The sequence below is a fragment of the Lycium barbarum genome, chromosome 3, assembly GCF_019175385.1.
Source record: "Lycium barbarum isolate Lr01 chromosome 3, ASM1917538v2, whole genome shotgun sequence".
NCBI classification, from domain to species: Eukaryota; Viridiplantae; Streptophyta; class Magnoliopsida; order Solanales; family Solanaceae; genus Lycium; species Lycium barbarum.
In genome coordinates, this window is record NC_083339.1 from 61605182 (window position 1) to 61677270 (window position 72089).

General features: G+C 41.5%; 2 protein-coding genes and 1 long non-coding RNA gene across 3 annotated transcripts; 1 reads left to right on the forward strand and 2 right to left on the reverse strand.

The window, feature by feature from the left end:
- The first annotated feature begins 28049 nt into the window (after positions 1–28049).
- LOC132631387 (uncharacterized) lies at positions 28050–34565 on the forward strand. Its single transcript, XR_009578839.1, has 5 exons — positions 28050–28207; positions 29029–29145; positions 29338–29825; positions 33492–33543; positions 33934–34565. It is a non-coding gene; the product is annotated as an uncharacterized LOC132631387 (long non-coding RNA).
- A 13466-nt stretch (positions 34566–48031) lies between these two features.
- Positions 48032–48688, reverse strand: LOC132630891 (uncharacterized). Its single transcript, XM_060346476.1, has 2 exons — positions 48400–48688; positions 48032–48297 (listed from the first exon to the last, which is right to left on the reverse strand). Exons 1-2 carry the CDS (start codon positions 48686–48688, stop codon positions 48032–48034), a joined length of 555 nt encoding a protein of 184 aa, XP_060202459.1.
- A 96-nt stretch (positions 48689–48784) lies between these two features.
- Positions 48785–49198, reverse strand: LOC132630893 (uncharacterized). The gene has a single exon (XM_060346477.1). It carries the CDS (start codon positions 49196–49198, stop codon positions 48785–48787), a length of 414 nt encoding a protein of 137 aa, XP_060202460.1.
- Between the last annotated feature and the right edge of the window lie 22891 nt (positions 49199–72089).

Here is a 72089-nt window from a genome sequence, read left to right on the forward strand (position 1 = left end):
GGCAACAATCGAAGAAGAGGGCGAGGAGCATCTCTCGGACCTCACGGGATGAAACAGAGGCCGACGTTATTGTTCGGAGAGTCGCTGTCGATGCTCCCGTGGCTCCTATCCAGGAGGAGGATGTCGTCGTTCCACCCCTTCCTTCTGCTAGTGAAGGACTTTTGGTTCCGATTTCTCACACAGGTGCGGAAGAAATTCTTTCCCCAGTTCCTCTAAGGTCGATTGACTTCGTCGACATTTCAGGTGAAACTTCTTCCGAGGAAGCTCCCCTGCAAAGGACAAGGAGGCCCGAGGAGGCGGCCGCTGTTGCAGTTGGACAAAGGACTGAGCCGGTCCCGGAGATCGAAGTCCCCATTGTCGTTAATCTGACGCCCGAGCATGAGCATGCTGCACCTACGGAGCCCCCAAGATTTGTCGAAGATATTGAGGCTGCTCCAAGTTCCTCTACTTCCGATCCGAGGTCTGATGAGTTCGATGATATGTTCTCGGGCACCCCTCCCGCTACCGACGAAGCTGCGGGATTCAGGCATCTCCCTATCCCTCGAGCCACGAGCTCGGCCAGCCGTTCCTCTGAATCTGGGGCCAGGGACAGCTTGGTGCGTATTTTTCCGGCCCCAAGCGTGGAGCCGAGGAGAATAAAATCGGTCGTGGTCACCATCCCCGAGGACTGCAGCTTCCTTTCTCGCCTGCTGGGCGTAGCGAGCTACCTGAGGCCTCTTGTCTCAGATTCGGACAAGCGGAAGATGACCGGGGTCTCCTGGAAATGCCTCATCAACGAGGGTATGCACGCGGGCAACCGGGTAAGATTTTTAGCCGTCTTTGCACATCTTTACTGAAAATTTTAACCTTGTCTCGTTCAAGTTTTTAACTTACTTCCTTTTGCAGAGTGTGGTGCTCGTCAACGAGGCCTTCGTCCATGCCCAGCAAGAGATGGATGATCTTAAGGGCCAATTGGATGCCCAGGGCCGGGAAACGGAGAAGTATCTGCACCTTCTTCAGGAGAAGGAGGAGGAGTTGAACCGAGCAGTCGCTCTTTCCAATCTTCGGCCCGAGGTTGACGCAACGAAGGCCGAAAATCGTCAGCCGAGGAGTGAACTGGCCGCCATGACCGAATACAACCGGAGCCTCGAAGCTGAGAAGATCGGTCGCCGGGATAACGCCCACATTTCCTCGAGGCTCAGCGAGCTTGAAACCACCTTCTCCCAACTCCGGGAGGAGCTGGATTCGGTGAAGTCGGATGCTGTGAGCTTGACCGAGAGGAATCAGCTGCTCAAATCTGAGGGTGCCCGATATCAAGGGCGTGCAAGGGTGTTCGAAGAGAAAGCGGAGAGCAGGGGCCGGATGTGTGATCATCTGAAGAATGAACTTAAGGAAACGGCTGATGCAAATGACGTCCTCTAGGCCGAGCTTCGATCGGCCATCCAAATGCAGAATGTTCTTGGAGAGGCTCGGGATGCTCTAGCGGCGAAGTTAACCCGGGCCGAGGCTGATTTAGATGAAGCTTGGAAGAGCGTGGAAGCCGCCGAGGCTCAGTCTACTATTATAGCTGAGTACGAGAAATGGAAATCTTGGAGGATCACTCTCGAGCAAGCCGAGCATGGCTTCACTGATCTTCCGACCCTTATTGCCGAGGCTAAAACGATCAAGGGAGAGGCTAAGGATGCTCTCGGTTCTGACTCCGATGACTCTGAGCGGACAATGTCCGAACGTTCTGGCTCCAGCCATTCCGGGTAGAGTAGGGCCTGTACTTGGCTTTTATCTTTATTTTATTTTTTACCTTTGTAGGACTATAGTTTTTTGATGTAAAAACACTCCTTGTATAAATGAAAACGCATCTTTCTTGTTTCTTCGTTTGAATGTTCACTATTATTTTTGCCCGAATTGTTGGTCCGTTTTAAGGACAAGTCGACTCGTGATAATCTAGTTCACTATGCCCGTAGAACTTACTTAATGCTTTGTGAACTCAGACGCCTCCGAATCACGATAAGCATTTCCTTAGGGCCGGTATTTTTCAGCAATATTTTGGGGCCGGTGTTCATTCAGGCATTCGGGCACCCGAATCTCAGCCTTGGATGAATTTTGCCGTAACGGTCCCCGTTTGGGGAGGTTAGAAATTTTCGACTTGGATCGTTGTGACCTCGCTGCCTTAATCGGGTTTTTTAACGATTTTGGCTCGGTTCGCTATGACCTTGTCGCCTTTGTCGAGTTTCGACCATAGTGCCCGGTATAGGGTGTGTGAATGAAGTAGTGCCGAAATACGGCAGTTATCACCGAGGTAAAGTCTTTTAACAGGAAGATAACCGAGACATTGCTTACCCAAACTTTCGATAATTTTGCATAGCAAAGTGTTTGTATATATGAGGATTTTGTTTCCTTCTGCTTTTGCCATAGCAAGTACTAAGTGGACACGATTCATTTTGATCGTTTGGTCCTTACACCGAAACCTATAGCAGAAGGTCCGGCCTCACTTTTGCCGTAGCAAACACTCGTGGACACGATTCATTTTGATCGTTTGGTCCTTACACCGAAACCTCACATTTTTGGTCCGGTGCCATTTGTTGAGGGCGGCTTCCGGAGCGGGTGTGATAGTCCCCTAGCTCTTGGCCGAGCTGCAAGATCGGGTCAGTGCTATTAAGTTCCCATTCGTTGGGTGTGACCCCGAGAATCCGGACGCTCGCCCTTTATATTTGTCAGGTAACACGTTGTACTTGTTGCCTCATTAAAAACCTTGTCGAAAAATCCATTTTGGGACAAAACCGTACTAAGGAAAAGAGTGCAACACGTGTTTTCAGATTTGGATTCTTTTCCCTGCCTGGTATTCGGCTACCTGCAAAAAAGAAAGGTTAAAAATAGAGAAACGTGGGGTATTCTTACCTCAGCAGTAGTATCTCTTCAGATGAGCCACGTTCCAGTTATTACGCAGCCGCTGCCCGTCCATGGATTCTAGCTGGTATGATCCTTTACCCGTTACCTCGGTTATCCTGTAAGGTCCTTCCCAGTTCGGGCCCAGTTTTCCTTCGTTGGGATTCTTGGTGTTCAAGGTAACTTTTCGGAGCACCAAGTCCCCAACTTGGAAATGACGAAAATTGGCTCTCCGATTGTAGTACCTTTCCACCCTTTGTTTCTGGGCAAGAAATGCGGACCAACGCGTTTTCGCGAAGCTCGTCCGTGAGGTCGAGGCTTATGGCCATGGCCTCCTCGTTTGACTCCTCGGTCGTGTATCGGAATCGGAGGGTCGGTTCACCAACTTCTACGGGGATAAGAGCTTCAGCCCCGTAGACCAACGAGAAGGAAGTCTCCCCAGTGCTTGATTTCAATGTGGTTCTGTAAGCCCACAATACCCCCGGTAATATTTCTCTCCAATGATGCTTTGATGCTTCAAGTCTTTTCCTCAGGTTTTGGATTATTGTCTTATTCGTGGATTCCGCTTGTCCGTTTGCACACGGGTGATACGGAGTTGATACAATTTTCTTGATCTTCAACCCTTCGAGGAATTTGTTGACTTTGCCACCCACGAACTGGGGCCCGTTATCACAAGTTATCTCGGCGGGGATGCCAAAGCGACAGATGATGTGATCCCATATGAAGTCGATGACCTCCTTTTCTCTGATTTTTTCAAAGGCCTGCGCTTCAACCCATTTGGATAAATAATCAGTCATAAACAAAATAAAACGGGCTTTACCTGGTGCCTATGGTAATGGACCGACGATGTCTATTCCCCACTTCATGAAAGGCCAGGGTGACACCACCGAATGCAACAACTCTCCTGGTTGATGAATCATTGGAGCAGGCCTCTGATATCCATCGCATTTTCGGATAAAAAATTTTGAATCTTCATCCATCCGGTTCTAATAGTAACCGGCCTTGATAATCTTTCGGACCAGAGCATCAGCACCAGAGTGATTGCCGCATGTCCCTTCGTGCACCTCTCTCATCACATACTCCGTCTCTCCAGGGACCAAACACTTGGCCAGTGGTCCGAAGAAAGACCGCCGATATAATTGGCCGTCTACCAAGCAAAAACGGGCAGCCTTGATCCTTAGTGACCGTGATTCTTTTGGATCATTTGGGAGCTTACCATCACGCAAGTAGTCGATGTACTTGTTGCGCCAATCCCAAGTTAAACCCATTGTGTTTATTTCGGCGTATCCGTTTTCTACAGCCATGTTTAACAAGTGCACCGTTGCCTCGGGGTTGATTTCCTCCCCTTCAACTGAGGATCCCAAATTTTCTAATGCATCGGCCTCGCTGTTCTGCTCCCTCGGTATGTACTGCATGGTCCATTCTTTAAATAGATGCAGTACCACTTGAGTTTTTTCAAGGTACCTCTGCATCCGTTCGTCCTTGACCTCGAAGACACCATTCACCTGGTTTATGACCAAAAGCAAATCGCACTTTGCCTCGATTATTTCAGCCCCTATACTTCGAGCCAGTTCCAAACCTGCAATCATAGCCTCATACTCGGCTTCATTGTTAGTCAATTTAGCAGTTCTAATGGACTGTAGAATGGCATCCCCGGCCGGGGTTCTAAGGACGATCCCTAGCCCGGAACCTTTGAGGTTCGAGGCCCCGTCCGTATGTAGAGACCAAATGCCCGAGGCCTTTTCCGAGGTCAGCAGAAGCTCTTTCTCGACCTCGGGGACCATAGCCGGGGCAAACTCTGCCACGAAGTCGGCCAAGATCTGGGATTTGATGGCCGTTCGAGGCTTGTACTCGATATCATAACCGCTAATTTCTACAGCCCATTTAGTTAATCTACCTGATAATTCTGGTTTATGCATGATTTTTTTCAGAGGGTAAGTAGTTACTACACATATTGGATGGCATTGGAAGTAGGGCTTGAGCTTTCTGGAAGCGCTTACTAATGCCAATGCCAATTTTTCCAAATGGGGATAGCGGGTCTCCGCATCCCCCAAAGTTCTACTCACGTAATAGATAGGGAATTGTGTACCTGATTCTTCTCGGACCAAAACGCCGCTTACCGCTACTTCGGAGACAGCAAGATAGAGAAAAAGCGGCTCGTCCGCCTTCGGTGTGTGCAGCAGCGGGGGGCTAGACAAGTACCTTTTCAATTCTTGTAAAACTTCTTGGCATTCCGGTGTCCAAGCGAAGTCGTTCTTCTTCCTTAGTAAGGAGAAGAAACGTTGACTTTTGTACGAAGACCTCGATATGAAGCGACTCAACGCCGCTATCCTTCCGGTGAGCCACTGTACTCCTTTGACGTTATTCACTACTTCGATATCCTCGATGGCCTTGATTTTATCCGGGTTGATTTCAATTCCCCGGTTTGACACCATGAACCCCAAAAATTTACCGGACCGGACACCGAAGGCGCATTTTTCCGGGTTAAGCTTCATGTTATACTTGCGGAGCACATCGAAGGTTTCCTGCAAATGCTTCAAATGGTCCTCTGTTTTGAGGGACTTAACAACCATATCGTCAATATAAACTTCTATTGTTTTTCCTACTTGTTCTTCGAACATCCCATTAACTAGGCGTTGGTAAGTTGCACCGACATTTTTCAGGCCGAAAGGCATTACATTATAACAGTAAGGCCCATACTGGGTGACGAAGGACGTTTTCTCTTGATCCTCCGGGTGCATCCGAATTTGGTTATACCCGGAGTAAACATCGAGAAAACTTAACATCTCATGCCCGGCCGTCGCATCGATCATTCTATCGATGTGTGGCAACAGAAATGAATCGTTCGGGCATGCTTTATTCAAATCGTTGTAATCAACACACATTCGAAATTTATTACCTTTCTTGGGCACCACCACCACGTTGGCAAGCCAATCCGGGTACTTTACCTCCCGGATAGAACCTATTTTTAAAAGCTTTGTTACCTCGTCTTTCACGAAGACGTGCTTTGCTTCCGCCATAGGCCTTCTTTTTTGCTTCACCGGGGAAAACTTTCCGTCCAAGCTGAGCTTGTGAGTTGCTACTTCTGGTGATATACCTGTCATATCTATATTGGACCATGCGAAGCAATCTGCGTTAGCTCGAAGAAATTCAATTAGCTTGTTCCTGAGCTCCGGGGTAAGCCCCATGCCCAGGTATACCTTTTTGTCTGGTAGGTACTCGAACAGGATGATCTGCTCCAGCTCCTCTACAGTTGACTTGGTTGCATCTGAGTCATCCGGCATGACGAACGATCTGGGTACCTCCAAATCATCCTCTTCAGGACCCGGATCCGACCTGGTGTGCTTTGATTGCTATTTGGTGTCCTCTCCTCCGGTTACCTCTCCTTCCTTCTGAACCGATTCTTTGGGCCGAGGTGCTGCTTCCTCTACTACGAACATCTCCCTTGCAGCGGGCTGTTCACCTCGGATGGTTTTTATCCCTTTCGGGGTGGGGAACTTCAGCAACTGATGTAGTGTTGGGGGCACGGCCCTCATGCAATTTATCCAAGGTCTGCCCAGTAATGCGTTATACTTCATGTCCCTTTTGATCACGTAGAACACCGTTTGTTGAATGGTGCCATCGACGTTCACAGGCAATGAGATCTCCCCCTTTGTGGTTTCGCTCGCCATGTTGAACCCACTGAGTACCCGAGCTACCGGTACGATCTGATCGAGCAGCCCTAGCTGTTCGACCACTCTCCACCAGATGATGTTGGCCGAGCTACCTGGGTCAATCAAAATACGTTTAACCTTAGTTTTAAAGATAAGTACAGAAATTACCAATGCATCATTGTGCGGTTGAATGATGCCCTCTGCGTCCTCGTTGCTGAAGGAGATAGAGCCCTCGGGTAAGAATTATTACAAAAGGCCATCATTCCCAGATGTTCAGTTTGAAGAAGACGGTGACCGCCTTCAAACATCACACAGTGGAACAGGTATAACAAAATGGAACATAGATGGTTTAGATGAAAGCCAAATCTATAAAGTTCTACATGAAATGGGAATGGCTATGATTTTATATGGTATAAAGATATGTTTTTAGAAAAAGTCTTGATCAGAGAAGACTGTGGTAATGATTTCTGGAAAGAAAGATTTATCAGCGGATTACCTTCTTTGTTCGCCGAAAAGGTTAGAACCAAAATCAAGGATAGGTTTAATGGAAGAATTCCTTATGAAAACCTAACCTATGGTGATATAATTAGCTATGTTAACGTTACAAGCTTAGAACTATGCACAGATCTGAAGCTAAAACATTATCTGAAAAAAGATCAACAACAATCCAGAAAGGAGTTAGGAAGTTTCTGTCAAGACTTCGGTTTTGAAAAGATCTCTGCTCCTTCCAAATCAAACAGATTAATAGTAAAAAAATCTACTAATTCTAAACCTATTCATAGGAAAAAGAAAACTGTAGATAGATCTTTTAAACCAAAAAAGAGGACACCTAAAAGGAGTGTTGGCGACACATGTTGGACATGTGGCAAAACAGGCCATAGATCCAATGAATGTCGAGTTAATATTAAAAAGAAAAAGAAGATAAATCTTCTCGAAGTTAATGATAAGATAAAACATGAACTCTACACTATTCTAGAGGAAAATGACAACACATCATCTTCTTCCAGCGAAATTAGTCACATTGAAATTGAATCAGACACTAGTACCAATTCTTCTGAATCTGAAGATTGTGAATGTACAGAAACCATCTGTACTTGTAGTCAGAACTCAATTAGAGTTATTACTAAAAAATCAAAAGAATTTCTTCTAGATATTATTAATGATCTACCTAATGATGAAGCTAGAAGGAAATATTTAGTTGAATTAAAAGATCTTCGTTTTAAACAAACTGAAGAGAAATCTTCTATTGAACCCTTTAACATGAAAAATGTTATGAACAGGTTTTCTTCAAAAGATGAAAAACCCACTATCCAAGAATTACAAGGAGAATTAATCTCTGTAAAAAAGGATGTTAAAGATATTAAGTCAAGGCTTAATAAAGTTGAAATGGATTATCTAACTGATCAAGTTCTATCTCACAAAAGAGTAACAGAAACTCTTGGAGAAAACAGTGAAGATAACCAGTCTGATAAAAATGATTCTATGGATCTTCATGAAATTGATGAAATTATAACCCCTGAAGCTTCTACTAAAAATGATACAACAGGGAAAACTGTTGCAATTGTCAAATCACAAAGTTGGCATGTTCCTATCACTCTAAAAATAGGAAATTTAACCCTTAATAAATTAGCTTTAATTGATTCAGGAGCAGATAAAAACTGCATCATTGAAGGATTAATACCTACAAAGTATTTAGAGAAAAGTACTTCTAAGTTATACTCCGCCACTGGAGAAAAACTTAAAATCAATTACAAATTATCCAAAGCCCATATTTGTAATAGTGGTGTTTGTTTCATTAATAATTTTGTGGTTACTAGAGATATAAATGAACAAGTTATTTTGGGAACCCCATTTATAACTCAGATAAAGCCATATGTAGCCGGTTTAGATGCTATCTATACCAAGGTATTAGAAAAGGAAATTAAATTTCCTTATACACATGCTATTTCTCAAGAAGAAAGTGATTTTGTTACATCAAAAACTATTTTCAAAATAGGTTTGTTAACCAATCAGATTTCATACTTAAAAGATGAAATTAAGATTAAAAAGATTGAACAAACTTTAAAAAACCCGGTGATAAAGGGAAAAATAGAGAGTTTTCAAGAAAAACTCGAACATAAAGTTTGTTCAGAATTACCAAATGCTTTTTGGGAAAAAAAGCGACACATTGTTGAGTTATCATACATTGATGGATTCAACGAACAGGCTATTCCCACAAAGGCAAGGCCTATTCAGATGAACCATGAATTAATGGAAACTTGCAAAAATGAAATCAATGATCTTCTAAAAAAGAAGATAATAAGACCTTCTAGATCCCCTTGGAATTGTTCAGCGTTTTATGTAAATAAAAATGCCGAAAAAGAAAGAGCATCTCCCAGGTTAGTTATTAACTATAAACCTTTAAACAAGGTATTACAATGGATTAGGTACCAGATACCTAATAAAAGAGATTTATTAAAAAGAACTTATAAGGCAAATGTCTATAGTACGTTTGATATGAAATCGGGATTTTGGCAAATTCAAGTTGCTGAAAAAGAAAAATATAAAACTGCATTCAATGTTCCTTTTGGACAGTATGAATGGAATGTAATGCCTTTTGGGTTGAAAAACGCCCCTTCAGAATTTCAGAATATTATAAACAATATTTTCAATCCATATAGCAATATGTCTATTGTCTATATAGATGATGTATTAATATTTTCTGAGGACATTGATTCTCACTTTAAACATTTAAACATTTTCTTCAAAATTGTTAAACATAATGGGTTAGTCGTTAGTACTAAAAAGATTAAATTGTTTCAAACAACAATTAGATTTTTAGGACATGATTTATACCAAGGTACTTATAAGCCCATTTGTAGAGCCATTGAGTTCTCTTCTAAATTTCCAGATGAAATTCTTGACAAAACCCAGTTGCAGAGGTTTTTAGAAAGTCTTAATTGTGTAGCAGATTTCATTCCCAATATTAGGAAAATCTGTGAACCACTCTACAAGCGTCTCAGGAAAAAACCCAAATCCATGGATTCTAGAGCAAACTAAGACAGTTGATAGACAAAGAATTTTTATTAAGAGTTGATTGTAAATCAGCAAAAGACATTTTACAAAAAGATGTTAAAAATCTTGTTTCAAAAGAGAGTTTTGCCAGATGGCAAGCACTGTTATCCAATTTTGATTTTGAAATCGAATTAAAATCTTTACCAAATTTTCTTACAAGGGAATTTCTACAGGGAAACCATGAGGCCAGGAGGCCCAAACTCACCCTTCCAGAAATAGCCCAACCAGATAAGGCCCAATTAGCCAAATAGGTATTAAACCCTAGCTGAATATCCTAACCCATCACTTAGGCCCATGAGGCCTACGCTACCAAACATCAGACCAAATTTAACCATACTCGGTTCTATTCCCAAAACAGAACCAAAATCCCCATTTAAAAAGGACCAAGGCTCATCATCCAATGACCCAGAGGTCCAAACCAGTAAGAGTTACAAGATGAAGGCCCCAGAGACCTTTGCACAAGCAGTTAATCCCAATCTTCCTTCAGCAAGAGAAGAAGAACAACAAACTCCAGAAGAGTTTGACATCATCAGAAAGATCGAGATACCAGTCTTGGCACTTGATAAACAGTATGAAAATTGGAAGGTAGCAGATTTACTAAAATCGTGCTATACTAATTTTCAGTATATTGAAACAGATGATCCCATCAAAACCAGGAGATATTTTGAATTCATCCTGATGGACACAGGATCTCTGACTATCGAACATAAATTAAAAGATAAAAGTAATCCAGATAGTATTGAATATTCAAAATTCACTATTAATAAGGTTATTAGTCCTTTTCAATGGAATGTGAGCCATCTTCACACTCCTATGATCTTATCAGAAGAACATAGACCACAAGTTTATAATTACTACAACTATGAACAAGCTTGGTACAACTTCATGTATGTACGTCCCATCACCCACACATGGTTCATAAAATACAGCGAATAATTTTCCAGATCCATCATCTTCAGATGGTTTTATGATTGGTGGAAGAGATTCGGTGGCAATGAGCTTACCATGCCTAGAAACTTCAAAAAACATTATGAAGCCTTCCAAGTAGAACAGGGAATCTCAACTTTACCAGAGCATATTAAATTATGCAAATATTATGTTAATAAAAGGATATCCTACATACTCAGTTGGTCCTTCGATATCACTGAGGTACATAGAATTAAACATCTCAGCAAAACCATAAAAATCAAAGGATGGATTCCTAAAGATAAAAACCAAAAACCAAAACAACCATCAACCAGCAGCAGGACAGAATCAGCAGAGTCCAAAGCAGATTTAAAGAAAAAGCTTCTTCAAGCTTTGAACAGTTTAGATGAAGCAGATCCTCTGGAAATCCAGGAATTATTAGATGCCGCCTCATCATCAACAAGTGACAACGGAGATATGTTGGACCCACAAGGAACAGCCCAAGCATATCTTGATTATGATTTAAGATAAACTGCCTCTTCAGAAAAGCAGAAGGCAAAGTCAAAAAGAAGAAAGGTGGCCGACAACTTTACAAAAAGCAGCCGTCCAACTTTTTGAAAAAGTATTTACCCTTCAAGTAAAAGACAGATGGCCGACAACTTTATAAAAGTAGCCGTCCAACTTTTCAAAAAAGCAAAAGCAGAAGGCATCTTCAAGATCAGCCGTCCACATGTAAACATATTAGAATGTTAATTATTCCTCAGAAGTCTATATAAGACTCTCCATATGTATCAGTTAAGGCATCAGAAAATCTCCCCCATTTCTGAATAAGTCTTTCCCTTTCCCTCTCTGTAATATTCCCATTGTACCTTCCGAGGCCTTCGAGCCCACGGCCTCGGATATCATACCGGCCAAAACCAATTTCAACAAAGACTTAGAGGTCGAAAATCCTTCCTCCGTATCCGACAGAGGGTATGACGTGAGACGATACCCCTCCTCCATTACCGAGGATAGGCTTGATCTTGTCCGGTCCGACTGCGGATGGGACAATCGCCCGGTGCGAGTTTTTACCCCTGGGCCTGATGGGTCAGTCACCGACCATCGGGAGGGTTTTTTGTATGTTTATACCTATCCCTTCACTCTCAAGCTCGATCCTCCGATAGATCCGATCATTTTGGACATGTGCCGAACCTACGACGTGACCTTGGCACAAATTGGTCCGATCGTTTGGAGGATCGTAGCATGCCTCCGGTTGTTGGCCAAAAATGCCGGGAAGGGGCTCATGCTGGCCCACCTGATATGCCTATACTCCCCGAGGCTGTTCCGGGGTGGCGTAATAAAACTCGCCAAGCGTAGCCGGAATCCATTTTTCTCCAAAATGGACGAAGACAGAGACAGGGGATGGCTGGAGCGATATGTCCGGGTGAGGACCGAGGACATTATCCCAGCCGATTACATGCCTCTCCCGGAGAAGTGGAACAACAAGCGTAAGCCCGAACCCTCAAGTGATTTCTTTTGTACGTTTCGTTAAATTTTGATCCCACTTTCTCACCGTTTTTCTTGTTTATATCAGCCAATGGGTATATTCCTCCGGTCGTCTGGGACCTGAGCGAATGGGTCACTGCACTTCTCAGTCAACATGTTCACGATAATTGGACGTGGGGCCACCTGTCACCTGGCCGATGGACTGCCCAGAACCATGGTAGTATTTCGCTTCTTCCTGTGTTCACTGCACCTTATGCTATCCGTATTCATTGTGTCATTTGGCTTTCAAGTTTACTCAAAGGCTCGGTGGATCCCAGGCCGTATTCGACTGTCGAAACCACAACATCGGCACCCGAGTTTGACTCAGCGAGTACATCTCGTGCCCTTGTTGCTGCTGCTGCTGCTGCCGCCAAAAGGAAAAGGCCCTCGGATAAAGGGCAACAATCGAAGAAGAGGGCGAGGAGTGTCTCTCAGACCTCACGGGATGAAACAGAGGCCGACGTTATTATTCGGAGAGTCACTGCCGATGCTCACGTAGCTTCTATCCCGGAGGAGGATATCGTCGTTCCACCCCTTCCTTCTACTGGTGAAGGACTTTTGGTTCCGATTTCTCACACAGGTGCGGAAGAAATTCTTTCACCAGTTCCTCTAAGGTCGATTGACTTCGTCGACATTTCAGGTGAAACTTCTTCCAAGGAAGCTCCCCTGCAAAGGACAAGAAGGCCCGGGGAGGCGGCCGCTGTTAAAGTCGGTCAAAGGACTGAGCCAGTCCCGGAGATCGAAGTCCCCATTGACATTGATCTGACGCCCGACCATGAGCCTGCTGCACCTACGGAGCCCCCGAGATTTGTCGAAGATATTGAAGCTGCTCCAAGTTTCTCTACTTCCGCTCCGAGGTCTGATGAGTTCGATGATATGTTCTCGGGCACCCCTCCCGCTACCGGCGAAGCTGCGGGATTCGGGCATCTCCCTATCCCTCGGGCCATGAGGTCGGCCAGTCGGTCCTTCGAATCTGGGGCCAGGGACAGCTTGGTGTGTATTTTTCCGGCCCCAAGCGTGGAGCCGAGGAGAATAAAATCGGTCGTGGTCACCGTCCCCGATGACTGCTGCTTCCTTTCTCACCTGCTGGGTGTAGCGAGCTACCTGAGGCCTCTTGTCTCAGATTTGGACAAGCGAAAGATGACCGGGGTCTCCTGGCAGTCCCTCATCAATGAGGGTATGCACGCGGGCAACCGGGTAAGATTTTTAGTCGTCTCTGCACATCTTTACTGAAAATTTTAACCTTCTCTCGTTCAAGTTTTTAACTTACTTCCTTTTGCAGAGTGTGGTGCTCGTCAACGAGGCCTTCGTCCGTGCCCAGCAAGAGATGGACGATCTTAAGGGCCAATTGGATGCCCAGGGCCAGGAAACGGAGAAGTATCTGCACCTTCTTCAGGAGAAGGAGGAGGAGTTGAACCGAGCAGTCGCTCTTTCCAATCTTCGGCTCGAGCTTGACGCAACGAAGGCCGAGAATCGTCAGCCGAAGAGTGAACTGGCCGCTATGACCGAATACAACCGGAGCCTCGAAGCTGAGAAGATCGGTCGCCGGGATAACGCCCACATTTCCTCGAGGCTCAGCGAGCTTGAAACCACCTTCTCCCAACTCCGGGAGGAGCTGGATTCGGTGAAGTCGGATGCTGCGAGCTTGACCGAGAGGAATCAGCTGCTCGAATCTGAGGGTGCCCGATATCAAGAGCGTACAAGGGTGTTCGAAGAGAAAGCGGAGAGCAGGGGCCGGATGTGTGATCATCTGAAGAATGAACTTAAGGAAACGGCTGATGCAAATGACGCTCTCCAGGTCGAGCTTCGATCGGCCATCCAAATGCAGAATGTTCTTGGAGAGGCTCGGGATGCTCTAGCGGCGAAGTTAGCCCGGGCCGAGGCTGATTTAGATGAAGCTTGGAAGAGCGTGGAAGCCGCCGAGACTCAGTCTACTATTGTAGCTGAGTATGAGAAATGGAAATCTCGGAGGATCACTCTCGAGCAAGCCGAGCATGGCTTCACTGATCTTCCGGCCCTTATTGCCGAGGCTAAAAGGATCGAGGGAGAGGCTAAGGATGCTCTCGGTTCTGACTCCGATGACTCTGAGCGGACAATGTCCGAACGTTCGGTTCACTATGACCTTGTCGCCTTTATCGAGTTTCGACCATAGTGCCCGGTATAGGGTGTGTGAATGAAGTAGTGCCGAAATACGGCGGTTATCACTGAGGTAAAGTCTTTTAACAGGAAGATAACCGAGACATTACTTACCCACACTTTCGATAATTTTGCATTGAAAGTGTTTGTATATATGAGGATTTTGTTTCCTTCTCCTTTTGCCGTAGCAAGTACTAAGTGGACACGATTCATTTTGATCGTTTGGTCCTTACACCAAAACCTATAGCAGAAGGTCCGGCCTCGCTTTTGCCGTAGCAAACACTCGTGGACACGATTCATTTTGATCGTTTGGTCCTTACACCGAAACCTCACATTTTTGGTCTAGTGCCATTTGTTGAGGGCGGCTTCCAGAGCGGGTGTGATAGTCCCCTAGCTCTTGGCCGAGCTGCAAGATCGGGTGAGTGCTATTAAGTCCCCATTCGTTGGGTGTGACCCCGAGAATCCGAACGCTCGCCCTTTATATTTGTCAGGTAACACGTTGTACTTGTTGCCTCATTAAAAACCTTGTCGAAAAATCCATTTTGGGACAAAACCGTACTAAGGAAAAGAGTGCAACACGTGTTTTCAGATTTGGATTCTTTTCCCTGCCTGGTATTCGGCTACCTGCAAAAAAGAAAGGTTAAAAATAGAGAAACGTGGGGTATTCTTACCTCGGCAGTAGTATCTCTTCAGATGAGCCACGTATCCTTTACCCGTTACCTCGGTTATCCTGTAAGGTCTTTCCCAGTTCGGGCCCAGTTTTCCTTCGTTGGGATTCTTGGTGTTCAAGGTAACTTTTCGGAGCACCAAGTCCCCAACTTGGAAATGACGAAAATTGGCTCTCCGATTGTAGTACCTTTCCACCCTTTGTTTCTGGGCAAGAAATGCGGACCAACGCGTTTTTGCGAAGCTCGTCCGTGAGGTCGAGGCTTATGGCCATGGCCTCCTCGTTTGACTCCTCGGTCGTGTATCGGAATCGGAGGGTTGGTTCACCAACTTCTACGGGGATAAGAGCTTCAGCCCCGTAGACCAACGAGAAGGGAGTCTTCCCAGTGCTTGATTTCAATGTGGTTCTGTAAGCCCACAATACCCCCGGTAATATTTCTCTCCAATGATGCTTTGATGCTTCAAGTCTTTTCCTCAGGTTTTGGATTATTGTCTTATTCGTGGATTCCGCTTGTCCGATTGCACACGGGTGATACGGAGTTGATACAATTTTCTTGATCTTCAACCCTTCGAGGAATTTGTTGACTTTGCCACCCACGAACTGGGGCCCGTTATCACAAGTTATCTTGGCGGGGATGCCAAAGCGACAGATGATGTGATCCCATATGAAGTCGATGACCTCCTTTTCTCTGATTTTTTCAAAGGCCTGCGCTTCAATCCATTTGGATAAATAATCAGTCATAAACAAAATAAAACGGGCTTTACCTGGTGCCCATGGTAATGGACCGACGATGTCCATTCCCCACTTCATGAAAGGCCAGGGTGACACCACCGAATGCAATAACTCTCCTGGTTGATGAATCATTGGAGCATGCCTCTGACATCCATCGCATTTTCGGATAAAAAATTTTGAATCTTCATCCATCCGGTTCCAATAGTAACCGGCCTTGATAATCTTTTGGACCAGAGCATCAGCACCGGAGTGATTGCCGCATGTCCCTTCGTGCACCTCTCTCATCACATACTCCGTCTCTCCGGGGCCCAAACACTTGGCCAGTGGTCCGAAGAAAGACCGCCGATATAATTGGCCGTCTACCAAGCAAAAATGGGCAGCCTTGGTCCTTAGTGACCGTGATTCTTTTGGATCATTTGGGAGCTTACCATCACGCAAGTAGTCGATGTACTTGTTGCGCCAATCCCAAGTTAAACCCATTGTGTTTATTTCGGAGTGTCCGTTTTCTACAGCCGTGTTTAACAAGTGCACCGTTGCCCCGGGGTTGATTTCCTCCCCTTCAACTGAGGATCCCAAATTTTCTAATGCATCGGCCTCGCTGTTCTGCTCCCTCGGTATGTGCTGCATGGTCCATTCTTTAAATTGATGCAGTACCACTTGAGTTTTTTCAAGGTACCTCTGCATCCGTTCGTCCTTGACCTCGAAGACGCCGTTCACCTGGTTTATGACCAAAAGCAAATCGCACTTTGCCTCGATTATTTCAGCCCCCATACTTCGAGCCAGTTCCAAACCTGCAATCATAGCCTCATACTCGGCTTCATTGTTAGTCAATTTAGCAGTTCTAATGGACTGTAGAATGGCATCCCCGGCCGGGGTTCTAAGGACGATCCCTAGCCCGGAACCTTTGAGGTTCGAGGCCCCGTCCGTATGTAGAGACCAAATGCCCGAGGCCTTTCCCGAGGTCAGCAGAAGCTCTTTCTCGACCTCGGGGACCATAGTCGGGGCAAACTCTGCCAAGAAGTCGGCCATGATCTGGGATTTGATGGCCGTTCGAGGCTTGTACTCGATATCATAACCGCTAATTTCTACAGCCCATTTAGTTAATCTACCCGATAATTCCGGTTTATGCATGATGTTTTTCAGAGGGTAAGTAGTTACTACACATATTGGATGGCATTGGAAGTAGGGCTTGAGCTTTCTGGAAGCGCTTACTAATGCCAATGCCAATTTTTCCAAATGGGGATAGCGGGTCTCCGCATCCCCCAAAGTTCTACTCACGTAATGGATAGGGAATTGTGTACCTGATTCTTCTCGGACCAAAACGCCGCTTACCGCTACTTCGGAGACAGCAAGATAGAGAAAAAGCGGCTCGTCCGCCTTCGGTGTGTGCAGCAGCGGGGGGCTAGACAAGTACCTCTTCAATTCTTGTAAAACTTCTTGGCATTCCGGTGTCCAAGCGAAGTCGTTCTTCTTCCTTAGTAAGGAGAAGAAACGATGACTTTTGTCCGAAGACCTCGATATGAAGCGACTCAACGCCGCTATCCTTCCGGTGAGCCGCTGTACTCCTTTGACGTTATTCACTACTTCGATATCCTCGATGGCCTTGATTTTGTCCGGGTTGATTTCAATTCCCCAGTTTGACACCATGAACCCCAAAAATTTACCGGACCAGACACCGAAGGCGCATTTTTTCGGGTTAAGCTTCATGTTATACTTGCGGAGCACATCGAAGGTTTCCTGCAAATGCTTCAAATGGTCCTCTGTTTCCAGGGACTTAACAACCATATCGTCAATATAAACTTCTATTGTTTTTCCTATTTGTTCTTTGAACATCCCATTAACTAGGCGTTGGTAAGTTGCACCGACATTTTTCAGGCCGAAAGGCATTACCTTATAACAGTAAGTCCCATACCGGGTGACGAAGAACGTTTTATCTTAATCCTCCGGGTGCATCCGAATTTGGTTATACCCAGAGTAAACATCGAGAAAACTTAACACCTCATGCCCGGCCGTCGCAGCGATCATTCTATCGATGTGTGGCAACGGAAATGAATCCTTCGGGCATGCTTTATTCAAATCGTTGTAATCAACACACATTCGAAATTTATTACCTTTCTTGGGCACCACCACCACGTTGGCAAGCCAATCCGGGTACTTTACCTCCCGGATAGAACCTATTTTTAAAAGCTTTGTTACCTCATCTTTCACGAAGGCGCGCTTTGCTTCCGCCATGGTCCTTCTTTTTTGCTTCACCGGAGAAAACTTCCCGTCCAAGCTGAGCTTGTGAGTTGCTACTTCTGGTGATATACCTGTCATATCTATATGGGACCATGCGAAGCAATCTGCGTTAGCTCGAAGAAATTCAATTAGCTTGTTCCTGAGCTCCGGGGTAAGCCCCATGCCCAGGTATACCTTTTTGTCCGGTAGGTACTCGAACAGGATGATCTGCTCCAGCTCCTCAACAGTGGACTTGGTTGCATCTGAGTCATCCGGCATGACGAACGATCTGGGTACCTCAAAATCATCCTCTTCAGGACCCGGATCTGACCCGGTGTGCTTTGATTGCTATTTGGTGTCCTCTCCTCCGGTTACCTCTCCTTCCTTCTGAACCGATTCTTTGGGCCGAGGTGTTGCTTCCTCTACTGCGAACATCTCCCCCTCAGCGGGCTGTTCACCTCGGATGGTTTTTATCCCTTCCGGGGTGGGGAACTTCAGCAACTGATGCAGTGTTGAGGGCACGGCCCTCATGCTATGTATCCAGGGTCTGCCCAGTAATGCGTTATACTTCATGTCCCCTTCGATCACGTAGAACACCGTTTGTTGAATGGTGCCATCAACGTTCATAGGCAATGAGATCTCCCCTTTTGTGGTTTCGCTCGCCATGTTGAACCCACTGAGTACCCGGGCTACCGGTACGATCTGATCGAGCAACCCTAGCTGTTCGACCACTCTCCACCAGATGATGTTGGCCGAGCTACCTGGGTCAATCAAAATACGTTTAACCTTAGTTTTAAAGATAAGTACAGAAATTACCAATGCATCATTGTGCGGTTGAATGATGCCCTGTGCGTCCTCGTTGCTGAAGGAGATAGAGCCTTCAGGTAAGTGATCTCGGATGCGCTTTTCACGAACAACAGAAACCTTGGCCCTTTTCATTACCGGCCCCCGAGAGGCATCGATACCCCCAACTATCATGTTGATTGTATGCTGGGGTTCTACCGGCTCGGCCCTCCGATGAGCCTCCCTTTCCTTGTAGTGACTTTTGGCTCGCTCACTCAGCAGCTCTCGGAGATGACCGTTCTTTAGTAACCAGGCTACCTCCTCTCTCAACTGGCGACAATCTTCGGTTTTGTGACCATGGGTTCCATAGTATTCACACACCATGCTCGAGTCCCGTTGGCCCGGATCCGACCTTAGAGGTCTCGACCATCTTACATCTGGGACACGACCGATGGCCGAGATGAGACCCGAGGTACTAACGTTGAAGTTGTACTCCGATATCTTTGGTGAGTCTTTGTTGCCGGCAGAGCTTCCGGCATCGCTCCTGAATGAGAGACCCCGGCTGTTCGGCGGGCGCTCGACCCGTTTGCTACCTCGACTAGAGAAACCACTCGGGCTCACCCTTGATTTTCCCGACCTAAAACTTTGCTTCTCCGAATGGGAGTATGGCCGATACCTTTCCTTCGATGATTCAGCCTTTGCTTCGTAACCCTTCCTTGGTCTCTCAGAACTTTTATTCACATTCATCGGCCCCGGGGGGAGCTCGAGTTGATCATCCTCCACCCGAATCTTCGACTCGTATCGGTTATGGACATCAGCCCATGTCACAGCCTCGTATTCCAGCAGGCTTTCTTTCAATTTGAACGAGGCTGTTGAACTTTGAACATTGAGCCCCTTTGTGAAAGCTTGTGCGGCCCATTCTTCTGGAACCGAGAGGAGTTCCATCCGTTCCCTCTGGAACTGGCTGACGAACTCACGCAGTAACTCATCGTCTCTTTGGGTTATACGGAAAATATCGGCCTTACGGGCCTGCACCTTTTTGATACCGGCGTGAACTTTGATGAAGGCATCCGCGAGAATTTCGAAAGAAGTGATCGAATGTTCGGGCAGATGGTCGTACCATGTCAATGCTCCTTTTGACAAGGTTTCCCCGAACTTCTTCAGCAATACCGATTCAATTTCGTCCTCCTCCATATCATTGCCTTTTATGGCATATGTGTATGAGGTCACGTGCTCGTGCGAGTCCGTCGTGCAGTCATATTTCTGGATATCCAGCATTTTAAACCTCTTCGGGATTAATTTCGGGGCCGCACTCGGAGGAAAAGGCCTTTGGATGTACCTCTTCGAATCCGGCCCTTTCAGTAAAGGCGGAGCCCCCGGGATTTGATACACCCGAGAGTTGTATGTTTTGACCCTCTTCTCGGTTGAGTATACCCGTTTCGCCAAAGTTTCGAGCATTTTTAGAACCTTGGTGGAGGACCCAGCTCCGGATCTGTTGCTCTCAATAACGCGTGCCTCCTCCTTTATGGGTTCGGCAACACCGCTCATTTTTTTCCGGGGTAATTGCATCCCTTCCGTTTTGCAACCGGGCTATTGCGATTCCCTGTTCGGCAATCGCCGCTCTCTGCTCTTACAACATTTCAAAAATTATACGTAAGTCAATATTATCATTGGGTGTACCCGGTTCCTTCCGGTCCTGTGCCCAGGACAAGGTAACAGAATTGTGGGTATTTAGCGGATCAGTGGCCGGTAAGGTGGCATTCTCCTGGTCCACGGTGTTTTGACGGTTGAGGCCCTCCCTCGAATTAACGGGGTTAGGATCAGCGGGATTTGGTGGTCCTCGAGGACCGCTTCCTTCGTTTTCAGCCACGATTTCGTTGTTGTTGACGTGACCAGATTGCCCACTGTCGGCCATTTAGTCCGTTTTCTCGAATATGAACAGAAGGTGTGTTTTTTATTTAGATGGGTAAGGTAGAGATCAAGATAAAAGACCACTATTATCCTAGCCCCACGGTGGGCGCCAAACTGTTTACCCCGAATTTGGATAATCAATTAAATTTGTGAGTGGGTATAAAATATATGGTTAAGTCTCAATCTACTTGTTAAAAGAAAGATATAACTATAGATATGATGTGTAGAGAGCAATGATAATCGGTGGTTTTCTATATACTTGTATGTTTACTAATGCATGAGTATTACTTGATTGAAGAAATGTAAGAAATAAACACAACAAATGTGGCCGAAATCAGATATTTGAGAGAGAGATTTTGTATATATATTTCTATTACAAAGTGTTCTTGATATGAGAGAGTCAACCCTCTAAAAGGAGGCCAATGCCCCTTATTTATAGTGCTGCCCCATGGGCTTCATACAACATAAGAAACAATAAAATAAAGAAAAAGTTCTGAGTTGGATTAGGTGGACCGTACGGTCTGACACCCGTACGATTGGCAGTTGAACACAGCAGGACGTCACCGACACGTGGCACCCGTGCAACGGATCTCCCGGACCACCGGCCACGGTCAAACGGGACATACGGCCTCGAACAACCGGTCATGGAAGAACCGGACCAAATGACGCCCTTCCTTTACTCCGGACCAAGCGTTTCCCCGGTTCAGAATGGGAGCCTTCATGCACGTTCCTGTCCCTTTCTTCTTCGGCCTCGTCGGTTTAACGCATACCCGATTTTTACCGTATACACATATGATTGTACTAATATCGATCTATATCTATATATTTGTTCTATTTATTCCTATTTCAACGTAAGAATTCAACAAACTCTTAACCATATCATCTCTTATGATAGTGTTGCATGTAAAAGTAATTCCTTGATATAGCCTGACTTATCAAATATATTAATCTGGTAAAAGTTTCATTTGGCTATGCTTGTGTAGCATGTAAAAGTAATTATGTGACATAGCCTGATATATATATATATATATATATATATATATATATATATATATATATATATATATATATATATATATATATATATTAATCATGTAAAAGTACCATTGGTTTAGGTAGCGTAAGGGTGTCAACCGGTTTGACCGGAACCGGACAGGTAACCGGTTATAAAACCGGTCGGTTTCCAGTCTAAAAACCGGAACGTGCCACCGGTGCCGGTTTAACCGGTTCTGGTTTACCGATTAAAAACACGAAATCGGAACCGATCCGATTCAAAACGTCCAAAACCTTTTTTTTTTTGTATAGTATATATATATATATATATATATTATAGTATTTATTAGTATATTGTAGGATATTTACATATGTTATATAAATTTATAAGTAAAGTTTATATATTTACTGACTAACAGGCTAACAACAAGTCAGCAATACAACATATACGTGTATATATATATATAGTATACATATAACTTAAACATATCCATATGTTTCTTTCTCATATGAGCATTTGGTGTACCCGTTCCACCATCCTTACTAGTTTCTTGCTTAAAAGTAAACACTTGTCCACATAGGGTACATTTAGCTGTTTGGTTTTCCCTATCCTTAGTCATAAATTTCCAAATTTTAGCGGTTAGCTTACGAGTTCTAGGCGGTTTTTCTTGTGTATATGATTGTGCAGGACATGTATCTCCTATGGGATTTTCGGGGGGTTGTGTTTCATCATCATCATCATCAATTTCATTAAAAGTGTCGGTATAATGTTGTTGCATTGCCTCATAACCTAAAAGTGGATTATTTCCACTAATATCAATACCTAAATTAGGTGTTTCTTCCACAAATGTTTCCTCATTAAGCCCACGCCTAATAATACCACTACTACCGGCACCACGTCTAAATTTCTTCGCCATTATTAAATAGAATTAATTTAAATCACACTCAAATGAATCACAAGAAAATGAATTGCAACAAATTAAATTGATAGAATTAAATTGCGTAAATTAAATTGTGAAAAATAAACATAGAGTTGGAACGAAGGTACCAAATTGTCGGACTAATTTCCAACAAAGTGAAGGCGGCTAGAATTGCAAATCCACCAAACTACTTCGGATTGTTGCAAAATCACCAACTCTACCAACAATATTATAATTGCAAAATTAATAATTGAAACTATAATAAGACTTTATAATTTTTATTTGAGAGAAATTTAAAGTGGCTAATTGTTGCAAAGTAACTATAATTGAGAGATTGAGATTTGAGAGAATGAGAAGAGTGAATTGGTGTGGATTAAAATGGAAATGGAGAGGGGTTTATATAGGGGTGGGAGATGGGTTAAAGTGTTAAAAAAAAGTTTGGGGGTTTGGGGGGGGGGGGGGGGGATGAGTTGGGGATAGTTTGGCAACAGCCATTTTTGCAAATGGACCGCTGCCCAACGGTTCAATTTGGGGCCCAAGCCTGCCAACGGCTACAAACTAAAAAAAAAAAAAATTCCACCGGTTTTACCGGTTAACCGATTCCTGTTTCAAAAAAATTGAAACCGGACCGGTATAAAATAAACGGTTGACCTGAACCGGTTAACCGGTTCAACCGGTTTCGGTTCCGGTCAAACGGACCAACGGCCACGATCAATTCGGACCAACGGTCACGAATGCTCGGGTCACCGGGCTTGGTCGTTCCAATGACGAAGAAGGCAGATCAGTCGGTCCCCTCGCTCCACCGGTTTGCCTCGCATCCGGTTTTTACCGTATACAGATAGCCCCACACTTTCCGGATCTCCGATCTATTGGAGTAATGGGGAGTGGATAACTTCCGAAACCGGTGGCCCTGTCAGCTCGTCGTTACCTTCTTATTTCTTCGTTTTGAATGTTTGCCATTATTTTTGTCATGATCGTTGGTCCGTTTTAGGACAGGTCGACTCATAGTCGTTAATTCACCGTGCCCGTGGGACTTATCCGATGCTTCATAAGTTCAGATGTCTCTGAATTACGATAGGCATTTTCTTTAGGGTCGGTATTTTTTCAACCTTGGCAAAGTTTTTGATGTAGCAGTCCCCGTTTTGGGGGAATTTGCCGAGCTTTGGCTTGGGTCATTGTGACCTTGTCGCCTTTGTCGAATTTCGAGCACAATCCTCGATATAGAGTATGTGAGTGGGGCAGTGCCGGAATACGGCGGTTACCATCGGGGCGAAGTCCTTTTAATAGAAAGACACCCAAGATTTTGTTATACCAGCTTTTAATAACTTTGCGTTTGCAAAATGTTTGTACATATGAGAATTTTAATTCCTTCTGCCTTTGCTGTAGCAAATATACAACGGGACACGATTCGTTACGATCGTTTGGTCCTTACATCGAAGGCTATAGCCGGTGACCGGGCCTTAGTTTTGCCGTAGCAAATGCTAAATGGGACACGATTCATTATGATCGTTTGGTCCTTACATCGAAGGCTATGGCCGGTGACCGGGCCTTAGTTTTGCCGTAGCAAATGCTAAACGGGACACGATTCATTATGATCGTTTGGTCCTTACACCGAAACCTAATGCAGAAGGTACGGTCTTGATTTTGCCGTAGCAAATATTGGGGGGACACGATTCATTTTGATCGTTTGGTCCTTACACCGAAACCTAATGCAGAAGGTCCGATCTTGATTTGTTGAGCTCCTCCGTTTTCCACTAACCGGGGTAAACCTTGATGTGGGTATAAGTCCCCTAGTGTTTATCCGAGCTACAAGATCAGGCGAGCGCTATCAAGTCCCCACTCGTAGGCCGTGACCCCGAGTTCCCGGCCGTTTGTCCTTATTTTTGTTAAGTAACACGTTGTACTTGTTGCCTCATTAAAAACCTTGTCGAAAAACCCATTTTGGGACAAAACCGTACTAAGGAAAAGAGTGCAACACGCGTTTTCAGACCTAGATCCTAACTTTATCCGGTACTTGACTTCCTGCAAAAAGAAAAAGGTTAAACATGAGGTGTCCATACCTTAGCAGTAATATCCCTTCAAATGAGCCACGTTCCGGTTGTTGCACAATCGCTGCCCGTCCACGGATTCCAGCTGATACGATCCTTTGCCCGTTACCTCGGTTATCTTGTACGGTCTTTCCCAGTTCGGACCCAGTTTTCCTCCGTTGGGATTCTTGGTGCTCAAGGTATCTTTCCGAAGCACCAAGTCCCCAACTTAGAAATGTCAAAAATTGGCTCTCCGATTGTAGTACCTTTCCATTCTCTGCTTCTGGGTTGCAATACGGACCAACGCATTTTCGCGAAGTTCATCCGTGAGATCGAGTTTCACAGCCGTGGCCTCCTCGTTTGACTCCTCGGTGGTATACCTGAACCGGGGACTCGGCCCATTTATCACCCCCACCCGGAGAAATGACTCGGGCCATCCCTTGATTTTTCCGACCTGAAGCTTGGTTTTCGAGAGTATGGCCGATACCTTTCCCTCGATGGTCCGGCCTCCGGTTCGTAACTCTTTCGTGATCTCTCTGAGCTTTTGTTCATTTTTACGGGCCCCGGGGAAGCTCGAGTTGGTCATCCTCTATCCGAATTTTTGACTCGTATCGGTTATGGACATCCGCCCAGGTCACAGCCTCGTATTCCAGCAAGCTTTCCTTTAATTTGAACGAAGCCGTCGAGCTCTGAACATTGAGCCCCTTTGTGAAAGCTTGTGCGGCCCATTCCTCCGGAACCGGGGGGAGCTCCATTCGTTCCCTTTGGAACCGGTTGACAAATTCACGCAATAGCTCCTCGTCTCTTTGGGATACACGGAAAATATCCGCCTTTCGAGCCTGCACCTTTTTGGCTCCGGCGTGTGCTTTTATGAAGGCATCGGCGAGCATTTCGAAAGAAGTGATTGAATGCTCGGGCAGATGATCGTACCAAGTCAATGCTCCTTTTGACAGAGTTTCCCTGAACTTTTTCAGCAACACAGATTCAATTTCATCATCTTCCATATCATTGCCTTTTATAGCACAGGCGTATGAGGTCACGTGTTCGTGAGGGTCCGTTGTGCCGTCATATTTTTGGATATCCGGCATTTTGAACCTCTTCGGGATCAATTTCGGAGCTGCACTCGGAGGAAAAGGCCTTTGGATGTACCTCTTTGAATCCGACCCTTTCAAGATAGGCGGAGCCCCCGGGATTTGATCCACCCGAGAGTTGTATGTCTCTACCATTTTTTCAGTCGAGTCAACCCGCTTCGCCAACATTTCGAACATTCTCAGAACCTCGGTGGATGGACCAGCTCCGGAGCCATTGCTTTCAACCATCCGTGCCTCATCTCTTCTGGGTTCAACAACACTCTTTGCCTTTTCCGGGGTCGTTTTATCTCCTTCGTTCTGCAGCTGGGCTATTGCGATTCCCTGTGAGGCAATCGCCGCTCTCTGTTCCTGCAACATTTCAAAAATTAAACGCAAGTCAATATTATCATTCGGGGTATCCGGTTCTTTCCGGACTTGTGTCCCGAACAAAGTAATTGAATTATTAGTATTTAAAGGGTCAGTGGGGTTTGGCAATCCTCATGGCCCGCTGCCTTCATTTTTGGCCACGATCTCGTTGTTGTTGACGTGACCAGATTGCCCACTGTTAGCCATTTGGTCCGTTTTTTCAGAGACGGACAGCAGATGTTTCTGATTTTGATGGGTAAGATAAAGATCAAGATCAAAGACCACTATTATCCTAGCCCCACGGTGGGCGCCAAACTGTTTACCCCGAATTTGGGAAATCAATTGAATTTGTATGCGGGTATAGGATATGTGCTTGGATCTTGATATATGTTTGATAGTGGAAAATAAGCATGTGAGTATTTAGTAATAAAACGGCTAATAACGATAATTTGCTTGATTTGCTATGGACATGAATATTTAGAAGTTATGTTCAATACTTAATGGAAGAAGCACAACATAAATGGAAACAAACGGCCTTGGCCCCGAATTTGGGAAATCAATTGAATTTGTATGCGGGTATAGGATATGTGCTTGGATCTTGATATATGTTTGATAGTGGAAAATAAGCATGTGAGTATTTAGTAATAAAACGGCTAATAACGATAATTTGCTCGATTTGCTATGGACATGAATATTTAGAAGCTATGTTCAATACTTAATGGAAGAAGCACAACATAAATGGAAACAAACGGCCTTGGCCGGATCAGATATTGAGGGAGAGAGATTGTGTATATGAGCTCTTTTATTATAAATGTTCTTGGAAAGTAAAGGAGCCAACCCTTACAAAGGAGGGGGATGTTCTCTATTTATAGTGGTGCCTCTATGGGCCTCTTCCCATACAAATGATTAGAATAATAATAAAAAGGACAGCTCTGAGCAGATTTGGTGGGATTAGGTTGGCCGTACGATCTGACGCACGCATGGTTGGTGGTTGACCATGGCAGGACGCTATCGACGCGTGGAAATCGCGTAACGGATCTCCCGGATCAACGGCCATGACCAAAACGGACTAACGGCCAGGATCTCCCAGACTAACGATCACGATTTCCCGAACTAACGGCCACGATTTCCCGGACTAACGGCCACGATCAAACGGACTAACGGCTATGATCAAACGGACCAGCGGCCACGATCAATTCGGACCAACGGCTATGATCAAACGGACCAGCGGCCACGATCAATTCCGACCAACGGCTATGATCAAACGGACCAGCGGCCACGATCAATTCGGACCAACGACCCCGGTCAAACGGACCAACGGCCACGATTAATTCGGACCAACGACCCCGGTCAAACGGACCAACGGCCACGATCAATTCGGACCAACGATCACGAATGCTCGGGTCACCAGGCTTGGTCGTTCCAATGACGAAGAAGGCAGATCAGTCGGTCCCCTCGCTCCACCGGTTTGCCTCGCATCCGGTTTTTACCGTATACATAAGTATTGGTCAATGTTGTCATTAGAGAAAGACGTTATTGCATAAAGGAAAGTCAAAGAGCAAAGCATTAACGGTCACTAAGTTTCTATTGTTTATCATTAGTTTGATTCAACCATATGATGTAGTCCCATAAGTCCAGGATGACATAATTAATTAATGGACCGACAAAAATCTTTCAACTCTTTCGTTTGAATTTATATGATGTTATATAGCGTATTTTATGCTAAAAAAGGAGTTTACATACTTCAAAGATACAATGATACCATATTTATGTAGTGTAACATATTTTGTGTGAAATATTCAAGTTGAAAGTTCAACTGTAGAGAGTTAAAGGTTCAATTAGCTCGTCATCACGGAGGTAATTAGGTAAAGCACTAGTTCTTTACTTCTTTTCAATTATCTATTGACTTTTTTGCTTCTAATATACGACTAAAAATTCATCTAATCCCACTAATAAAGCTGCTTTATGTGCAGTTGTGGATTCGACCACGAATTCGTGAGTTGGGGAGAATTAGTATTTTTTAATCGAACTCTATATATGTGGCAAAAAATAAGTATAAATAACACTATATATACTTTTAAAAATTCACAATTTTAAATTATGGATTCACTGTCATTTATATTTTCTATTTCTTTCTACTATCTTAGAAGAGGCAGTAAGCACACAATAGGTCAACATGCCTGCCTGGCATAAATAAGGGCACTATAGTCTTTTCACAGCTTATACTGGTTTTCTGTAACACACGTGGATTCACTATAGTCTTTCTCTTTTCACTTTATCACAAGCTCGGCTAAAGCACATCTCCTCTCGGCGTAGCTTTCTCTGTTTCTCTTTCATTTTGATCCTCATTTTCGTCATGATTCAGAATTGATCTTCTGCCCTCAAGGTAATTGAGAAAATTGTGAATCTAATAGTGTGTAGTTTTACATAGCTAAAGAAAATTATAGATGAAGAAGGCTATAGGGGTGTTCTTGAAGGCTTTTGTAATTGGCTTGGAATAAACCTACTTGACCTTCATCAAGTTGATCTCTGCTGCTCAATTTTCTAAAGAAATCTTTTCTATCTTTCTTCCATGTTATCCTAATTTAGTAGTGCTCTTGCTTCATAAAAGAAGTTAGTCATAAATTAATTCAAGACAAAATACTGGTTCTTAAAAGCAAACAAAAAATCATAGGACATATGAGTAACACCTTTTTTTTTTTTGGGATTTGATTTTGCTTCTCTGTGCGTTTCTCTGTTGCTATGTTTAGTAATTCTTCCGCTTGAGCCTTTATCTTGTAGGTGTTCTATAAAATTCCTCAATGAGTCTAGATTTCTATTAAATTGATTTGTCTTCTCTGTTGCTATGTTTAGTAATCTGTTCTGTTCTGTTGCTTAAGTCTTTCTGCTCATGAACCAATTGTATATCATTCTATGTCTATCAAATTACATGTTCATGCTTGAATCTCCGTATCTAGGAATAGCCGGCGGACCTAGCCTTATAGAAGGGGGTTCACTTCGGCGAAAAATTGCACTGTATATATAAGGTGAAAATTATTTTTTATGTATATATAGTAGACATTGAACCCCCTTAACTTCTTCATTTATGACTTCTTTATATTTTTTAACCCCCTTGGCATAAATCCTGACTCCGCCACCGAATAGGAATATGCTAATTTATATTTGCATTATAGCTTGATTTGTTTTTAAAATTTTGTTATACTGTAGATTGTACTAAGAAAATGGAACACAGATTTACCATCGGCTCTCAATCACATCACTGACCAAAGGCTGCAATAGGATGACCAAAAGCCAGTCCTACTAATTCCTCCAACATAGCTACAGGTATTTTCATCACTATTTTCTTATTATAATTTTACTTTATTTACTACATACTTCTAGCTGGGAAAGAATTTAAAGATTTCTTGTGAATGTAATTAGCTAAGCTTTGAATATGTTTATATACATCTACAGTTATCATCTATTATACATTTGTGGCAAATGTTCTGCTCACTTTTCAAGTTGTTGATCCTTCAGGTATCTTTTGGAGATATGATTGCTTTCTACAATGAGAGGAACATATAGAAGGTCCGAGAAGGAGTCCAAGGATTAAAAGCAGTGACAGTTTCTTCCTTTTTTTTAAGAAAAAGAAGCGACTGTTTCAATTTTTCAAGTGATATTTGACTATACATCTACAACTACCCTTGACTATATTGTTGCCGCTAAGAAAGAAAACGAAATAATAGAGCAGGACCACATTAAAGGTGGAAAAAAGGACTTTTAAGAGAAAAATAAGAACAACATCAACATGACAGAGAGAAAAAACTAACGCAGAAAAAGCAAAGAATGGCAAATGAAATTCAGAATAGGGCGAATAGATTAGAACTACGGTTAATATGCACCAAGGTATAAGTGTTTCATCTCTTCTTATAATCCATTTGGGAGAAAAGTAGTGAAAATTCCCACTTTCCAGAGAATTGAAGAGAGTGCTGCCCAACATGTGACTGAGTGGAAATTACTTCCAGGTATATTCATATCTTTCCTCGCATACGCCAAATAGCATTTTTTGTTTATTTGATTTGGTTGACATAGCCTGTTCTGTTTGGGTTGAATATAATTACTACGTGTGAAGTGCGTTGTACTCATTACTTTGTGTCATCTTTGACTTACACAAGTGTTCTTATCGGTTTATCACAGCTGTGGCTTTGTGTTGTTTAGTGCGATGACATGCTGTCTAAACTCGCATATTGACACGACCCAATTTACGGTTCGTGCGGGCACCTACCTTATCCCACCTGGTAGCCGAATCCTTACCAACCAACCCATTATTTAAATCATTTGACAACTTAATAATTGCTGAAAATGAACAATGAGTATGAAAACATAAATGACGCTCTTTACAAATTTCAAAAGTCACACTTTCCCAAGACCTAGTCTAGACATGTACAAGAGCTTTTACAATCACAGAGGAATAAAACTCAAATAAAGTGACACAACTTCTACCTTGGAATGAGATACACAGAAGTTGTAGGAAGATATCCGCCACTGCAGCTAACGAAACCTTCAAGCAATAACCTGAAACACATCTATACCCCCCAAAAGGAATGTAGCAAGAATAGTATCAGTACACCACACATACTGGTAAGCATCATAGGTCGACTAAGGTTAGTTCACACAATATTATATAGAATCAATCAAGATAAATAGATAAGTACATTCATAACACCTTTATAAATCCTACTCAAGGTAACAGTTCTGTCATAAGATCACTCGGATTCCTCTACCACTAACACATCAAAGTAAAAACGGAAAATAAGGACTAACATGCGACAATCGGTTTCAGCTCAAGAAAGACTCCTGGATCACCTAATCCTCAATAATAACTAAGTCAGGACAACAACCTTCATGCCAACCCATTCAAATTGAAATCACTAAACCTTACCTTTCTTCCAACGATCTAACGGTCTCATAATTTGACAGACAGACTCAACAGCATAACAACTCAAAATAGACATCAGTCCATAATCATTTATCAAATACGCAATAAGAGTAAGCACAAGCAATGTGACTGACGATAATATTTCTCCTGTACGTTCCAACCTTAACCATTCTAAGTGGGATCACTTCGACATAACTTCTCTTCATTCATCAAACAAGACCAAGAAATCACGTGTAAACATAACAGCTCAACAACAAGAAAAATCAACTATGAAATCACCAGAATGAGTCATGATTCAATGTAATGCAGCCAAGACGAGTGTGACCTCTATCACAAGAATATAAGTAAGTAAAATGTAATGCAACCCGAGTTACTATCACATCCGTACACACATGCTAATGGTATTGTTTGCCCAATAGTCATGACCTACAGGGGACCCATGGTGTCCATGTACTACTCGCTTCGGAACTGACCTCGGATCACGAGCCCATAACTAGGCCACATCCTCACCCCCTGTCAAATGTGCCTTATATATATAACATGAATCTCAACGTGCTTCCAGTGTAACCATTAACGGGGAACATGATCAACTAATAACATTAATGTCAAGGAATCCAAACCTCATGCCTTATTTCAAATAAACTCAAGGAATCAGTTCGACCACAACAAGAATACAACATAAAGTCAAATATGTTCTAAGTATGAATTACTCTAGCATATGATATAGCAAGACTCTATATTAGCCAACTGACGAGTAAAACAAATCCCATTCTTCAACTAAATCAACACCCAAGAGGATATACACGCTATACCACCTCCCTTTGAACATAACAACTACACACTTGGTTCAACTACTTCTCTTAATGGCGACAAGCCCACATAATTCCACAATTAATACCAGCCTAACTAGCATCCAACCGAACGCCATGTTCGAAGATCTAATCATGCTTTCTCCCGTCAATTCTAGAACATATATACGACTCACTAAGCAAAGTCTAACTCAAGTAAAACGTAACCTACCTCGATGCCGAGCATCTATCACGAACGTCTATGGTATCTTCTCCTATCCCATTTTCAAACCTGAAGCCTTGACAGAGAATTCTAGGGGTTTTACGAATCCGACAACAAGAGTCAAATCAAAGCATACTTAGTAGTCTAGATTTCATAATTAGCTAGTCTTTATAGGTCATATAAAATAACCCTTCCCCTTGGGTTCCCAGTTCGAGAAGTCAAGTCTTAATTCATTCTCTAGATATTAAAAGAATCATTATTCGCGTTTAGTTTATTATTCTAGAACAAGAATATAGGTGAAGTTTTTGAAAATACAAGTTTTCTGGTCATGCCTACCCATTTCTCTTTCCTAGGGTGGAAACAACGATAAAGAACCCATCTTCATTAACCCTATAAGAAAATTTTAGCAAGGAAGAATTATACATCAACTAGTGCAGCACAAAGATAGGGAATACAAACTGGAAATAGTTCTGTTTCCAGTGTGTGGTATTAACAAAAGTTCAGTCTGCTGGAAACATTACTATTTCTAGTTGGAGATACTACATTGTGGGAACTTCAATATGATACAGAATACAGCAAACTGAATGATCAAGTAAGGACCACACCAGTTCAAGGAGTTGGATCAGTTCGAAGCAGATTTCAGAATTGGTTCTCAAAGTTTCAAGCTAACTATTAAAAATGCTAACAGGATTGACAAAACTTAGCAACTACATCCATATATGCCTGGAGATGTCTTCAAGAGATTTGATCCATTCCACCTGTGAGACTTGAAGGTGTGACATGATGGATACAAATCAAAGCATATGGATTTCTACTTATTAAATATTGTTGCTAATGTTAGCATATGTTACATAGTTAGCTCTTTTACTTTCTAGTCTTTATTTCTTTTTCTAGGCTTCTTTCTTTTGATTCCATATTTTTCTGTAAATATTTGCTACTAATAAAATGCCACAACTTTGGTGGTTTTGATTAAAAAAAAAAAAACTTTTAAGAAAATAGCATGAAGGACATTTGAAGGTCACCTTTTTCAAGCTTCTAAGTGTTCTGTTCAGAAATCCTCCCAGGTGACGGCCTAGAATAGGGTTTTGTGAAAAAATGGGATCAAATCCCGAAATAAGGTTTTTAAGCTGGGTCAGGTTCGTGTCGAACCGCTGCGGCAAAACGGCTCTACCAGACCCCACACTTTTTAGATCTAACCGACTCGACTATAGTTAAAATTAAACGTAAAATCTCCCCGTGGACCAATCGTACCACAATTCAACTTGGTTCGTATACACGAGCTGAGGAAAGTCTAATAATAACCAGACAGGTCGTTACACATATACAGCTAGAGTAGCTCTATTGAACGTTTCTAACTTTGGTATTCTATATTTCCTCTTGAATCTTGAGAATTGTAACTTTAAATATTCAATATCTCCTTATTCAGATTTTTGGTGTGGTGCTTGAATTGCCTTTTTTGATTTATCAGCCTATTTGGTGATCCATTGCAAATTTCTTCTGTGGTTTATCATGATATTTGATAACTGAAAAGACATCGACTTAAGAGAAAAATAAAAAACAACATCAACATGACAGAGAAAAAACTAACGCACAAAAAGCAAAGAATGGCAAAAAAGTTTCAGATAGAGCGAATAGATAGTAAATCAAAACTACAGTTTATATGCACCAAGATATAAGTATTCTTCATCTGTTAACTTATATCCATTTTGGAGAAAAATAATGAAAAATTCCCACTTTACAGAGAATTGAAGAGAGTACTGCCCAACACGTGGAAGACCGGAAATTACTTCCAGGTATTTTCATATATTGAGTTCATTTTCGTATCTTCCCTTGGATAAGCTTCATGTATTTATGCAAATAACTTCCTCTGAGTGTTCATCATATTGGCCTAAGGTTACTCTAATGTGGTTCAATGTGTTGTAACAGAATATGCATATTTTTTCGAGGCAACTAACTATAAAGTGGGGTAATTTCTTGAAAATTATACATATCACTACTTGAGTGAGGTTATTTGAGTGCATATATCACTCTATTTTCTTTGTTTTGGCTTTTTATGTGTAAATAACATCCCATATGCTCAAGTAGTAGAATTCAATATTACATTGAACTTTCATTCAACACAAGTTGAAGTGTTCATCATATTGGCCTAATGTAACTCAATTTTGGTTTAATGTGTGTTACAGAATTTGCATATTCCTTAAAGGAAACTACAAAATGTGATGTCTGTAGTTTTGGAGTTGTTCTAATGGAATTGATCAATGGAAAGAAGCCAGTGGAGCCAGAATTTGGTATTTTTTTATGGGTATCGACAGACGTGGAGACCAAAGAAGGAGCATTTGAAGTCTTGGATAAAAGAGTCTCAGATAGTACGCCAGCTCAGCGTCCTACGATGAATGAAGTCGTTCAGCGCCTAATTGAGGCGGATCCTTGAAAATTCAATTGTTACAACATGTCAAATAAGAAAGAAGAATTACACAAAAGAAGTGATAATAAGCCAAAGAGCATATATGATTTCTGAGTTTAGTATGTCAGATTAGTATATAAGGTCCATAGAGTATGACTACTGTATGGTCTCAAAAGAATTAGTCTTTGTGTTCGTTTCACCAACTTGGACAAACTTCAGGTACTAAACAACTAATGGCCTTAAAATTCAAGAACATCGAGTTAGTCTTCAGTCGATTAGATCTCTTCATGAGCGCAGGACAATGTAGTTGCGGCTCTTGCTCTTCCAGAGAATTCTTTAAATTATGTATCTCCCAAGATACAGCTAAATACAAATACATATATTAGACTAATGCTGCTTTTGCTACAAGCATATTTTGCTGTTTTTATTATTCTTCCCACTTTTTCATACTTCACATAAGAAAGGATTAATGAAATCCCCATGTTGGTTCTACATAGGATAGTAGGTCGTTCCTTTTACTAGTGTTAAGTATAAGTTGTTCATGAATGCAAGTTTAATACTTACAAACAATTTTTTTATTATTATCTGTTTTACTATCTAAAAAGAAAATCTATACCTATTATCATCCTTATGAGTACAAATTATGTAGTATTCTCTTTAATAATGTTTTTAATTATAAAAGCAAAACATTTGTTTTTGAAGCTCCTGTTTGGCCAAGCTTATTTTTTTCAATAAGTGCTTAGTTTAAAAAAAAAGTGGGATTGGGCTCCTCTCCATTTTCCTCAAGTTCTATCTTGGATTAGAGACACATGACATGAGTTAGAATTAATGGCTAAGATTTAATTGATTAAAACAAGAGTCTAACCATGATTACATAATTAATAACTTATCTATTAATATTTTAGAATATTTTTCTCTTTCTACCTACTTTACTTTTCCTACCCAGTAAAATATCTTTTCTGATTTACCCAATTATTTTTTGCCACTTAATTTTTTTTCCCCCTAATAGACTCATTATTCAATTGGTAATATTTTCCATTTTTTCAATTATGATGCTTACTAATTCACATAATATAAACCCCATTATTCAATTGATAATTATATATTTCTGAAAGAGTTGTCTATATTCTGAAAAATATCACCATTAAAGAGTTGTCATGATTGAAAAAAAGATGGAATATTAAAATATGAAGAGAGAGAATATATTTTAATATATTAATGGATAAGTTATTAATTATGTAATCATGGTTAGGGCATTGTTTTAGTCAATTAAATCTTGATCATTAATTCTAATCCGTGCCATGTGTCTCTAATCCAAGATAGAACTTGGGGAAAATGGAGAGAAGAGAAATGGAAAGGAGCCCAATCCAAAAAAGTGAGGTGTTTGACCAAACTTTTAGGAGAAAATAAATGTTTCTGAAAAGTAGCAGAAGCAGTTTTCAGAAACTAAAAAAAGTAGCTTTTGTCCAAAAGTTTTTTTTTTTTTTAAAAGCACTTATGAGAAAATCCCCTTAGAATCACTTTTAAAAGCTTGGCCAACACTAATTGCTACTCAAAAGTTTTTTTTAAATTAATTGACCAAACACAAACTGTTTTTTGCCAAAAGTGCTTTTTTTGAAAAGTACTTTTGAAAAAAACACACTTTTCAAAATAAGTTGATTTTAGAACCTTGGCCAAACGGGTTATTAGATCTAATTAATTAGACTATCTCAAGTTGACTTTATTATGAATCATATGCAAACCAAGTCTTTCTAAATACTAATTGTTACCGTTCGCTTTTACGTGGGTTAAAGCATAAAAGTTACTACGAGGTTGTTGGTGCTCTAATTGAATTTTATTATTTTAGAGTCGCCACCTAATTTATTAAAGGAAAACTAGGAAAACGAAGTAAAAAGATTTTTCAAGCACGAGAAAAGTCTTTTGGACCAGAGTTCGAGGTAAGGGTTCTGGTGATCTCCTAGGGAAGGTTTTAAGCACTCTTGTATTAAGGATCCGTAGAATACAGTTGACCTACGAGTTTCAATGTGTGATTTTTTGTATTTTATTTCCTTAAATTGTTTAAGTTTCCGCAAAAATATCATTCTCATTCATATCATAATTTTTGAAATATTTTGGCAAAAAGTCCCCTTATAAAAGGGGTTTTGGTTTAGAAAATCCACGTAAGTAGTCAACTCACTTTATTGTCGGACTAGGACACACCCGAAATTTCTCCTAAGTAGAGTCGCTACTATTATAGTCCTAATAAAATGAGTTTAGTCCTTACTAATTTTATACATATATATACGAAAATATGGAGTATATCTCCGTTCTATGCATATATATAAGAAAAATCACAAGTTATATTGAGTTAAGTCAAATTTTAGTCATTAAAGCCCATAGGTGAAATATTCTAAGTCCAAATCCATCTCACATCATACTCGGTCCAATAGTGTCCTTTTTCGGTCCGAAACAGTTTGTGGGCTTCCAGGCCCAATACAGTCCTTTTTCCAGAAATTGCTTAAGTCCAAATCCAATATTTTTCTCCAAAATGGTCTGTTCGTTTTAGCCCAAAATTTCTCAAGTGCAAAGTCCATTTTTTACTTCATAAAAATGTCCGGATCTTGTTCACTTCAACAGGTCCGTTACTCAACCATTTCTTGTTAAATAGAAACAGTTTTCAACTCTTTTCAACTTAATTCCAGTTTTCCAAAGTAAAGTTTATCACAAGAATTCATTGTTTATGACCACTCATAATCCAAAGTTTATTTGTTTCATTGGAAGACTATTTCTTACTATATATAAAAAAGGCCAGTTTTAAGCAAAAATCCTATTAAGTGTTAGTTCACACAATTCCAAAATTTGACCGATTTTTAAAAGTGTTTTCAGGCGACTTACCTAAATAGTACGTATTTCCTAATTCTAACATTCATAGGGTTCCAATAATATGTGAGTGTTTTTACAAATATATTTTGTACAAATAAGTAACACAAAAGGAGGAAAGTTTAGGTTGGTGGGCCTACCTAAGCCCACCAGTTGAATATTTTTACCCATAGCTGGGCTTTCACCATTTTTACCCATAGTTGGGCCATCATAGCAAATATTAACTTCCCTTACATATTTTCTCAAAAGCGGACTCGATCAAATAAGTGGAACCGGGCCTTAGGCTCAGTTGGTTTTATGTAGGAGGAGATGGCCCAAGTGGCCCGTATTGAATCACATAGACATAGAAAGGAAGTAAAGATTAGTATCCTACTTAGGTATTTAAATTAAAGCATTTAATCTATGTTTAAACCAGAAAAGTACAATAATCAAGCAAAGGTATAAAGATTTAAAGGGAATATAGCAATTCAGGAGAAAAACTCAAGCCCAATATCAAGCAAGTCAAAGAATATTCATGGCCTAAGTTGCTTATGCCATCAGAATAGAAATCATATCCCAACATAAAGCACACAGAAGAGGCCCAACAGTCATAAAATGGTATAAGTCCACACAACATCAATCTTTTTTTTAAAGAAAATAGAAAGGGATATACACTTATATACATTAAGTATACCACTTCATATACACTGGAAGCTAGATATACCTTGTATATCAAGTGTGTATCTCCTATGTTCAGAGAGTTCAAAACCAGAGGAGGCAAGAAGAGAGTGTAAAAGACTAAAACACTTAACCCAAACTTCATGTAAAGACAGGAATAAAATAAGAACACACACCACATCCAAATATAGATTTTAACACCAAATAAAAACAAAAGAAGTCTCACACGGGCTCTCTATTTCATTTACTTGCTTCAAACTTACTCCTCATACCAAATTTAGAGTCAAGCAGTCATACTAATTGGCATACAAGGAAGGAGATGAAGAGAAGACAGTACTCATACTAATCAAGGACAGGCAAACCTAGTATACATGGGCATTAACATGCATTTTTTGTTTTTCTTTTCAGTAAGTAGCAAAATATAGCAATCCCATTTTTTATATACGTTCAAACAGAAATTACTCTAGGTGATATACTCATTTGACTTGTTAAATAGGCATTAATAGGTTTTAGTTAACAACATGATCAAACAACACATTCAGCAGGTTTATCTCATAGGGAACTTCAAATATTTATTGCAAAGCTTCAATAGAATACTAAAGTAGGCTCAGAGATGCAGCAGATTAAACTCAAAATCCTTTTAACACATTCTAAGGCTTATGACACTAGATTAACAAAAGAACCAGGTAGTATAAGCCTTATAGCTTGGCACAAAATGATTCAAGAAGCATACATAGGTCTTGGATATTACTTAGTTAAGCAATAGGTCATTTTAATTTCAAAATATGCAATTTCAGGTCCAATAAACATAAGATTTCATTTTTTACCCATAAATACATTGTGAGGACATAGTTTGATTCAAAACAAAAAACAGTACAGAGGAAACAGTGTAGTACATCAAAATTTGAGTCATAAATGGCTAAGTTTATACATTGAACAAATATAAGCATTTGTCAAGGGTCAATCATTAATACAAGTTAGTCCAGAATCAAAGAGGTGGTTTAGTATGTTAATCTTATTGCTAACAAAGGGACTTACGAACCAGTTAAACATGCATTTAGATTAGGGAAGTTAGGTCCAATATTCACATAAGAGCAACTATCACAAACAATCAACAATACCATTAGGCACATATCAGTCATGCTTAGTAGATTTATACAGCAAAACAAGTTCAGTTTTCACCAATGACACAATAGCAGGTCACACAGACTTACATTCAGAGAATAGGCAAAGACAGGATGATATTTAGTGCATAGATTTTGGAGGCATATAGGCATATCATTAATCTAATATTGGACACTTAGTTCCACAGAGATTCCAGTTATGCAAGACATGAGGCAGAGAAAGACCAAACACTTTGGGTAAAGAACATGATCCAAAACAAGCTAGCATTTGACCATTTAGATGTTTAAAACCTCTTGGTGTCATTTCCCTTCTTAATATATCTAATATGGACAAAACAAGGCTATAACAAGACTGCACTATGTATTAGAGGGACAAACAAACAGGGATCAGATCATTATGTACTTCACCGCATGTTTTAAAACTAAGCATTATTACATAAGGATTAATCTGATCAATCTTGGTTAAGATAATGTACAAACATGCTTTGTTGAAACAAACTAACAATATAAGAGCATGCTTTAGTATAGGCTGAGTTAATCTAAATTAAGACATGAGGCATATTAAAACAAACTATGCTAAAGCTAAATAAAAACTAAACCAGCTAAACCAATATTGACATACAAACACATACCCTACTGCCTAAACTAAACTAACATGGCACGGGAACATATTTAGCTAAAAATTAAACTAAAACCAGCACACAAACACAATACAAACAACTAAGAAACTGAATTAAAATGTAGAAAAAATAAAGGGGAAGGAGGATTACCTCTTTGATTCGCAGCCTTGAAGAGATTTGGACTTGGAAGCTTTATTGTTCCCCCCAAATGCACAAAAATCACACAAAAGACCACACAAACAGAGAATTAAACCTTTAAAATTTGAACTTAACCAAAAGTTAAAGGTCTAAAGCAAATAATGCTAGAAACCCTAAGTATTCGATTTTGCAAGTGAAATATCAAGTGCAAAGTCCGTTGAATAATGAAAATTGGGGCCCTATTTATAGAATCCCCAAAATCCTTAAAACCCTAATGTAGCTGATGTGGGACAAATGCCAAATTGAGATTTCTTCCTCACAATCAGTGTTTTAAAAGGCGGGGGCGTAAGGCGGGGCGTTTTACATACGCCTCGACGAGGCGTAAGCCTCGAGGCACGGGGCGTAAGCCCCATGGGTATTTAATTTTTAGTATTTCTTAAAATAATATAATTGCAATAAATATTTTTAAATAGGTAAAATTACATAAAAAAATAAAAGAAAACTGTAAATAAATGACATATATATATATATATGTGTGTGTGTGTGTGTGTGTGTGTGTATGTATGTATATGTGTGTGTGTATGTATGTATGTATATGTGTGTGTGTGTATGTATGTATGTATATGTGTGTGTGTGTGTGTGTGAGCGCGCGCGCGCGCGCTTGATCCTCACAAAAAATGATCAAAGCCCATTATACACCGCTTATAACTTATAATTATATATAACATAATTTTACAAGTATAAACAATACAATGAAATAAAAGCTATTATGAAATGCAAAACAATTCTAACATTTTAACTTTCAAACACGGAAAAAAACACAGTTTCTTAAAACACTATTACTATCATACTATTCATTTTATCTCCCTATAAGCAAATAATCAATAAAATCTATCAATATTACAATTAAAACATAACTTCTTCATGAACAAAAAATAAAATTATATGATAATTCTGATACATAGGACTTATGACCAATGACAAATGAAAATGTACAATTCCGCTATGTGTTTTTTTTAAAAAAAATAAGTGATATTCACCCACACGACGTTCTCAAATAGTAAATATCCAATACTACGACTTGTTATATGAGTTACACCCAATCTTCTATTTCTATAGATGAAAAACTATTAAGTATCATTATTTTGTTAAACAATTATGAGGGTGAATGATTTTAATTAAGGAATTTAAAATATAATTTGTGTAAGAACTGTTAGGCGAGCCCTGGGCGTTGGGCGTTAGGCGTGTTTAAGGCGTATGGTTGGGCGCTTAGGGCGTAAGCCTCATAGGAACTAAGCCCCGCACGTTAGCCCCAGGGCGTTTTGCCACTGCCCTGCCCCGAGGCGAGCCCCGGGGCGAGTCCTAACACTGCCTTTTAAAACAATGCTCACAATTCATCATTGTAGGGCTAAGGTTTCATCAAATAATATATCAATGGTCGGATTTTAGCCATAGAGGTCAAATCTCAAAAGTTCATCAAGAACCAATCAGGATGCAATATTTAAAATCAAGAACAAACAAGAACCATTAAAGATTCACAGTGTTGACTATTTGATTTTGTAGGAAAGTAAGAACGAAATTGAAAACAAATAATACTAATACCTCGTTTGGGGTTGCGTTTGGTTAAAAGTGGAGGAAATATTAAATACATTGCCATTTTTGGCCACACAGACCTAACAATCGCTTTTGGGACTGAAATATTGCCATAACCGTCGAAGGTGACAGGAGAAGAGAGAGAGAGAAGATCAAAGCGGCACTAGGGTTTGCCTTTTAGGTGAGAGAGAAAATGGAGGGTCTGTTTGGACGAGGGAATGAGGGAGGGAGTAAGGGGTATTACCCCTTTAAGTCCATGCTGGGCCGGGTCAAGTCCCATGGGATTGGGCCTGGTCCGTGTAGAAAGAGAGGGGAGATGGACTGGTGCGTATTCATGTATATTACACGTATATTCATGTATATTACACGTATATCCGTGTATATATGTGTATACACGTTGGTTTTTGGCACTTGTTTTAATAAATATCCAAAATTAGGAAAAGGCTTAATTAATTTAGACTCTTAATCACGATTAAATGGAAGCTAATTAAGCAAGCAAAGGCTAATTTTGTAAATATGTCCTTTAACTGACTTGGTCTTAAGACCAGGCTATTTCAATTATAGCCTCATTTGGTCCAATTAGCCATTTTAAAGCAACTTTTGTGAGAATGACCTTAATTAGTCAGACCAACGAGTTTGGCCTTTCATGCGAGGTCATAATTAGACTAAATAACAATTAACAAAGCTAATTTTGCAATAATGACCTCAATTCATGGAATTGACTTTCAATTGGGTCATAATTTGGACTATTAATTGATCATTTCAATTATAGTCATTCAATGGGCAATTTTCAGAATTTATCACAATTAAATAATCAATTAATTATGGTAAATTTCTAATAATTTGATTAAACAAGAATTGTGGGGTAAAATGATTAATTTATTTAATTAACAAGATTCCTTGCATTAAACAGAGTAAAATACTTGTGAATGGACATTTTAGCAATTTAGAAAATTAAGTAAATAATTGTGGTAAATTTCTGAAATGTGTAAATTAATTTATAAATGATTTATAATATTTATAGAAATTATCTTACCAATTAAGAATGGTAAAATATTTTCTGAACAATTTTATAAAATCATTTTGGCTTCTAAAAATACATATTTCACTCTGCTTGATATCCAAGGACTTTGAATGACTAAAATAAATTACGGGAGGTCAAAAATTAGGTGCCAACAATTGCCCCTTCGGTGTTCGCGGATGGCAAGGCCATCCCTGAGCAACGAAATTTGACTAACCTTGATTTTTGACTGATTCGACTCATTCGTCCTCTCATTTTTATGCAATTTTCAAATTTATGGCCGGAACCTAATTTCTGGGTTTCCTACATATCTCAAGTTTCATGAAAATTCAGGCCACTTGTAGGTCGACTCGGTCAGAGGAAAAGGGTATCCCTTATGCGGGAGCCCCTTTGTGTGTACCGGTGTGTGTCTGACCAGTAGCGGAATAACAAAAAAACAAATAATCACATAAGCAGATAATTGTTCTTGTGTGTGGCCGAGTGGGGGAGCGATCTTCCAAGTCCTGGCTAGAGAGCTTGACTCTCATGGGCACATTATCCCGATCGGCTACGTAAGAAAAAGTTTCACATTTGCTCTGCATCTGTCTGGATTTGCTCTGATCAACCTGCTATGTCTGGCGGCTACAAATCTGCTTCCATCTGCTGAGTAACATCGGTTTGGTGATAAATACTGCGGTCTTCTGACCGGATTTACATCGCCCTCGATTTTATAAGCGAATACTGCGGTCCTCTGACCGGTTTTACATAGCTTTGTTCTTAGAGCGAATACTGCGGTCCCCTGACCGGATTTACATCACTTGTCTCGTTGAGCGAATACTGCAGTCTCCTGACTGGTTTTACATTGCTTTGTTCTTAGAGCGAATACTGCGGTCCCCTGAACGGATTTACATCTCTTTTCTCTTTGAACAAATACTACGGTCTCCTGACCGATTTTATATCGCTTTATTGTCTTAATTATATCTGATAGCTTGTATGAATGAACTAGCCCTCTCAGCATGTTTCTATGAATGAATGGCCCTCTCAGCATGTTTGAATGAGTGAATGGCCCTCTCGACATGTTTGAATGAATGAATGGCCCTCTCGATTAATAAGAAAATATTATGGCCCTCTCGGCAACAGGAAAGTAAACATGCAATGGCCCTCACGGCAATAGGAAAATAGACATGCAATGGCCTTCACGGCAGTAGGTGTTACACCTTGGAAATTTCCCCCGCTAGCGTACAGTGATTAGGTCAATGAAGGGTATGACGTATATGGTGTTTTGACGAGGGACAACGTCCTTTAGACTGGTATTGAGGTGCTAAAAAAAATTATTAAGAAGGTTCCATAAGGATCGGAGATTAAACGAAATGACGAGAATAAGACTCAGTGAACTGATGGGTTATACGGTCAATTTTACGGACCGTATAACATTATACGGCCGTATAATGGACCGTAAAAGAGTCACAGAATGAGGCAGAATGAGGTTGCTGAAGGGATGATTTTACGGTCAATTATGCGGACCGTATAAAATTATACGGCCCGTATAATGTACCGTCAGGTTGACACAGGAAAAGGGTAGTCATTGGAGCAGTTTTACGGTCGATTATACGGACCGTATAATGATGTCGAGACAGATTTCAACTTTTAAATAAGGACCCAAGTTCATTTTATTTTATTTCATCTTCTCTCTCCACGACCTAACATCTCTCTAGAACCTTCCAAAACTCTTCCAATACAAGAATCCAAGTGAAAATCAAGATCAACCACACCAAGTTCATGAAAACAAGAGTGTGAAACCCAAGTGAAGTTCATCCTCCTCAAAGAAAATCAAAAGAGGTGAGATAGGGTTTTGTTGCTAGAGGAAAAAATCCACTCAAGACTTGTTCAACCATCATCCAAGGTAAGTTTCATGACCATTTTATGTTGTTTAAGGTATTGGAAGGTTAAGATACCCGAATTGTAGAAGAACATAGCAAATGGGTCATTCAAGAGTGAATGGTGTCATGAGTGAGTGGTAGTTGAATTGAATCATGAATGTTAGTGTGTTGTGAGTATGAATATGTTACAAATGACATGAAGACCATGAGATAAGTGTGATACATGGGAAAATCCGATAGCGAACCCAAAACCATAAATGTGGGAAAAATGAAGAGAAATGGTGGATCATGGCCATTGTATATGAATGATAATTGTGATTTTCTATATTATGATTGTTATTGTGGGTGATTGGGAGTTGATATGGAATACGGGAAAAGTAGTATAAACAAAGGAAGTGCTGCCCAATTTTCTCTAGAAATAGTAGTGCGTTCTTATAGTTGGTTAACTAACGATCGTACAAATCCTCTTTTTGAAGGTAGAGGCGTGACATTGAAGGAGAATAAGCAAACGCTAAATTGCTTAAACGACAAAGGTATGTGAGGCTTAACTCTTCTTTCAAAAGGCATGAATCCTTCAAGCTTTCCACAAATCCTTCTATAAGATGAAGCTTAAGAGTCCTTCTATATATTAAATCCCCTATGAGCATGATAGTGATGACAATGAGCTAGAGTCTAGAGACTCAAGAAGTTGTGGCATGATGTTCCTACAATGCTAATGATGCTATTATTGTTAACACTCGCCTTACTTTTTCTTCCCTTTAAGGCGAAGCATGATACTCATAAATGTCCATAATACAATCGGGGGTTCACGACCTTACGTCACCCCGACATAGTATGGTTGTCTTAAAGCCTAATGAACGCTCTTAATGTTATTGTATGTTATGACAATAAGATGATAACTAATGCTAACTTGTAACACTACGGGATACATGGAACGCTAAGAAATGATAACATGATGCTATGGTTTGAGATGTATAATAATGACGTGTTATGATTGATGTTGTGATGATATGATTCCACCGTGCCTATATGGCCAGGCATGTCACCGCTAATGCGGGCTGCGTATGATTCCACCGTGCCTATATGGCCGGGCATGTCACCGTTAATGCGGGCTGCGATGTTTACACCGAGCCGAGAGGGCCGGGCATGATCACCACTAGTGGGCGGCATATGAGGGTTACCCGGACGCGGGTAACGATACAGATTATGATGTGATGAGGTATATGATGACGTACGTGATGATGTATGGGATGTGATAACATGGGTACTATGATTGTGTAAAATGTGAAATATGATAGTAATACGATTGCCTATGACATGTGTGCAGGTTATATCTTTGTCCCATGACTCATGATCTTTCTATTCTGTTTGTTTATTTCATTCCTGCCTTACATACTCAGTACAATATTCGTACTGACGTCCTTTTTCTATGGACGTTGTGTTCATGCCCACAGGTAGACAGGGAGAAGATCTTGCTCCGGAGTCTTAGAGGTTGCTAGCTGATTGGAAGCCCTCCATTGTCCCGGAGGTGCCTATGATGATTATTTTGTGTACAGTTGTAGATGTCATCCCTTAGAGGCTCGTTGATACTCGACGTGGGTCGTGTGGTTTCATGGCATGGTTATTATGTATATATATGTATATGTGTATATTATTTTGCTAGCCTAAGGGCTCGTGTGTATGAAAGTATTTCGTTTCTAAGTAAAAATGGATTTTATTATAAATTAAGCATGAATTGGATAAATGATTGCTAAATAAGCTAAATAAGTGATGGCACGAGCGGTGCTCGGTGGTTAGCCCCGGGTACCCGTCACGGCCCCTAGCTGGGTCGTGACAGTAGGAAAGTAAACGTGCAATGGCCATCACGGTAGCAGGAAAGTAGACATGCAATGGACCTCATGGCAGCAGGAAAGTAAACGTACAATGGCCATCATGGTAGCAGAAAAGTAGACGTGCAATGACCCTCACGGCAGCAGGAAAGTATAAGTGCAATGGCCCTCACGTCAATAGGAAAGTAGACGTACAATGACCCTCACGACAACAGGAAAGTAGACGTGCAATGACCATCACGACAACAGGAAAGTAGACATGCAATGGCCCTCACGACAACAGGAAATTAGTCGTACAATGGCCCTTACGGCAGTAGGAAAGTAGATGTGCGATGGCCCTTACGGTAGCAGGAAAGTAGACGTGCAATGGCCCTCACAGTAGCAGGAAAGTAGACGTGCAATGACCCCCACGGCAGCAGCAAAAGTAGACGTGCAATGGACCTCACGGCAACAGGAAAGTAGACATGCAATGGCCCTCTCGGCAAGTAAGAAAATATGATGGCAATGACAGATATAGCCCCTTCAGCTAAATCATCTTTCTTTCGTCCTTTATGTCGGCTGTGACCTTCGTGGTCAGATGCGCCATTTGTTCTGTGGTGACTCTTTTGGTCAAATGTTTGCCCTTGTGGCAATCTTAGTCATTTTGTAGCCCTCGTGGCTAGATGGCATTTCGTCCTTTTGTAGCCCTTATGGCTAAATATGCGCCCTTGTGTTGTTTTAAATCTTTTATAGCCCTCATGGCTAGATATTTTCCCTTTTGGCGTTTCCGTCCTTGCATAGCCCTCGTGGTTAGATATGCGCCCTTATGGAGTTTTTGTCCTTTTATAGCCCTTGTGGCTAGATATCTGTCTCGAAATCTGATTTCTGCAGCTATCCGGGCCTTCTTTTGGCAAACCATTCCCTGCACATGAAACAAAATTAGAAAAAGAGACTGTCCTCGTGGCGCCCTGGAGACCTGCATCAGAAATAGGTTAGTTTTTCCTATTCTAAGTTGATTCGTGTTGCCGGCGCCTTTGCATTTTTGGCTTTTGGATATAGGACCCTTTGGCTCTCTTATCAAAAGATGAATTTGTTATGCAGAAAATCATTTTGTGAAAAATGTATAGATGCCTGTTTATGAGGAAATAAATGAATTATTTTAGAATTATAAAGGCTAATGTCATGACATGTGCTTTCGAATAAGGGGAATCCCCTTTTCGGAGACCGGGGTCTTTGCTTTCTTCCGCGAAATGTTTGAGACCTTTTCTCAAAAATTCTGCCCCTTTTGAACCTTGACCGACGAACTCTCGCCGAATCTTCTTTATCAAGGAAATTTTAAGATCCCCTCAAAATTTCTGCCCCAGTTTACAGTGCGGTGATATGTTAGAAAGTTTGAGATCTTTTTTAAAATTTCTGCCCGGTTTGAAACTCTGGGTTGGCTAACTCCTCGTATCGCATCAATGGCATGAAGTTTTTGAGATCTTCTAAAAAATTCTGCCCCAGTTGGGCGTAACAATTTTGATATTCTTCGCGGCATCTCAATCTTTCAGGCTTCCTAGGAGTTTCTTGGGTTATTCTTTTGGTGCGACCGAGCTCAAAGAGCGCCTACGTATCCTGTCGCGGCAGGAATAAAGGCGAACGTAGTTCGAAATAAGAGTAAATGAGTTTTCAGTTTTTACTAATAATGCGACCAGGTCCCAAATGGACTGCCTACGTATCCCACTGTGGGGAAGTCAGGTCATTGCGTAGTTCATATTACAAAAGTTGTTTTGTTTTTCCTATTTATTACAAAATGATTACAAGCAAAATGAAATAACTAATACAAGCAAATAGAATAAAGATTACAAGCAAAGAGTACTATTACAAACTGAGAAACTTCGTCTTCATGCATAGTAGCGCTTGATTGCATCTGAGTTGATCGGCTTCAGCCACTCTTGTCCATCCATTTCCGCTAGTACTACTGCTCCTCCAGAGAGTACTTTGCGGACCACGTAAGGACCTTGCCAGTTGGGAGCAAACTTCCCTTTGTATTCATCTTGGTGTGGGAAAATCCTCTTGAGCACCCTTTGCCCGATCTGGAAAAGTTGAGCCCTAACTCGTTTGTAGAAGGCTCTTGCCATCCTTTGGTGGTATAATTGACAGTGGCATACGGAAACCATCCATTTTTCGTCGATTAAGGCCAACTGATCGTATCGAGCTCAGACCCATTCAGCATTATACAACTCAGCTTCTTGAATGATTCTCAAAGAAGGTATCTCAACTTCGGCGGGTATGACTGCTTCAGTACTGTAGACTAGCAGGTATGGAGTTGCTCTTGTTGAAGTTCTAATCGTAGTATGGTATCCCAGTAAAGCATAAGGCAACTGCTCGTGCCAACCTTTGTAATTATCAGTCATTTTCCTCAATATCCTCTTGATATTCTTGATGGTTGCTTCTACGGCTCCATTTATTTGTGGCCAATAAGCTGTTCAGTTTCGATGAGTGATCTTGAATTGCTCACAAATATCCTTCATCAGATGGCTATTCAGATTTTCTCCATTGTCAGTTATGATTGACTCGGGTATACCGAACCAGCATATAATGTTGTTTTGCATGAAGTCGGCTACCACTTTCTTTGTCACTGACTTGTGATTCATCGCTTCCACCCATTTGGTGAAGTAATCAATAGTGACTAAAATGAATCGGTGTCCATTTGAGGCTGTGGGTTCAATGGGTCCAATAACATCCATACCCCAAGCAACAAAGGGCCATGGCGAGCTCATAGCATTAAGCTCACTTGGTGGTACTCTGATTAAATCACTGTGGATCTGGCATTGATGGCATTTTTGCACATATTTGCAACAGTCACTCTCCATAGTTATCCAATAATACCCGGCTCTGAGAATCTTCTTTGCCAATATGAATCCGTTCATGTGGGGTCCATAAGTCCCTGCGTGTACTTCTTCCAACAATCATGTGGCTTCGCCGGCATTTACACATCGTAGCAATCCCAAAATCAGCATCCATTTATAAAATACTTCCTTGTTCAGAAAGAAACAATTTGCCATTCTTCTGATGGTCTTCTTTGATCCACTTGTAATGCCTTCGGGATACTCCCGTCTTTCCAAATATATCTTGATATTGTTGTACCATGGCTTGCCATCTGGCTCAGCCTCCATGTGGCAACAGTGGGCATGCTCTTCTTTCAAGCTTATCCTTAGCGGGTTAATGTGACTGCTTTCAGGATGTTGGATCATTGATGCTAAGGAATCGGCAAATTCATTTCGAGCTCTCGGTGTATGTCGGAATTCAATCTTTCTGAACTTATTGCAAAATCTTTGTTCCAAGTTCACATATGGCAAGGTCTTTTCATTTTTGGTGTCCATTGTCACGACCCAACAGGAGGGCCATGACAGGCACTCGGAGCTAACCCACCGGGTACCTCTCAACATACTTTCACAATCACATCTAGGTGAGCCACATGGCTTATTAACAAACTCTATGCCTCAATAGTACTATTTCCAACGGCTAAAACACTTTTATATCAATGTCAACAACAATGCCCATATACATATACGCGAGCCGACGAGGCTAACAAAATGATATACAAAATATGAGCCGATAAGGCTAAAAGACATCTAACTGTACACAACTATCTACGAGCCTCTAGAAAGAGTGTGTGATATCATATAAACGGGATAGGGCCCCGCCATGCCCATATATACACAAAAGAATAGTACCCACAGCTGCAGCTCCAGATCAAATAGAGCTCCTCTATGTAATCTCTGGATAGGCAGCCTAAGGATCAAGTCTATCTCCCTGTCCACCTGTAGGCATGACGCAGCATCCACAAACAAAAAGACGACAGTACGGATAATGTACTGAGTATGTAAAGAATAATCAATAACATTATAGAAGCATGAATGATAACATAAGAAAGAAGAGTCATGGGGGTGATAGAGCCATTTATACCTCTAGCGACGTTCGTCATATTCGCTTACCCCTTTTCTAATGGGAACCTTCCATTACGTACACTTGTACATATAGTAGTATCATACCCGACCATAGAGGTTCGGTGTCTTACATACCCGACCATGATAAGGTTCGGTGTTATACATACCTGACTCTACTAAGGCTTAGTGTCATCCGTACCCAACTGTAGTGGTGTGCGCGCGATAGATATCATACCCGGCCATATAAGCTCGGTATTCTTAATAGTCATACTTTGATATATATATATATATATATATATATATATATATATATATATATATATATATATATATATACACATATCTATATAGGTACATACACATCCTCAACATCATCCTTGTCATCATTACTTCATTATATCCTTCCTTAGAGGATCAACTATTATAGGATGAGACCAATGGTATCATGAGATTATCAAGAATCATGAACCTTAGTGATTCTAAGAATGAAGTCATCTTGGAAGACAATATGGAATTCACATGAGGGTATACAACGATGGGATCATGCCTTAAGAAAGAAGGGTTAGCCTTACATACCTCTTTGTGTTCCCAACTATCTAACGTTCACCGCCAAGGCTTGAGAAATCTACATTAAAAAGGATTCATACAATGGTTAAGTCTTAAAGACACTATTAAATTCAAACTAGAGCAACTCATGAACTAACAAAAAAATTGGGAAGCATTCCCCCTATTTCATCGACTTCCACCATATCGCAAAACAACTCCCAAACAACTATAATAACATCCACAACATCATAATCAAGTAGTCGTAGTCACTTAAGTCTCAAAGTTCATTCTCACATTCAACTTACATCGACAACTTCACATCAACCCTTTGTACATTTTCATACAACGCTTCCTCATCACCATTATTACCTTTCATAGCAAGATTATATCCATATCATACTAAGAATCACGACTCAAGTTAGCTTACTACTCAAAACATCATGAAAACTACATTTAGACCTCATCTACTACTTTCTCCTTCTACCCAAGTTGTTCAACAACTAAGCATTCTTGATAACATGAAATAAGCATGAAAAATAACCTTTTATTCCACAATAATGAGGTTTGGAGCAAGCTATCAACTTATGTGGAAACCCTAGCTTCAATACCCAAGTTGTTCTTGAAGTCTACTAACCCTAGCAAGAGCAAGACTTCTAACACATGGATATCTTGATTCTTGCCTCTTGATCTTTGTTTTCTCTTGCGTTTGTGTTGATATGGTGTGAGGAATATTCTAGATCTCTCAAAAGTTGTGGAGAAGATGAGAAATGAAAAATAGAACTTGGGTCATCTATTTAAAACAAGAAAATAAAGCTGCCCGACGGGAATTATACGGACACTTATACAGTCCGTATAATTTTATACGGTCCATATAACTGACCGTATAATACCACCAGTGATGAATGTTCGCTGTAACTATTATACAGACCCTTATACGGACCATATAAAGTTATACGGACCATATAAGTGCTCGTATAACCCATCTTTTCAAAAAATTGTTTTCGTTGATTCGTTTGTCCTCCAATCCTTGTGGAACCTTCTTGGCACTTATATAACACTTCATTAACCATCAAATAGGCCCTATAGAAGCCCCTCAAGACATTACAAAATAAATATTAGCTCAATTATGGCGAAAACCTTTCCAAACACGACTTACAGTTCACTTCCTTCAACAAACTTAGTCTCACATATTCATATGACTTCGAAATCTTATGGTATGCACTTTAAGTTATCTAATACTCTCCTTAATCTCATAAGGAATTCATATGCACCTTAAGCTCGCATAGTCTATTCCTAATGTAGAAATTCCGAAATCTCTGTGATGTAACACCCATTCGCCCTGTACTTGATGAATCAATAGGTCGGAGTCTCCGATGACCAGTAACTCATCGATGTTCATATCAAGTGTCATTATGAGGCTTAGGATGCAGGCCTCTTATTCTGCCATGTTGTTGGTACAATGAAATTTAAGCTTTGCGGCCATGGGGCAGTGTTGCCCACTTTCTGATATCAGAACCGCTTCGATTCCGCAACTTTTATAATTCACCTCTCCGTCGAAGAACAGTCTCCAGCCAGTGTAAGATTTTGTTGCTTCTTCATCTATGGCCAACACCCTTTCATCTGGGAAATGAGTGCAAAGTGGTTAGAGTTCTTCATCCACCGGACTTGCAGCTAGTAGGTCAGCCAAAGCTTGTCCTTTAACAACCTTCTGAGCTATGTATACGATGTCGAATTCACTTAACAACATTTTCCATTTTGCCAGCTTTCCTATAGGCATAGGCTGGCAGAATATATACCTTAGTGGATCCATCTTGGATATGAGGTGAGTGGTGTACGAGGACAAATAATGCCTCAATTTCTAGGCCACCCAAATTAAGGCACAACAAGTTTTCTCGACCAATGTATATCTTGCCTCACAGGTTGTGAATTTCTTGCTTAGGTAGTAAATGACATGCTCCTTCTTCCCTGCTTCATCGTGTTGTCCTAACACGCACCCAAAGGCATTCTCTGCAACTGATAAGTATAGTAGCAACAGGGTCCCAGGCCTTGGAGGTACCAAGACTGGTGGATTGGACAAATATCTCTTGATGGTATCAAATGCCCCTTGGCACTCCTCTGTCTATTTGGTGAGAGCATCTTTTTTCAAAAGCTTGAGTATGGGCTCCACAATGATGGTGGATTAAGCTATGAATCGTCCAATGTAATTTAACCTTCCCAGGAAACTCATGACTTCCTTCTTGGTTTTGGGAGGAGGTAATTCTTGGATCGCCTTGATCTTTGTTGTGTCTAGTCCTATGCCTCTCCGACTGATTACAAATCCTAATAGTTTTTTGGCCGGTACTCCAAATGCACATTTAGCTTGGTTCAGCTTCAGATTAAACCTTCGGAGCCTATCGAAGAACTTCCTTAGATGTGTCGTATGCTCCGAACTTTCCCTTGACTTGATAATGACATCTTCCATATAGACTTCAATTTCTCTGTGGATTATGTCGTGGAAAATGGTAGTCATCGCTCTCATATATGTTGCGGCGGCATTCTTGAGGCTCGAAGGGCATTACCCTATAATTGTACACTCCCCATGGAGTGATGAAGGCTGTTTTCTCGGCATCCTCTCTATCCATTAAGATCTAGTGGTAGTCAGTGAAATAATCCACAAATGATTGCAGTTGATGCTTGGCACAGTTATCTATGAGTATATGGATATTCGGGAGTGAAAAATTATCCTTTGGGATAGCTTTGTTAAGATCTCGTTGATCCACACAGATTCTTATCTTGTCGTCCTTTTTGGGTACTGGAACTATGTTAGCTAGCCATGTAGGGTATGAAGTCACTTCCACCACTCCCGATTTAATCTGTTTTTCCACCTCATCTTTGATTCGGATACTAAGATCCGGTTTGAATTGACCGATTCTCCCTATTTTCAAAATAAATTCATCTTTTCTCTACCGAAGAGCCAGTAGTGGGGTAGGGTCCAATTGGACAACTGCTTTCCTGGATCTGCGTTTCAGATGGTGGGCGCTTCTGCATATTCTTCCAAGATGACTGAGCAATCTTCTTCTCGGAATAGCATCCCTATCCCTTCTTCAATGGCAGCATCATCCGACATAGGCATTTTGCTAGGAAATGACTGGTATAGGTTGGGAATGGGTTTCCGAAGATCTGCGACCTCTTGCCTCTTCTTGGTAGGTATCTCATCTTCAGTTGGGACATATCCCAGTCCGAAACGAAAATTGTCTTGGGGAAGGCGAATTGGCTCAGTGAAGCCGTGCAAATTCTTTCCCAGACCTTTCTCGAACTTGAACCCATTCAAGAGCATAGTCGAAACAATCCTCTTATATACTGCCGGCATGGGGGTCTCGGGGTGTTCTATTTGTGGGCATCCCCTACGAGTTCCATTACATGGAAATTCGTTCCTTTGGGTGTCGGTTTGATGACGGGTATGAAATGTTTTGGATAATTATGCATGGTTGCCTCTCCATGGATTATCACTTCCTGTTCTCCCCAGACGAATTTCAAAGATTGGTGAAGTGAAGATAGGACTGCTCCTGCCATGTGGATCCATGGCCTCCCCAAGAGTAGATTGTAGTTGGCAGGTATTTCCATAACCTGAAACTCGATAGTGAATTATGCTAGACCTATTTGAATGTCCAGGTCCCTGCTCCGGTGGCATCACATTGGCCTCCGTCAAATGCTCTTATATTAGTGTGGCTCTGACGAACCTTTCCAAGGTCATATCCCAGCTGAGTTAGGGTAGACTCGGGATAAATGTTGAGTCCTGCTCCGTTGTCGATCAGCATGCGAGCCACTACTTTGTTGCGGCACATGACAATGATGTGCAGTGCTTTGTTGTGATCGGTGCCTTCCTTGGGCAACTCTTTTTCTGTCAAGGTAATTTGGTGTTCTTCCATAACATGGGTGACCCTTTCGGCTAGATTTTCGCTACTTGTCCCAACTGGGACGTGGGCTTCTTCTAACACCTTCATTAGAGCAAAGCGATGCTAGGGTGAACTTTGTAAAAGTGCCAACACCGAAATTTGGGTCGGTGTTTCTTTAGGTGCTCCACAATGGAGTATTCTTTGGACTGCATCTGGTGCCAGAAATCTTCAGCTTCACCCTCGGTAATCGCCTTTTTCTGGTTTCTCTCTTTTCGAGGTGCCCCTTGGGCTGGATCTTTGGGAGTATTGCACCATCTTGATCTTGTAATTTTATGGGCAGCAGCGACTTGGACCACAAATTATTTTCGAGGTGATGTAGGGGTTACTTAGGCCACATGCGCAACAACTGGCATAGGGATTAATACTTTGAATTGTGGGTGCTCTCGTAGAGAAAGTGACGCTACTGTGCGCTCAAGTTCTTTCACGGATTCATGGATTGCGATCATATAAATCACGTTGTTGACATGGTTTGGTAGGGGGTTATTGTTCACAATTGGAGGAACTGTTTGGAGTACAATCTCCTTCCGGTCAATCATGTCTTGTATCTTATACTTGAGATTGATGCAGTCCTCGGTACTGTGTCCTACGCCATTAGAATGGTAGGCACATGTTTGGTCAGCTAGGTAGAGCCGGTTCTTTAGGTCAACTACCATTGGGGGAAGCATTTGGATCATCACGGCTGCACTCAACCTTTTGAATAGATCAGTCAGTGATTCCATTAATGGAGTGAACATGCAGGCAGACTTCTTTTCGAAGTTCTGACATGGCGCATTATAAGTGTTTTGTGGTGGATGATTTTGGTAGGTATTAGGTTGGTTATTTTGTGGAGGACGATAAGTGGGTGGGGGAGTATGATAATTTGGCTGTAGAGCTTGGTAATTAGGGGGAGGTGATTGGAAGGTATTTTGTGGGGTTTGGTAATTTGGGGGTGGTGCTTGGAAGATCGGTTGCGCGTAATATACTGGCACCGCATTGTAGGGAGCAGGTATGTAAGTGTTTGAGGGAGGTGAAGCATATGCTTCCATCAGGAATTCCTCCCTTCTTTTGGGTTTTGGGCTAGAAGTGTGGGATAGGCTTGCCACATCTTCCTTCTTCTTCCTTATAAACCCGGTTGAGCTTGACCCAGTGGACTTTCCGGTCATACTTATGATTCGGCCTGTTTTGAGACAATCTTCTATGACTTCTCCCATTTTGACTAGTTCGGAGAATGGTCTTCCGGCCATTGAAAGCATCGTGTCATAGAAATCTGTTTCTTGCGAATGGATGAAGCCTGACACCAGTTCTTCCTCGCCCATTGGCGGTTGTACCCGGACAACTTCTGTTCTCCACCTACTTGCATAGTTCTCTGTGGATTTCTGTTTGACCTTTTCCAAATAATACCTGTCTGGTACCGTTTCCATGTAAAAGTGAAATCTTTCCATAAAGGCCGCAACCATGTCGTCCCATGTAATCCAACGGCGTATGTCTTGCGCCGTGAACCATTCTGAGGCTTTTCCGGTCAAACTTCGATTGAACAGCCTCATGATGAGCGCTTAGTTGTCTCGGATGCCGAACGATTAGTCTCAGTAGGCCCGTAGATACGCTTTCGGATTACCTGCCCCATTAAATAGCTCAAGATACAGCACCTTGAATGTTACACCTCGAAAATTTCTGATTTGTTGCCTTGTGGATAGGCTAATGTAAGCTCAGGGTGGTTATGAAATCCTTACGAGATTAAGGGAAGTATTAGATATCCTAAAGTGCGTACTATAAGATTTTGAAGTCAAACGAATCAACGAGAGGAAGTTTCGCATAACTGGGAGTTATACGGCCATTTATACAGTCCGTATAACTTTATACGGTCCGTATAAGGAGGGTCCGTATAACATGACCTTCACATAAAGGGTCATTTTCTTGGTGGTGTTATATGACCACTTATACGGTCCGTATAACTTTATACGGTTTGTATAAGGGGGTTCGTATAACTTGACCTATTTCAGAAAGGGGACTTTCCCATGGTTGTCACGACTGGTCTAGAGGGCCGCGACGAACGCCCGGTGCTAGCCCACCCAGGCGCCCCTTGGCTTACACTTCACTTACATGTAGGTGAGCCACATAATTAAACATACATTTCAAATCACCATTCATGCTAGTCCCATTGGACGACAATGCTTTCATATCATGGTTGACATCTATACCATGTCAATGTACATGAGCCGTCAAGGCTATCAAAATAATATACAAAAATATAGGCCAACAAGGCCAGACATACCTAACCATATACACATGTCTACGAGCCTCTAAGGATAGTATAACATATCACATAAGCGGGACAGGACCTCCCTATGCCCATAATTTTGTACGCAAAAGAATAAGTACCCAAAAACTATGGCTCCGAATGAAATGGAGCTCTGCTATGTAGTCCCCGAGAGTGTAGCTATGGGTCAATCCTGTCTCCCTGTGCACCTGCAGGCATGTCGCAGCGTCCACAAACAAAAGGACGTCACTACGAAGAGTGTACTGAGTATGTAAAGCATGATCAATAGCAATATAGAAGCACAATGAACATCATGAAAAATAGAACAAGATGGGAGATGGTAATATCATCGTCATGGGCACTTACTTGCCTTTCATAGGAACTTTCCATTCAAATGCGTATTTGTGCTCATACATTAATATCCGTATCCATAATCGTATCTGTTCCATATTAGTACTCTTATTCGTATACATATCCTTATTCACATTCACATCGTATCATTTTCATATTCATACTCATTTCTATATCCTATACATCATCATATCATATACATAGCATACCCGACCATGCAGCATCGGTGTTTCATACGTACTTGGCCAACCAAGGATCAATGTTACTCATACCTGGCCCTACCAAGGCTTCAGGGTCACATCTACCTGGCCCTACCAAGGCGTCAGGGTTATCCGTACCATCTGCAGAGGTGTGCGCGCGTTATGTAATCATATACATACTTATTTACATATCTTACCCGGCCTCATAAGCTCGGGGTTCCATAATAGTCATACAGAGACACATTTACACCATAGCTCATAAGCATCTTTACTATTTACATTATTATCATAATCGTCATCAACATCATTATTACTATTATCGTCATTCATCACATTTATCTCTATAGGCTTACTCGTCACACGAGGGATTTAGTACAATCGTGGCGTATCACGAATCGTGAGCTTACTAGCTCGGAAGATCAAATCATCTGAAGGATATCATAGTCTTATAGAAGATTTAGACATTTGGCCAAAGAACCATGCCTTATGAAAGAAGAGTTAGCCTTACATACCTTTCCGTTCAACTATTTACCACTTGCACGTCCTCCTCCGAAGCTCTCATTTCTACCTTCATTAAAGTCATACTATCATTAGAATCGATGGCTAACATACATGACCAAACTAGAGAAAATCGGGAAACGTCTCCTCTATTTATACGACATTCCTCTATAGTGTATTTCAACTCTCAAACGTCACAATACATTCACAATACTACAACAATAGTCATTATTCATCCACATTATCCATATTCTAGACTCACTTTTCAATCATCCATATCCATGGCCATAACGCACGACTATGTCCATTCACGTACATTGCTCATCTCATGTTCTCAACATCATTTATAACACATTTACATTACAATACATCAAGACTCATAACTCAATTCAAACTATTTCTCAAAATGGCACTATTCCACATTCATGACCCATTTTGCCATACCTTTCTACCATCCAAGCATTTCAACTCTTAAATACCTTAAACAACATAGAAACATCATAAATCTTACCTTAGATGTCGTAGGAACAAGCCTTGGTTGATCATACTCCACTTGAGCAAAACCCTAGTTTATCTTCAATGAGATTTCTTGACTTGTATGATCCTTAATGGGTTCTCTTATACTTGATTCACTTAGTTTATGTTGTTGTTCACTAATAATCCTTGAATCATTGTGGAATAAATGTTGAGAGAGGTTTTAGAGAGAAGGGGTTGTCAAGTGGAAATGAAATAATGAACTTGGTTCCCTTATTTAATGACTTAAAATCTGGTCTGTAGTGAACAACACAGTGGTCGTAAACTTGGTTTACGGTCCGTATTCCAGTTTACGGACCGTCCTTCGTGGTCGTATTTAATCATAGCATAACTAGAAACTCAGGCTGAGACGTGGTGATTTGCGGACACAGTTTACGGGCCGTAAACCACTTTACAGTCCGTATTTCAGGTCGTATTTAACCATTTGATCATTTGGCAGAAAGTTGAAGTTTTGGAAGCTGAAATACGACATGGCAGTTTACGGACCGTATACCACTTTACGGTCCGTATTTCATTTTACGACCAACTGGCTAGAATGCAAACCTGCAACTTTTCACATTTTCCAACACCTATAATTAGTTATTGTGGAGCATAACTTACCTTTCATTGCAATTGCCTTTGAAATCTTACTTAGGGTTGTCAAACGTCGTTCCCTTCTTATTAAAACATCATATACTCGTATTCTTCGTTAGTCTATTCAATGTACGTTCACGGGGGAATTCACGAGGTGTAACATTCTCCCCCCGCTTAAGAACATTCGTCCTCGAATGTTAAAGTTTTCGGGGATTCTATAGAAATTTCGCCAGAGTTTCCCCTATAATATGGCACAACCAACCTGTCACAACAACCCAAAATATCATCGCCTCACAGGGCTACGTCACAATATCAACATATCTATGGCCACACACGACCAAAAGCATGAAAAGGAAATCATACATACCTTACACCGCTGATGTTTCATCTTGAATCTCTCCCAAGGGCTGAAATAAATGAGGGTATCTGGATCGCATACATTCTTACGCTTCCCATGTCATTTCTTTTCGTTTACTGCTTCTCCATAAAACCTTAACTGAGGCCACTTCTTTGTTTCTAAGCCTCCGTACTTGCCTATCTAGTATGGCAATGGGCACTTCTTCATAAGCCAACTTTTCTGTCACTTGCACATCGCTTATTGGCACGATCCTAGTAGGATCTCCAACACATTTTCGAAGCATCAAGACATGGAAAACTGGGTGAACTGACTCCAAATCCGGAGGTAGATCTAATTCGTAGGCCACTTTGCCCACTTTGCGCACAATCTCATAAGGTCCAATGTACCGGGGACTAAGCTTCCCCTTTTTGCCAAATCTCATTACACCTTTCATCGGTGACACTTTCAAGAATACCCAATCTTTCACTTGGAACTCTAAGTCTCTTCGGCGATTATCCGCATAGGATTTTTGACGACTTTGGGCTGCTAATAACTGATCTTGTATGAGCTTGACTTTCTCTATGGCTTGCTGGACCAAGTCTGGCCCTATTAGTCTGGCCTCTCCTGTTTCGAACCACCCAATTGGGGATCTACACTTTCTCCCATATAAAGCTCCATACGGTGCCATTTGGATGCTAGAATGATAATTGTTATTGTAAGCAAATTCAATGAGTGGAAAATGATCATCCCAATTACCTCCGAAATTTATCATACATGCCCGTAACATATCTTCAAGAGTCTAAATGGTATGCTCGGCTTGTCCATCAGTCTGCGAGTGAAATGCCGTACTAAGGCTCACTTGGGTCCCTAGACTTTCTTGGAAAGACTTCCAAAAATTTGTTGTAAACTGAGTCCCTCTATCAGAGATAATAGACGTTGGAACACCATGGAGTCTCACTATCTCTTTAACATAAATCCTTGCATAATCTTCTGCCACATAGGTGGTTCTGACCGGTTAGAAATGAGCTGACTTGGTGAGCCTATCTACAATCACCCATATAGAGTCATACTTGCGTCGAGAACGGGGTAAGCCTGTAATGAAGTCCATGTTAATCACTTCCCACTTCCAAGTTGGGATTTCTATAGCTTGTAACAATCCACCCGGCTTTTGGTGCTCGATTTTCACTTGTTGACAATTGGGACATTGAGCTACGAATTCCGCTATGTCTTTCTTCATTCCATTCCACCAATATATAGATTTAAGGTCATGATACATTTTCGTCGCTCCGGGGTGAACAGAATAACGGGAACAATGAGCTTCTCTTAAAATCTGGTGGCGTAGACCTTCCACATAGGGAACACATAATCTGCCTCTACATCGAAGAACTCCATCTCCTGAGATATCAAATGATGACTCCTCTTTCTGAAGGAGTGTATCTCTGTGCTGCATTAGCACGGAATCTTCGTATTTTCGCTATTTCACTTCTTCAACTAGCGACGAGACTGCTAAATTCTGAATAGTAGCTCCCCTGCTACCTGAGTCCACTACTCGAACTCCTAGGCTAGCTAGCCGTTGGAACTCACAGGCCATTTCTCTCTTCTCTGGTCGTACATCACATAGACTTCCCATCGACCTACGGCTAAGAGCATCAGCCACAACATTTGCCTTTCCGGGGTGATACAAGATATCAACATCATAATCTTTTAGCAATTCCAACCATCGTCGTTGCCGTAAATTCAGCTCTTTCTGCTTGAAGATATACTGAAGACTCTTATGGTCTGTATAAATCCACATGGACACCATATAAGTTATTTCTCCATATCTTTAACGCATGAACCACTGCGGCCAATTCTAAATCATGGGTTGGATAATTCCGCTCATGTTTCCGTAATTGCCTTGAAGCATACGCAATCACCTTACCATGTTGCATCAATACACAACCTAGCCCAACACCTGAAGCATCGCAATAAACAACATATCCTTCCAATCCCTGTGGAAGTGTCAAGACTGGGGCGGAAGTCAATCTACTTTTCACCTCTTGGAAGCTACGTTCACAAGCATCTGTCCATTGAAACTTTGCTGATTGCTGGGTCAACTTTGTGAGTGGTGCAGAAATAGAAGAAAAACCTTCAACAAATCTCCTGTAATAACCTGCTAAGCCCAGAAAGCTACGAACCTCCGTAGGAGTTGTGGGCCTTGGCCAAGTCTTCACGGCCTCAATCTTTTGAATATCCACTCGAATACCATCGGCTGCCACAATATGCCCCAGAAATGCCACTGAGTTCAACCAAAACTCGCATTTGGAAAACTTTGCGAACAACTCTCGAGTTCGAAGGACTCCGAAGACAGTACGCAAATGATTCACATGTTCTGCCTCGGATCTAGAATATACCAAGATGTCGTAGTTAAATATGATCACAAATAAATCCAGAAAAGGCCTGAACACATTATTCATCAGATCCATAAATGCCGCCGGCGCAGTAGTTAGCCCAAATGACATCACCCGGAACTCAAAATGACCATATCTTGTTCTGAAGGCTGTCTTAGGGATATCTTTCTCCCTAACTCTCACTTGATGATACCCGGACCTCAAATCAATCTTTGAAAACCATTTGGCACCTTGCAATTGATCAAATAAGTCATTAATCCTCGGAAGAGGATACTTGTTCTTAATTGTCACCTTATTCAATTGCCGGTAATCAATGCACATTCTCAAGGAGCCATATTTCTTTCGGACAAACAGTACGGGTGCTCCCCACGGGGATGAACTAGGCCTAACAAAGCCTTTCTCAAGCAAGTCCTTCAATTGCTCCTTCAACTCTTTCAATTCTGCGGGAGCCATTCTATAAGGAGAAATAGATATGGGCTTGGTGCCTGGCAAAACATCAATCTCCCGCTCGGGAGGAAGGCCTGAAAGCTCTTCCGGGAACACATCCGGAAATTCGTTTAGTACAGGAACTGTCTGAAGAGTCGGCGATTCAGCTTCTACATCTTGAACTCAAACTAGATGATAGATACATCCTTTCGTGATCATTTTCCTTGCCTTTAGATAGTAAATAAACCTACCCTTTGGTGACGCCGTATTCCCTTTCCACTCTAAGACTGGTTCTCCCGGAAATTGGAAACGAACCATCTTCATTCTACAATCAACATTGGCATAGCAAGAGTCCAACCAATCCATGCCCATAATGACATCAAAGTCTACCATTTTTAGCTCATGCAAGTCAACTATAGTACGACAGTCACAAATCAAAACTATGCAATTTCTATATACTCGGCTAGCTGTTACCGATTCACCAACAGGTGTAGACACCTCAAAAGGTTTGATCGACTCTGGTTCGACCCAAAATCGACCCGCAATATATGGAGTAACATATGACAATGTGGAGCCCGGATCAATCAAAGCATATACATCATGAGAGAATACTGATAATATACCTGTGACCACGTCAGGAGAAGACTCGAGATCTTGGCTTCCAGCCAAAGCATAAACACGGTGCTGAGGACCGCTAGAACTGGGAACTCTCCCTCTGCCTCTACCATGGCCGACTGGCGCATGTGAACCTGGCCCCATAGGGCGTACAGATGCTGAAGATCCGGCTACCGACCCTGAAGGCTAGATCCTACCTCTACCATGAACTAAGGGGAAATCACACATAATATGGCCGGGTCGACCACATGAATAGCAAACATCTTAACCCAATCGGCATCGACCCCAATGCAACTTCCCACACTGGGAACATCGTGGTACGGGTGGCCTTGCCTAACCCGAATCATCTCTAAACTGGGACCCTGAATAACTCTAACTCGGCCCAGAATGAGTAGATCTATCGAATATTTGGCCTGAAAATCGTGGAGGCGCCACCAGTCATAGAATAGTCTGAGTGCCTGAACATCTGCTGCCTGTGCCCGCCTCTGAGCTCACTCATCGGACTTGAAGATCTGGCCCTCTTGCCCTGTACCCTATCATGCTCGCGCTCACTTCTTTGCTGTTGCAGACTTTCTTCTATGTTCTGAGCATGGGCCTCAATGCGTGCAATATCCATATTGTCCTGAAGGGACGCAGTCAAGCACCTATCCATCAGATGCGGCCCTAGGCCCTTTACAAAGCGGTGCACTCTGTCACCCATATCCGCTACCATGGCCGAAGAATACCTAGCCAAGGAATTGAAACGGAGACTATACTCTAAAGCACTCATGCTATCTTGCCTCAAATTCAAGAATTTATCGGCTCTAGCTCGCCAAACCTCTGGAGGCATATAATGTCGGAGGAAAGCATCAACGAACTCCTGCCATACCGGGGGAGGTGCATTGGCTCCCCGTGAAGCCATCCAAACCGTATACCATTGGATCGAGACATCTCTCAATCTATACGACGCTAGCTCCACCTACTCGGTGTCTGAAACATGTATCAATCGAAGAGTCCTCAACATACCATCAATGAAATCCTGAGGGTCCTCCTACGGCTTTGACCCAAAGAATTCCGGAGGGTTCAATGTAATGAAGTCACGGGCTCTTGCACTAACAGCCCTATCACCCTGCCCTGTACTTTGCCGCTGAGTCTGGGCAGCAACCAATCGAGTAAGCAAGTGTATGGCCTCTTTCACATCTTGGCCTGAAGCATCCGGTGGAGGAGCCGGAGGTGCTGGAGCTGGGGCTGAGGCTCCCTCACGCTCCTCTAATATAGGTACTGAACGGGAGGATTTAGATTGAGCCGCACTCTGGGACTTACTTTCCTCTACTACTAGTGGCGGTGCTCTTTCAGCCCACTTTTCTGCCACCATCTTGCCCTTTTTGGGCTGCTGTAGCTTTTCTCTTTACAAGCATTTCTGAAATACACAACACACGATTAAGGGACAATAATTTCTTATACCATAGCTCTATCGCACGATTCTTATGAAGAAAGAAGGTCATTTATTCCTAAAATGTCTGCAGCTTCTTGTTTATAAGTGTGGCACGCAACACACCCATAACCAAGACTCTACTAGACACGGCTCGTAGACACACCCTAGGACTGAACTGCTCTGATGCCACTTTTGTCACGACCCGTCTAAAGGGCCGCGACGAACGCCCGATGCTAGCCCACTCGGGCGCCCCTTGGTTTACACTTCACTTATATTTAGGTGAGCCACATAATTAAACATACATTTCAAATCACCATTCATGCTAGTCCCATTGGACGACAATGCTTTCATATCATGGTTGGCATCTATACCATGTCAATGTACATGAGCCGTCAAGGCTATCAAAATAATATACAAAAATATAGGCCGACAAGGCCAGACATACCTAACCATATACACATGTCTACGAGCCTCTAAGGAAAGTATAACATATCACATATGCGGGACAGGACCCCGCTATGCCCATAATTTTGTACGCAAAGGAATAAGTACCCAAAAGCTATGGCTCCGAATGAAATGGAGCTCTGCTATGTAGTCCCTAAGAGTGTAGCTATGGGTCAATCCTGTCTCCCTGTGCACCTGCGGGCATGTCGCAGCGTCCACAAATAAAAGGACGACAGTACGAAGAATGTATTGAGTATGTAAAGCACGATCAATATCAATATAGAAGCACAATGAACATCATGAAAAATAGCACAAGATAAGAGATGGTAATATCATCGCCATGGGTACTTACTTGCCTTTCATAGGAACGTTCCATACAAATGCGTATTTGTGCTCATACATCAATATCCGTATCCATAATCGTATCCGTTCCATATTAGTACTCGTATTCGTATACATATCCTTATTCACATTCACATTCACATCGTATCATTTTCATATTCATACTCATTTCTATATCCTATACATCATCATATCATATACATAGCATTTACATAGCATACCCGACCATGCAGCATCGATGTTTCATACGTACTTGGCCAACCAAGGCTCAATGTTACTCATACCTGGCCCTACCAAGGCTTCAAGGTTACATCTACCTGGCCCTACCAAGGCGTCAGGGTTATCCGTACCATCTGCAGAGGTGTACTCGCGTTACGTATTCATATACATACTTATTTACATATCTTACCCGGCCTCATAAGCTCGGGTTTCCATAATAGTCATACATAGACACATTTACACCATAGCTCATAAGCATCTTTACTATTTACATTATTATCATAATCATCATCAACATCATTATTACTATTATCGTCATTCATCACATTTATCTCTATAGGCTTACTCATCATACGAGGGATTTAGTATAATCGTGGCGTATCACGAATCGTGAGCTTACTAGCTCGGAAGATCAAATCATTTGAAGGATGTCATAGTCTCATAGAAGATTTAGATATTTGGCCAAAGAACCATGCCTTATGAAAGAAGGGTTAGCCTTACATACCTTTCTGTTCAACTATTTACCACTTGCACGTCCTCCTCCAAAGCTCACGTTTCTACCTTCATTAAAGTCATACTATCATTAGAATCGATAGCTAACATACATGACCAAGCTAGAGAAAATCGGGCAACGTCTCCTCTATTTATACGACATTCCTCTATAGTGTATTTCAACTCTCAAACGTCATAATACATTCACAATACTACAACAATAGTCATTATTCATCCACATTATCCATATTATAGACTCACTTTTCAATCATCCATATCCATGGCCATAACGCACGACTATGTCCATTCACGTACATTGCTCATCTCATGTTCTCAACATCATTTGTAACACATTTACTGTTATATCCCGTATTTTTGTACATTGGGACATTCCGAGCTAACCGCGATAAGTTAAGGACAAGGCCATTTTTCGGTTTTGTTTTAGTGCACAAGTTTCTTGTAAGTATCATTGGTATGGAATATTAGGGTAGATCTTGGGGAGCCCGAGACTTGAGTTGGGATTAGCTTAGGAAGCGGGCAAGGTATGTAAAGCTTACCCTTTCTTTCCTTTGGCATGCCTTAGATGTAAATAAGATGTGATACAAACCTCGGGGTAACTCCTTTCATAAGATCCGAGCATGTCGACGATTCTCATTCACTTCTTGATGTTACACTCCTAATATAGTCGAGCTATGGCCCTTAGGTCTTTTGTATAATTGGATAATGAACGTGTATACAGAATTTTCGTTCTTAAAGGTCTTATGTCGAATAATGTCTCTAACTTTCTTAGACGAGCTCGGATCGCTCCGATACGTTCTTAGGGAGTTCTAAAGCGAATAATGTCGGTAAATTTCGTAGGCGGTCTCGGATTGCTTTGAATCGTTCGTAGAGGTTCCTGTAGTAAAATGCCCATAACTTTCTTATACTAAATCGGATTGACTCGAAACGTGTTTATGATCCTTCAGGGGTCGGTAAGTGTACTTGTCTATCAAGTCTTAAAAATTGATTTATGTGCATATGGTTTCTCACTACTCTGCTCGTGCATACTGTTATTATATCTTTCGCCGAGTCCCGGGCCGATTTTGTCATCGTGCGCACTATGTTATATTCGGCAGTATGATGTGTTACGGTTTCCCCGAGTCCCCCACTAGCGGTCCGGGTACCGTTTATGTATGTTATGGTGTTATGATGTGTTATGTTGCTATGATATGTTACGGGGATGTTACGGGGATATGAAATCTTCTGGAGTATGATGTGCTGTGACGCCAATGACGGGGTGGCGACCATGTTCCCGAGCCCTATACATGATTTTGACATGCATTATTTGTGTTTCAAAAACAAGCATTTTGGTATTTTGATTCTTGTACTCGTTTTCCATACTTCTTATTTCAGTTATGATCCTGATTATTGTATTTCACGCTTTATATACTCAGTACCTATTTCGTACTGACCCCCTTTCTTCGGGGGCTGCGTTTCATGCCCGCAGGTGCAGATGCTCGTTCTGGTGACCCGCCAGCTTAGTACACATATTCTGCTGTTTTGGAGTGCTCCCTTGTTCTGGAGCCAACATTCTGGTACAGACTTTTCCGTTGTATATATGTATGCATATTCCGGGGTACGGCGGGGCCCTGTCCCGTCATATGATTCTGTTGTTACTCTTAGAGGCCTGTAGACATACATGTGGGTTGTGAAGTTGTGAATAGTTACTGTTCAGTTATGTCTGTGTGATTTATGTCTTAAGCGGTTCCATTTGCTGTGACAGCCTTATCGGCTTGTATGTATATACATATATATATTTCTGGGCGACGTATTTTACGACAGCCTTGCCGGCTTCTGTGTGATACATTTGTTTATATGCGACCGCTTGAGACGACGTCTGACCTTCGTATCTGGATAAGCCATCTGTATGCCGATTCTGGTAAGTGAGTGTGTACGGGTGTCCAGCTCGGGCACTAGTCACAACCCATGGGGTTGGGTCGTGACATTTACATTACAATATATCAAGACTCATAACTCAATTCAAACTATTTCTCAAAATGGCACTATTCCACATTCATGACCCATTTTGCCATACCTCTCTACCATCCAAGCATTTCAACTCTTAAATACCTTAAACAACATAGAAACATCATAAATCTTACCTTAGGTGTCATATGAACAAGCCTTGGTTGATAATACTCCACTTGAGCAAAACCCTAGTTTATCTCCAATGAGATTTCTGGACTTGTATGATCCTTAATGGGTTCTCTTATACTTGATTCACTTAGTTTATGTTGTTGTTCACTAATAATCCTTGAATACTTGTGGAATAAATGTAGAGAGAGGTTTTAGAGAGAAAGGGTGTTATGTGGAAATGAAATAATGAACTTGGATCCCTTATTTAATGACTTAAAATCTGGTCTGGAGTGAACAACACAGTGGCCGTAAACTTGGTTTACGGACCGTCCTTCGTGGTCGTATTTAATCATAGCAGAACCAGAAACTCAGGCTGAGGCGTGATGATTTACGGACACAGTTTGCGGGCCGTAAACCACTTTACGGTCCGTATTTCAGGTCGTATTTAACCATTTGATCATTTGGCAGAAAGTTGAAGTTTTGGAAGTTGAAATACGACATGGCAGTTTACGGACCGTATACCACTTTACGGTCCGTATTTCATTTTACGACCAACTGGCCAGAATGCAAACCTGTAACTTTTCACATTTCCAAAACTTATAATTAGTCATTATGGAGCATAACATACCTTTCATTGTAATTGCCTTTGAAATCTTACTTAGGGTCGTCAAACGTCGTTCCTTTCTTATTAAAACATCATATACTCGTATTCTTCGTTAGTCTATTCACTGTACGTTCACGGGGGAATTCCTGAGGTGTAACAATGGTGGTGTTATACGGTCCACTTATACGGACCGTATAATATTATACGGACCGTATAAGTGGTCCGTATAAGTTTATCGGGCAGATTTTTAACTTTTTGTATAAATAGATGGCCTTGGTTCATTTATTTCATTTTTAATTTTTCACAAGTCTTGAGAGCTCAAAACCCTTCTCCAAGCATATTCCACCCCAATCCAAGAGAAAACAAAGATCAATAGGCAAGAATCAATGAGATAAATGGGTTAGTAGACTGCAAGAGATTCTTGAGTATTGAAGCTAGGGTCTTCACCTAAGTTGATAGCTGCTCCAAAGCTCATTCCCATGAGATAAAAGGTTTGTTTTCATGCTTATTTCATGTTATCATGAATACTTGGTTGTTGAAGAACTTGGGTAGAAGAAAAAAGTAGAAAATAAGGGTTAAGTGTAACTTTTATGATGTTTTTGAGTAATAAGTTAACTTAAGTCATGATTCTTAGTATAATATGGATATAATATTGTTATGGAAGGTAGTAATAGTGATGAGGAAGCATTGTATGAAAATGTGCTAAGAATGGGTACGGATAACATTGAGTCTTGGTAGGGCCAAGTATGTATAATCACTGAGCCTTGTCATGGCCGGGTATATGAATCACCGAACCTTGTGGTCGGGTACGGTATAAATACGAATACGAATATGTATATATATGTATATATGCATGAGTAAGCATTGGAAATGGAAGGCCCCTATGAAAGACCAGTAAGTAAATCTGATGATGGCCACTAGAGGTACAAAGGGCTCTATTGCCTCCTGATTCTTCTATCTTATGTTATTCCTTATGCTACTTCTTACGCTATTTCTTACGCTCCTATTATGATGTTGATTATGCTTTACATACTCAGTACATTATTCGTACGGACGTTCTTTTGTTTGTGGACGTTGCGTCATGCCCGTAGGTGGACAGGGAGACAGGTTTGGTCCATAGATTTCTTATTCAGGGACTGCATAGAGGAGCTCCATTTCATCCGGAGCTACAACTTTTGGGTATTATTCTTTTGTGTACATACATATGGGCCGTGAGCGATTCTGGGAATTTGTGTAGTGTTAAGTGGTGATGGGGTGTGGTACGAGGCACTAATGTGCCCGTCGATTAGGGTAAATGGTATGGTGGTCACAATGGACCGGGTGGGGAAGTGGTCGGGTAATGGCGAATTTAGAGATGGAAAGAACGGTGGAGGCTTTCTTTCTTCAACAGAGGCCTCTCGGGCAACATTAGCAGCTTTGTTTCACGCCACTTCCTCTTGAAGATGGGCAATTTTCTCAAACATCATTTTCATAACGTCTTCAGTAGGTGATGACTCAGGCAGTTCACGTAGAGACGATTCTCTGAGAGCAATGTTAGTAAGAGTAGTTTCGTTCTTGGAAGTAACAGTCATTTTTGTTTTGCCTTTGTCTTGTTGGGATAAGGATGCTATTGTAGCTTTGGACCTTGTGAAGTATGCCAGTGTGAGCATGAATGAATCAACCTCTCTTTCTATAAGAAAAGAATAACTCAAAAGGAAAAAGTGTTAGTTTCGTTAATTAATAGAACGATAATCAAGATATCACAAGCAGATGGCAGTTAAAAATACTTAGCATATAAATAATCATATGTTTGATTTAAATGCTTAATTGATCTCTTGTACCGGGTCTTGGGTACTTGGGCTTTGTTAAGTGAGGGAAATACAATATTTATAAAATATAGGGACCGAGTCTTACGTAGACTGCCTACGTATCCATCCGCAGGAAATCAGGCTCTTCCGTAGTTCGATTTACATAAGACAAGACTCCCTACCTTAAACCTACCTGTGACAAGGCCCGATAGGGGCTTCCTGCATATCCCTCCTCGGCACATCAGGTCGGCGCAGTTCCGCTTACAAAAATAGGGGGGACAAATCCATATTAAGTACACAACATGGGATCCCCTAAAACTACCCAAAAGGTGACCTTTCTTTTGAGTTCAAAGCAGGCTGTTCGTCCGTTCAAACCTTTCCCGGCCCTAAAGGCCCTAAATACTAACACTAAGGTGGGAACACTAACCAAATGGCGCCTTTGTGGAACAGGTGCTCTACCTCAAACTTGAATGCGTCGCACTCTTCTGTGTCGTGCCTCAAAGCTCCAGAATGGTACAGACACATTTTGCGGCAACCTACTCCTTCAGTTTGAGCCCTTCTGGTTCTGATAGAGCTAATCTTCCCGATACTGACCAGCTTCTGGAAGATGCTGGCGTAAGAGTCCTTAAATACCGTAAAGTCATAACGCCTAATATGAGTGTTTAGTGTAATCCCTTTGGTTGGGGAGATGTTATCGAGGACCAAAAGTGATTGTGGGCCCCACATCTTGGTGATGCTTTTCTTATATATCAGCTCGATCAGCCTTCTCTTGAAGGCCAAACATTCGTTGATGGTGTGCCCTGCCTAATCCCGATAATAAGTGCATCTCTTGTGCGGGAAGATCGGAGCACACGGTGGCAACCTGTCGAAGCTGATACTGACTATCCCTTTGCTTTGAAACTTGATCATTATCTCCTCGCTCGTTATGTGCTTAGGCAACGTGGTAGGGACAATCCAACACCTTAAGAGCAATGGCCCACCACTGGAGCAAGGCTAGTCGGACATACTCTATTCATTCCTCGAGCTTTCCCCTGGGACTTGATAGCGCAGCAGAAGTTCCTTCTCTTTTTGTGATTAGTGGTGCAGCGGAGGCAGCTTCCCTTGATGGCCATGTAGGCTCCTGCGGGTCCAATTCCATTTCTTCCTCTTCGAATTCCTCCATTATCGGGATGTATTCGGGAAGGATCCCTTTTCCATTGTCCAAGACGTTCTCTCCTTGAGCTTCAATTGATTCCTTGAGTGGACTTTTCGCCGAATCGATTAATTCATCAGCCTCTTTGATCTTGGCCTTAACTGCTCGGATTTTCTTTTTGAGATCCTGAATCTTTCAACGAAATGAGACCTCATTCTTTCTCATAACTTCCAGCTCTTGTTCGTTCTTGGTGTTCATCTTCGGATTTTGAGAAGGTCGCTAGACTTAGTACGGGTATTTTTTGTTCATTATTTTTCTTTGGGGTAGTGGGCGGTACTTGAGATCAATTAAGCATTTAAGCGAAACATATGAAAGCAAGTAAATCACAGAAAGCAGTTTATAACATTTACACTACTCGCGATCCTACTAATCGTTTGAAATATAAATGTGCCATTTGAATCAAACCATTGCCCCATAATCATTAATAATAATATTCTTCCCTGAAGGGGTACAAAAGATAAAGTAAAGACAGTGCATAAAGTAAATCATCAAAAGCGTCCTCCGGTGGTGGATGATAAAGCCCGATCTCGATCGGTCTTGGCCTTCTTCGTCTTTCGAAGGGTAGTTGAATATGAAGATGGGCTGATGTCAAAGTGGCCTCCATCAGAAATCCCTTCTGTGTGAAAGTCAGTGGAGTGGCATCATCTAAAGTCTTTTTCATTTGATCATCGAGCTCAACCGAACAGTCATTAGTAAGCTCTAATACACGTCAAGTGGGTTTTTTTGGGATTAAGGCATTTTGGTCGGGTTTCTTTCTTCTCTTCAATCCCGAGCCTATGCTAGTCAACACATCCCTGAACTTCTCTAAAGTCGGCATCATGTCAAAGTCATCCCCAAATTGAAAAACCATCCTATCTCTGTCCCAAGACCCGGTAATTACCTCTATCAATTCTTTGCAACCCGTCATAGTCATCGTGGATGTCAGATTTCCTAAATTACATGAAATCCCCATTTTCTCTTTCGGGGACATTTGGCCCTACCAAATGCGCAGCAACTCTGGTGTAGTCAAAACCATGTCGAAACTCAAGTTGATCGACATCTACAAAAAAGAAGTCAAGGTTAATTTCCCGCCCC

Bases quoted from the DNA above. Each gene is read 5' to 3' on its own strand.
- LOC132630891 (XM_060346476.1), bottom strand. From the start codon at position 48,688: ATGGAGAGTGACTGTTGCAAATATGTGCAAAAATGCCATCAATGCCAG. The intron at 48,298-48,399 runs GTATACCCGAGT...GAAACTGAACAG, and splicing joins CAACATTATATGCTGGTTCG to CTTATTGGCCACAAATAAAT.
- LOC132630893 (XM_060346477.1), bottom strand. From the start codon at position 49,198: ATGGACACCAAAAATGAAAAGACCTTGCCATATGTGAACTTGGAACAA.